The 60,948-nt window shown below is 31.0% G+C and overlaps 2 protein-coding genes and 1 long non-coding RNA gene across 5 annotated transcripts; 1 reads left to right on the forward strand and 2 right to left on the reverse strand.

Annotated features, from left to right (window-relative positions):
• Positions 1-31,287: 31,287 nt before the first annotated feature.
• Positions 31,288-40,472, forward strand: LOC130674067 (uncharacterized). Of its 2 annotated transcripts, none has more exons than XR_008990962.1 (4): positions 31,288-31,397; positions 31,460-31,619; positions 31,704-31,861; positions 40,457-40,472. It is a non-coding gene; the product is annotated as an uncharacterized LOC130674067 (long non-coding RNA). The 2 variants fall into 2 exon arrangements; XR_008990961.1 differs by lacking the exon at positions 40,457-40,472 and adding an exon at positions 32,974-33,125.
• LOC130674065 (uncharacterized) lies at positions 40,120-55,258 on the reverse strand. 2 transcript variants are annotated; one of them, XM_057479366.1, is made up of 4 exons: positions 54,194-55,258; positions 53,478-53,549; positions 53,298-53,380; positions 40,120-41,327 (listed from the first exon to the last, which is right to left on the reverse strand). In XM_057479366.1, the coding sequence occupies exons 1-3, from the start codon at positions 55,187-55,189 to the stop codon at positions 53,303-53,305; spliced, it is 1,146 nt and encodes a 381-aa protein (XP_057335349.1). In that variant the 5' UTR covers positions 55,190-55,258; the 3' UTR covers positions 40,120-41,327; positions 53,298-53,302. The 2 variants fall into 2 exon arrangements, with proteins under 2 accessions (XP_057335349.1, XP_057335348.1); XM_057479365.1 differs by lacking the exon at positions 40,120-41,327 and having other exon boundaries at positions 52,368-53,380.
• A 172-nt stretch (positions 55,259-55,430) lies between these two features.
• LOC130674064 (uncharacterized) lies at positions 55,431-60,660 on the reverse strand. The gene is made up of 4 exons (XM_057479364.1): positions 59,869-60,660; positions 57,679-58,125; positions 57,526-57,597; positions 55,431-55,658 (listed from the first exon to the last, which is right to left on the reverse strand). Exons 1-4 carry the CDS (start codon positions 60,415-60,417, stop codon positions 55,551-55,553), a joined length of 1,176 nt encoding a protein of 391 aa, XP_057335347.1. The 5' UTR covers positions 60,418-60,660; the 3' UTR covers positions 55,431-55,550.
• Positions 60,661-60,948: the final 288 nt, after the last annotated feature.

Below are 60,948 nucleotides of genomic sequence, written 5' to 3' on the forward strand. Positions count from 1 at the left end.
CGATCATGTCAAAATAATAATAAAACACTGTGATTTATGATAATAAATTAACGACATTGACGAATGTATATAAATATATTGAGTGAAATAAATTCTCTTATATTTATTAAAAATATAATTATGACGAAATAAATTCATTGGTATATTATTTTTAGATCAACAATTGTTCAGTTAAATGATTATATATATAAATATATACATTTTGTAGTATATATGGACTTTTTTTTTAATCTCTCCTCGTTAACTTAATCAAGAATTAAGTGTTGATCAATTTAAAGTAAAAAAAAAAAATTTAACGGATTATTAAGAAGAGAAATACGTAGAGAAAGTAAATATAAAAAATATATAGACATTTAATTCTTTTAGTGAAAATAAATAGTACGATTACATAATTGAGGCGAGCTAATTTTCAAGTGGACCAATCAATCAATTGTCAGAGTCAGCAAATTTCCAATTCTGATTCACGGTTTATGAAACTTAATAATGTTATTATGAAACATTTTTCGATCACATAACTCAATATTTTTAATACACTTACTTCCATTTATGGATCGCACGGATGTAATTAGTATATATAAATAATTATTATTTTTGCTAAATAGATATAAATTATCTATAGTATACATATATATATATATATATATTATATCGTATAAATTAAATTTTTAAATATAAGTTGGTCATTATGTACAAAGTTATATTATTGCTGATAAATTATTTATTAATATTATCAAATATATATAAATATGAATATATGTATGTATATAGAGGAAGGGTGGAAAGTGGGACCGCTAAATGATAATATTTTTAGAAAAAAATTTTTTTACTCCTGTTATTTTGGAAAAATAACAATGAGCAATTTTGGAAAAAAAAATTTCTACAAAATTTTTGGGGTTGGTTCATTTTGCCCACCCTTTCTTATTTAGTGTACATGTGCATTTTGTGGCCAATATGGTCAATCATAGCATCTCATACAAAAATGACTTCTGCGCATAATGACAATATTTTGTATCTATACACTGTAAAAAGAGCGGTGTTAAAAATGGATTCATTTTAATTCCGCCCGGCGTTAAAATGAAATTATACCGGTGTAGAAGGCGCAATTCGGTGGTGTTAAAATACCGGTGCAAATGCGGGGTAAACTGCGTCCGCTCAGAGTATTAGCTTTGGGAAACCTATAAAACGCAAAAAATATTTTGACACACACACACACGCACTCAAACACACGCACACACATATGCACACATTCCCAAAGTAAAATATTTTAACACCGGTAAAAAATATTTACATCAGCGGCGGCGTTATTTCCACACCGGTTTCGGGGTTAAAATTTAACACTGCCAATTTTAACACCTACACCGCTTGAACTTACCCCGGTGATTTTTTACAGTGTAGTAGTCCTAAGTAAATATTTTGCCCTTCAATTTATGTCTCCGATTGCCATCCATATATTTATTTTTATCACTCTCTGTCTCTTAGTCACAGAACAGTGTCCTCTCCGTCATATAGAAACAAACAAAGAAAAAAAAAAAAATTGAATACCGAAAAGAATGATAAAGTAAAATGCAAGGTGTCTCTTAGTGTGTCATCCTCTTCACACCTGTATCCATTAAACCCAGTAAGTCCTTGTTGCTCTGCCATGGCAAAACCTGGAGCCTAATTGAGTGTCCTCGCCCTGGGTGTCCAATGTTGTCCGGCGTTGTCGCCGCTACCTGAGGGCGTGGGCGTACCGATATGAGTTACGGGTCCGTGGTATTACACCCAAGAGACCAGGACAACCTCTTTGGTGGTCCAGTCTATCCATTTCGAGTATCATCAGCAATTTATATTTATATCGCTCTCTCTGGCGTTTACATATTATCTTCAACCTGTATATAATCCTCTGTCGCACTTAATCCTACTACCAATGATTTCACTTATTTATTCAAAATAAACCATCATGATTATTTAAATTACTTGGGATATTGGGTTTCTGATCGTAATGCTGATGATGGTATAGGGTATAGATTTCTTGGTTATAATAGTCCGACTACTGCCTCGATTCAAATCTTGTCACTAGATCATTTCATCGTTAGAAAACCAGGAGCTGAATATTATGTGGCTAGACGGTTTTATAACGGGTTTTTAATCTCACCATTGATGTATTAAGAGATTTATTTTTTACTAATGTCAATAGTTCCAAACTTGGTACCATCATGAATTTAATTTTTGGAAAAGACCCAGTAGTTGATATTCATGATTTATGTATGAGACTTCACACCCTAAAAAAAGTCTGAAAAACGGTTGACCCTGTGCGCCAACCCCAAAACTTTTCGCTGTTTTTGAACTCAGGAAGGTCGAAACGTTATTATTTGCAAATTTTTGAGCTCTTCGAAGTAAAAAAATGTTCATTTTGTTGTTCAACCAAAAAAAACATATATTTAGCTAAAAAAATCAACTTTTGTCATACGATATCTTTGGAACGAATCAACCGATTTGGACGTTCTGGGCGGCAATCGAAAGGGTTCATAGAGACTTAGAACTCAATACATTTTGAGGCAAATCGGGCACGTCGTTTATGAGTTATATGAAAAAAACCTAAAAAAAAAATTTTTTTTATTTTTATTTGTCATATAATTCGTAACCTACTTGACCGATCGACTTCAAAATCTATTCCAATCTAAATCTAGGTGAGCTCTTTCGATTGCCGCCAAAAACGTCCAAATCGATTGATTTGTTCCAAAGGTATCGTACGACAAAAATTAGTTTACACACATCCATACATATAAACATACATACATACACACACGCACACATACACGGACTTCCATCCGGAAGTAGTCAGAACAGCTTCCTAGGACTTCAAAACGTCGAGATCTGATGAAAACTCGATTTTCTTAATTCGGACCGAAACCAATATTTCCTTTTTTTGAAAATTTTCAATTTTCAGTGGAAAGTTAAAAATATAGAGTAAATTTATTTATTTCTCGATCGATTAATTAACAGAGAGTTGAAAAATTTATAGAAAGAGCTGATTTATAATGCGATGCTTTGATGATAATAAATATAAGAAAATCCAGAATTAAAATCAGGAAACATAACTCTGTTTCACCACTTGACACATTTTTAACAAATGTATCATCTAATATTTAATATAAATATATTTCATATAGGAACAGTAAAGATATCTTGTAAAGCTTCATATTTATATATGAATGTATTAACTTGCATACCATTTGATACCATATATTTGTAATTTATGAATACTGCGCAAACGGCATGAAACTACCAACTAAATCAAAATCCGTCCCTATTAAATTTTATGGTACCCATTAATTACGATGTTACTTAATATATTCTCTCGTATATCTACAGTTTATAAGTTTATAAAGACTCTTAGATTACTAACTCGTTGAGTGTACAAATGTTATTTATTAAATATAAAATCCGGAAAAATAGTTGGTAAAAATTTTCAGTGGCCTCGCGAGTTGAAGCATGAGTAGACTTTAGCTGTAAGTGGAAGGTCTAGCGTTCGAGTCTAGGTATCAGCGCAATGAATGATTGAGCCCAGAAAAAAATAATCTAGATCTTGTAGATCTTAAATTTGGGATAGATCTCAGAAGATCTCTGATGATTTCCGTGAATTTCCACAAATTTCATAGATCTCTTAAAAAAATAATGCCCAAGAAAAATTTCGTGATTGTGTCACACTTTGAACTGTAGAATAGTCAACGCTCCTTCAAACATTTTTTTTTACGGGGCCACTGGAGATCTTAGACGATTACCGTAAATTTTCACAAGATATAAGATTTACTTTGATCTTCGTAGCTCTGCTAGAAGTAACATAGATCGAATTTTTGGGAAAATCAAATCACTGTAGATCTGAATTTGGTTTTCCGGATAGATCTATAATAACTTAATGATACAAATATTAGGTATATGAAATAAAATTTTAAAAATATTTAATGCTAAATGATTATTATAATAAATCTTATAATGTTTACTCAAAAAGAGCTCTATTTATATAAATAAATCATCGTAGATAGAAAGCTGATAACAAATAAATAAATTATAAATCTCAACAAAACACTTGCTGCGACCCAGTTTAGCATTAAATTACGCAGATAGACCCAAACTATAAATATCAATCGATTCAAAAAAAAAAAAATAAAAATGAAATAGGTAAACAAACAGCTACAAGATTTTGAATAAATACCGTGATTTTGGTTGACATAAAAAATTCATCATCGATCAGTATCACGTGCAGAAGGTGTTGGCATTACTGATATACTTTACCCTATAAAAAACTGAGAAAAAAAAATAAAAGATAAAAAGATTTACGAACTTTCAGACGTCAATAAATGTAGGCCAATCCTCTTATCGATGAAAGCTGCAAATGCGCAGGCGGAATTTATAATATACCGTTATAATTCTGGTGAATTGAAATTGACTCCTGGGTTTCTTTTATACTCTATACCATTACCAATACATATATACATACATAAATATATTTACTACTAGCGTTTAAAAATAAAATAACAATAATCATAACAATAAAAACGACAAAAGTCTGGGTCACTCTCAACGAGTATCCATAAATCATTAACCAAAAATGTGACATTGATGATATGACGGAATGAGAATTTAAATAAAGAATTATAACTCAATTTTATGAGGGGAAAGCGGGGCAAAAGTCACTGTTTATTAATGAACTAAATTAAACAAGTACAAATAACATAACTGTTATCATTTGTTTAAATTTTATTTAAGTTCCGTCTTTGAGACCCACCGAAAAAAAAAAAAAAAAAAAAAAAATAGCCGTCCTAATTCATTGACATTGACAGTGAATTTTAGTTTTAGTATTAGAAGTTAATTTCACTGATTCCATCAGTAACTTTTTTTCACTATAATAGTCAGTGAACTTTACTTGCTGGATCACTAATTGTGTTCACTGAAGCAATCAGTGAGTTTTATTAGTTACTGAAGTTTTATTTCACGCAAGCAAACAGTAATTTCTATTGATTCAGCTAGTGATGAAATTTAACTAATTCAATTCTTAGGTATTTAGTGATTCTGAGTAACGTAGCAGATAATATTGAATAAGCACGGTGACTCAGAGACAAACTCGCTTAAAACGAATCAGTGAAAAATACGGCTAATCAGTTAATATTTACTGAGAAGTATTCAAGTGTATACCATAATAAAATACTAATTGAAGCACTATTTATTGACTGAATCCTTGATTCAAGTACTTTTTACTGATTGAATCAGTGATTAAACTACTTCTTACTGATTAAGTCGTTGATTGAAGTACATTTCACTGATTAAATCACTGATTGAAGTAGTTTTTACAGATTAAATGACTGACTGAAGTATTTTCTACCGATTAAGCCACTGACTGAAGTACATTTCACTAGTTAAATTACCGATTTCAGTACTTTTTACTGATAGAATGATTTACTGAAGTATTTTTCACTGACTGACTGGGTGACTGACTGAAGTAATTTTCACTGATTGAGTCGCTGATGGAAGTATATATTTTACTGGTTAAATTACTTAATCAAGTACTTTTCACGGATTGAATGACTGACTGAAGTATTTTTCACTGACTGAAGTATTTTTCACTGACTGAAGTATTTTTCACTGATTGAGTCACTGATGGAAGTATACATTTTACTAGTTAAATCACTTACTGAAGTACTTTTCACGGATTGAATCACTGATGGAAGTATTTTTCTCTGATTCATAGCAACAGAGTACACGTTAATTTTTAGAGCGTATGAATATTACATATATATTTATACATAACAATATAATTAACGAACTACAAAATTAATTACCCTGATTACTAAAGCCATTAAATTATCGGATACTTAAATAATTAATCGAGGCAAAATAGCAATAATAAAAAAGCTAAAATAAACAAGTACCATTAATGAGCCTACGATCATCGTAATTAGATGATCAGTCGAGATGAAAGTAAACGACGAGTATCATAAAATCGTCTCAGTACAGGTCATTCAACGTCGGTTCAGAGTCAGCGGTGTTCTCTATACCGGCTCGTTTAATTCGCACCCACGCTCAGATCATTAGCCCGACCCATAGCAAACTGGACCTGCCTCAACACCTTGCATTATATACCGTCTCGATAATACCGCCATTCAATTTCTCTAAGGGATACTTTACGTTATTAGACCATAATAATATTTTATTTATTTATTTTTATTGCCATCGTATTAATATCGAATCAATTTTACCCTATAAATTTTAAATAATTTACAGTAATTTTATTAGATGAGTACCCACTTTGAAAATATTAACAACTATAAATCATTTTGAAATACAGACGTTATTTTGTTATTTTGTCTTGTTGCCTTTTTTTTATTCCATCTCTGTACATACTTACATAAATATATATATATACATATACATATATTGGCTAATGATGATTGGTGATTGCAATAAGACTTTTATTAATTACAAGTTTAATGTGAACTCATTAGACTGAATTTAATTGTCATCGTGATAACAAATGACATTTTAAATTCTAATTATCATTTCCCAGCACGATTTATTCACGTCGTGTTATAGTTACATATATATTACTATTTTATTTCAAAAAGACACGTGTTAAATATTGACTGTGTGATTTTATACGTTTGTTATTTTGTTCTCAATACAATTAATAAAAAAAAAAAAAAATTTTATAACCGACCCAGTAAAAATAATCGAAGATTTACAAGCTGACCAGCGATATCGAGGCAGTTCTGGACATCGCGAGCTATTCATTTAAATATTTTTACATTGGTTTAATTTTTACTGTAGCGATGGAATGAAACCAAATTATTTTGAGGTGGAAAAATAAAAATTAATAATAAATTTGATATTATTGTATTCATTAAATATTTTTTTTAGTGATTTATTACATGCGTGTACAGTAAAATTATATAACCGAGAAATAAGAATGAAATAAGAACTATGTAAGAGTTTAATATTATATTACCCTCTGTACATGGGACCCCCTTCGGGATATTTATAATCGCGAGCTTAATTGTTGTTCGTAGATCAACCGAGACTCGTAAATTCAAAAGAAATCCGTGAGCGCCCACGTTACAGTAAATGAGCCAATAAGTGGGCTCATGCTTACAATTTTATTATACTTTATTTTTATTCACCATAATATATATGTAAGTAAGGCCGAGGTAAAAAGAGACTCTATTTCTAAGACAATAAATTTTTTTCTTAAATGCTTTGTTACAGTTCATAAAGAGGGGCAAGTTGATCAGGGGCAATACGCCGGGTCAAAAACAAAACTTGACTCAGGCTCGCTTCAACTTATTTTCTTTTGAAGTTATCAATTTGCCGCCGATTTTCCGATAAGATCTCGGCTTTTTTGACTTGAATTAAATTTGTAAACTTTTGCAGCTTTTTTGACCTTAGTTTGGACTCATTCGTCTTCGCTTCGAACACGACAGTCATTCACTTTACATTCGGCTTGAAGAATCAAGTCGAAGAAAGGGTATTTTTTCGCCTCACTTTACACGGAGAAAAAAAACAGGTCATTTTCCTATGCTACATAGTAATATCCTGAATATCCAAGTCTCAATCAAAATTTATTTTTTATTTTTGACCCGGGCGATCTCGGAAAAATTTCGTTATTTTTATTTCAATATTAATTGCCCGTGTAAAAAAAATTCGTTCCAAAAAGATTCCAAAAAAGTTCCGCACGTGGAACTTCTAGCAAATTTAGAGTCAAAAAAGGACGTTCTCGGAATTTTTTGGAAGTTTTCATGGACTTTTTTTTTGTTCTATAAAAAATTCAAAAGTAGTGATTTTTGAACTATTTTGGCATGTTTCTAGAATGTCTTTATTCTACAAAAGATGCAAAATTAGTGATTTTGGAAAGTTTTTGGAACGCCTTTTTTAGTCCATAAAAAAGTCAAAAGTGGTGATTCTGGAGCTTACTTGGAATGTCCATATAAAATTCCAAAAACGTCCTTTTTTGACGCTAAATTTGCTCATAAAAACTTTTTTTTTACTGTCAAAATTACTAATGTTCCAAAAAAGTTCCATTCGAAGTTCTAATCTGTCTCATGTTTAGAAGTTCCACATGCGCAACTTTTTTGGAATCTTTTTGGAACGAATTTTTTTCTACACAGGTGTAGCCCATTAAAAATGACTTAACACAGAAATATATTCGGTTTTGAACCAATAGTATTTATGGAACCTACTCGACAAATTATGATAGAGTATGGCGAAATTCTTCGAAAATTCTACCATGAAGCCTAATGCAATAGATTTCAATGAAATCTACTAAAAATTTTTTGTGACTACTTACCCCGCTTTTTTTTACATATCGTAATAAAGCATTTTCACACAAAAATAAAATTTATTTAGGCTTAAAAAGGGTGTTTTATTTTGTCCAAGTTCGTGAATAAAAAATAAAAATAGCAAAGAAAAAAAAATTTTAATAGATTTGGATTTAAAATAATCTGCAGAATATCCTAAGTGTATTTCAGTGTTTAATAAAATCCGCTGACCTAAACCAGGCAACAGTCGACGCATGTGCACATGGATATAAATTCTGTAGTAAACAAATTATTGGTTGTGTCAATTTACAAAGCAATATCCTGCCACTGTTATAATACCAGTAATGGCCAGCGAAAATCTTCCAACCTGTACTCTGTTTACTATATATGTATAAATGTATATGCTCATACCTATATAATACACTTATGTTTTTCGACACCAATGATTTCAGGTGAAAATGGAGAATGGAATTCCCCACTTAACTTAGGAATGCGAAGCTCGTGTTTGCCTGTACATTTATCACTATACGTAAGTTTCTTTTCTTTATTTTTTATTTTTAAATAAAAAAAAATTATTGTTGCCATTTTGAATATTGTAAATTTAAAAAATTCAATTATACTGTGTAATGTTATTAATTTATTTTCTTAAATTAGTAACTTAAGTAGATAAACTCTACTTTTTATAAATAAAAAATATCTTTTACGTAAATTAAAATTTTTTTTTATGCTAAAAGTATCACAACCCCCCTCCCCCCTCCTTATAAAAAACAATTATCAGACAATATATGAGGCCAATTTCACTATATTTCTAAATACATGATTTTCGATACATTGAATTTGATGTTTTTTCATCATATGTCTTAAGATATATGGGTATATGTTAATATGTGTGAATATTAAATATGAATTTATACATGTTGAAATATGTATGGTACCGATATACATAGTATTCCACGTCTATAGGGAATATATATGATTTTTCATGAATTTTATATTATATGTATTTATTATAACAAAAATATATAAATCATTATATGTTTCCATATATTCTTCTAATATATATGAATTGTATTTTTTGTCATATATCTTAAAATATATATGGAAGCTCTATAACATCTTCTTACGCACCCACACATACACTGGAAAAAATTTTCGGAGTGAACGTGGACTAAATCTGGAGTGAATTCTGAGTAAATTAGGAGCGGATGGCTGTGTATTTATTTCTTCTCCTTGGAGTAAAATTTACTCCGAACGGGAATTTATTTTCATATTAAAACTCCGAATCGGAGGGAATGCGAATTTATATAAAATCCGTAATCACTCCGAGTTCATTACAAGTGTGAAAATATATTATTATACATATATTTAAACGGTCAAAATACCTATATGGGCAATTATAAGGTATTATATATTTTTTCATATATTTTTATGTTGAAAAAATATAATATACCATGCATTCTTCCCATATATTTTTTTTCCAAATGGAGATCCCATGAACTTACCAATCTCTTGTATCAGAATTACTGTATAGGATACCGACGATAACTAATGAGAACGAACACACACATGTTGGTGGCTGTCTCTTAATTTACTTGGTTGCCGATTGCCACCTTCAATGCGTGGCTTTATAACATTGTCGGTAAGTTTCTTTGAAGCTTATATATAGATATGCCGATCGCGAAACTACTCTACCACACAGTAGTATATATTATTAGGACGATATAATAAACTTACAATTTTTTTATATTATCATTATTTTGTATCAGTACTTTGGCACTGATAAAAGTGTTTTTTTTTTTTAATTTCCCAAGCATATATTAAAAATAAATCCATGAAAACCTCCTACTCTTTCACAAGTTTTTGAACAGCAGTCACTATTTTTGTGGCACTGGAATATATTTATAATAATAAAATTAAATAAATTATTAATTATAATTTATGAACATTTTTTTATACTCACAGAGCCGCGTAATTTGCAGAAATAGACTTCATAACTTGACACCATAATTATTCCCATAACAACAAGAAAAAGTAATACCAAAAATCTCGACATTGTTTCTTTGATTGATTGTCACTATCACTGAAGACTAGTAGTTAAAAATAAAATTTATATTGTGGACGTGATTGTCGTTAAATATTTATAAATAAATTTATGTGTCTTTATGACCTGGTAATATTTTCGAATCAAAATCTAAGGCGTAGATGGTGTATATTTATGGACTGAAAGATCATTGGACTTTTTTGAGCTTGAAATGACCCTACTTGACCTATTTGGACTATCCATTTAAAATTTATATTATTTAAGCCCAAAAACATCCAATATTTAATTACCATACCTGCACGGCAAAAAATTTTAGGTTCGAATGTGGTGTGAATGATTTGGTGTTCAAATTTTCATCACCTCCGGCGTGAAAGTTACACTACGCACGGTGTTAAATTTTTGACCGTGTGAATTAGAACGTTGACACTACCAATGGTGTAAATATATAAGTTAATTATTTAAAACTTTCAATTCCCATACAAAAAAAAAAAATCGGCTCATTACTGGGTCGTGAATGGCTGCCAATTTTGAAGCATCGGCCGAAGATCGGCTAAATATCGGATGATAACGGGCTAGTACGTTAACCATTTAGTATGTCACCATGCACGGGCCAGTATAGTTAGCCATTTATTAGCCAATCATTGCAAACCAGGCATCGGCCGATCTATGGGAAAATTTCGAAGCTCGGCAACTTTGTATGGGTTACTTTGACACTAAACGGAGAGAATTTCATAGTAAAAGTTATCATCAGTTATAGTAAAATATTTAAACTCCTCAGTATCGAGGCATCGTTTGTTTGCTATTTGAATAATTTTTTTTAGAAGTAGCTGCTAGTTGCCAACGCTGACAAAATTGTCCACTATATACGCCCCTGTAGGATGTCAGGATCGAGAAGCTACTGAATTCGATAGTAGTGAATACCATTTAAATTATTAAATAAACAATCTGAATTGTAGTATCTATCAACGATATGGTAAAATCTACAACTATTGATGATAATCAGAAATGATAACTTTTTTTATCTGAACTACCCGGGTCAAAAAATAAAACTTAATTCAGGCTCGCTTCACCTTATTTTCTTCTGAAGTTATTGATCTCACTTCAAATTTGCTCAACCAAGTCAAAAGCAAGCAGTATTTTTTAGTGCAAAATTTTTTTTTCGCGTTTCACCTTAGCTTAGACTTTTTTGTCTTAAATCGTGACTAAGTAAGTCAGTTAAGTCTAAACCAAGACGAAAATTCAATGCATTTCATATCTTCGTAAAAAAGAGTCGAGATTGTCTTGTGAAAAACGGCTCGAAATTTCGATTTGGTAAACCAACTATAAATCAAATTTTATTTTTGATCCGGGTAAATTTTGATGAAAAATTATTTACGCTACGTTCAATGTACGCCTTAGATTTTGACTTAAAGTAACATATGATTTTTAAATGACAATGCTCTTTAAAAAACGTGCTCATGTCACCATTTAAGTGAATTATATAAACCATAGACCGATAGTACAAAGGATTTGGCAAAAAATCTTAAAGCGGCAGTAACGCAAAAGTAAAACTACGACCGCATTTTTTTTTATAAATGAATTGTGTATTAACATTGTCATCAAAAAATCTCTCAATTCAAGTATTTTGACTTCATTCTGTGGACATTATCTAAAAATAATATTTTCTGTTAGTTGTCTTGATTAAACTTATATACCCAAGCAATACATTGTTAGTAAGTTTTACGAGGCACGAAGCTAGCGTTTACGCCTTTCAAACCGTCACGGCATTTACGATCATACCGGATACCCCTGTGGGCTATTCTCGCGACAACTAAACGTCCTACACTGTAAAACTAAACTTTACTATGAAAGTTAAGTTAAAATATAAACAAATAAAATAAAATAAACAAATAACTCGACATGTATATAGAGAGAAGGATAAGAGAACCAGAATTCCTTGCAGGATATTAAGACTCCCGGGGGTTATACAACCCGACAACCCTTTTCTAAAGTAGACTTTAGGTGCTTCTCGTTATCCCAAAGAATGTACTACGAGACATTGGTCTGTACTATTAAATGTATATATATATAAATATATATAGTCTCGAATTTATCGTCACGGTTATGAGGACGAGAAAAATTTATACAAAGCCCTAGGCCTAATGACCTCGCGTGATCTTTGCTATACAACATTGGACCTGTAGTTATATATTATTCATCAGTATGACTTTGCGATCATCTTTTACTTCGGAATATATATAACTTTTTAATATTTATAGTTCTTATTTTTGTCTATACCTATCAAAAGTAATCACCCTAAATGGATCCGTTCATGTTCACATTCTTATCCTTGTCTTTTTGTAATAGACAAATAATGCCTTGTAATGTTCTTCTAAGAGTTCAACGGGAGTCCCATAAGACTTTAGGAATACTGCCACATTAATGTCACGTCAGTGTATAGATATAATGTATTAGCCGGACTTTAACATGAAAATGGTTCATATTTGTCTTGTTTCGAGACAACGTCAAAATACAATTATTAATTTTAGAGCCATTGAACAATTGGACCTACATAGAAAAATTATGACCCTGGTAAAAATGAAATCGAGACAAAGTCTAGCATCTGGAGATTTTTACTAGAAATCACCTTGATTAAACATGGTGACTGTTAAAATGTCAATGATTACTAGAGCTTTCGGTTGTCCATTTAGTGAGCAAGTTGACGACAACTTGGCCAAAAAATTCAGTTTACCCAAAATCTACTGTCCACACCCTTACGAAAGAAAACTAATCAGCACTAATGAGAAAGACTAATGCTTTAGTGTTTTTGCGCACTAATGGTTTAATGTCATTAGTACGTTTATTGCCATTAGTATGTTTAGTGTCATTTATTTTAATTTTATAGTAGAGTAGTACCGACTATTCGGATTACTATTGAACACTATTGAAGCCTAGTCACTTCCAGTAAAATTGTAAAATTTACTAATCAGACTACGTATGATCACTAATAAAACGCTATTGACAATCACTTCTAATAGTGCTGACAGACTCAGTATTTGGAGTACTAATGATCACAAATACAACACTAATCACTTTCAACAATGTTGCATAATTCATTAACCAGAGTACTAATAAACACTAATAGAACATTATTCAAAACTAACCACTTCCAATAGTGTTGCAAGATCCATTAGTACTCCGACTAATGAACACTAATACAATACTATCCAACACTTATCACATACCATAGTGTGATAAGACTCACTAGTCACAGTACTAATGGTCACTAATGATCACTAATAAAACACTTATCAACACTAATTAATTTTTAACAGTGTTCATAAGTGTTCAATAGTTTTTATTTCATAAGGGTATCGAACGGAAAAATGAAAGCAAACTTTTGCTATCCCTGTTTAGAAAATCTCATCGAATCCAATAAATTCTCATAAATCTCTATAGAAATTTTATAAGAGTGAATGAGTTCTATGAGAAGTGTTATAGTTAAATATAGGGCCTTATACATACAGCTATAAGAATCTATCGGGTTTTTTAAGCAGGGATGTAACCTTGGTTTGGGTAGATGTATGTAATGTCAATTTTTTAATAATAGATGGCGCACAATGTCAAGGATTGCCTCGGTCACTAACTAGAGTCGTAATTCAGTGGGCCTCGACTATTTTTACTAGGGCAGTAAATAGATGTAATGAACCAGAATTTTGACAATATTGTGAACAAGACTAGTCCAAGAGCTAGTCAATGTTACTACTAGGGCCTTTGTAGCATTTGAGTACATGACATGATATGTGAATAGGATTTAATTCAGCATAAATTTAAAACCTGATAAAAGGACAAGAAGCTCTAGTTCAGTTTCTCCATGATCATGACCATTTGGCTGTAAGTTTATAAATTTTTTTTATTTTTTATGTAAAAAGAGTAAAGTCACTGTTATACGAGGTGGAATAAGACGAAGTGCCGGGTTATGTAGACGCCAAGGCAGGGAGAGTTAATTAAGAGGATCCAAGCTTGATGGACGTATGCATTGTGTAACCGAGTACGTGGCCACCCTCTCTGGCCTTGTACTTCGTGTCCATGTCGTTGGATTTACCATTTAAGGTGCGGCGTGTGGTTCAATGTCTTTAAATCCGCACGACACATTATATCTTTTATTCTACGATATTCTAATACTATGAAACATATAAAATGTATCGTATGTGACGCAAACTATTCATGATGTGATTCGCTGAAGACACTACAGAAATATATATAAAAAATTGAGACAACTATATATACCCATGCAAAAAAAGTTCATAACAGTGAGCTTCCAAATTTGAGACAATTTTGAGTTGATGATTTTGGAACATCAAAAAAAAGTTCAATTTCTAGACCTCGTCCTTGAAAAATTCTTATAATGATTCAAAATCAATCAATTGAAAATTATTTTACTTTTGAATGTTTTCAAAGTCATTTTTAGAAAAAAATTTTTTTACACGGGCAGTGGAATAAATTTAAGAAAGACGTAGAAAGGCAAACATGAACTATACCTCAGTGTTACATTTAGCCCGCAAGGTGGCCCGGTTAATCTATTTTTTATCGTTTTTCTCTAGAGACGGCGTAATCAAAATTTTACTGTTTCTAGTCTTCATAAATGTTAAAAATTCAGATTTGAATAATAATTATTTACTAAATTCGCTTATAGAAATTAGATAAAATTTTATCGGCCTCCATAAGAATGACACGATAATTTATGAGGTTAGGTCTTTATGTACCGGTTAGTCGTAGATAATACGCTGCTGGTGCAGCAGAAAATATGATATGAGCTAATAAATGTCGCGGTTGAAAGAATAACCAACTGAAGGTGCGGGTCCAAAGACCAAGAAAATTACTATGTTAATTTTTTTTTGCTTAACATTACACATGACTTATTTTGAAACACTTAAAGTTCTACATTGACTCAGAAGATAGATGTTTATTTACATTTCTGCATGCAGACTAATTTTAATTGTTCGCCATCTGGTAGTAGTTTTTCAAACTATTTCTTTATTTATTGAGTTTTACTGACCCTAGAGCCTAAGCTCCGTAAAGGCTACATTACAAAATAATTAATGTTATATAGTAACATACATAAAGTATAGTATTTAATATATAAACAGTTAAGATCATAATATGTAAATTAAAACTTTTAATCAAACCATTTTACATGTATAATACTTTAAGTCTCTCAGTAAGTATTTATTAATGAAATAAGTATAATATCTTGACCTGAATTCTATATAATCACAGGACAATAATGTCTTATGGTAGTTGATTCCAAACTCGGACTGCCGTCACCAGAAATGACTTATCATAAGTCATAGTTCTGGCACATGGTCAATGGAGTACATCTTGATGTCTATCAGCATGACCTCGAATTGAAGTTGATTCTTAATATTTTGTCATGTTGACGTTGCAATATCTTATTTATACCAAACAAGCTATTAAAAATTCACGTTGATCTTTCAAAATCAACCAACCTAACTCTTTTCTATACGGTGTCCGCTCAAAATATCACAAAAAAAATTCCCTATACAAGAATAACTATGCTAAAATACCATAAAACTAAAATATCCAATGACAAAAATAACCTGATACAAAAATTACTAAATACAAAAATAACCATAAAAATAAAAACTATATACTAAAATATCTAGTTAACAATATCTGCATACATTAATATTCAATCGATATGATATAAATCTGATATGAATAAATAAATGAAAAAAATTGATATGAAATGGTGGCAATAAGTTTTTATTACCAGGTTATTATTGTATCTGGTTATTTTTGTACTTAGATATTAATTACAAGGATATTATTGTGTCTGGTTATTTTTGTCTGAAGTTATTTTTGTAAATAGTCATTTTTGTATCAGGTTATTTTCGACTAGTATTTATTGTGATGGTTATTAAAAACAGGATATTTAGGACTGTAACCTTTTCTATACTAATGAAGCAACTATTAATATTTCACATCAAATCCCATAAAAATCCAAAATTTCATAGTTAAAATTTCTGATGATTCTTATGGAATCCCTGATTAAACAATTGAATTCGACCGAATTAAAAATTTTAATTCTGTTATATTCTGTCGAATTCTTCTAAACAGAATTCAACTGAATTGAAAATTTGAATTTGAATTAAACAGAATAAAACCGATTTAAAAATTTCAAATTCGTTCTAATTCGGATTCAGAACCAGAAATCGGAGAATTATTTTCGAATTAATCAGAATTAAACCGAATAGAATTATTTAAATTCGTTTTAATTTGGACAAATTCTGGTTTTCCTGCCGAATTAGACAGACTTCATTTTTAAGTTAGGTACCGAATTAACAGAATTTATCTGAATTAAATAGAATTAAAAATTTAATTCTGTTTAATTCGATCGAATTCAGTTGTTTAATCAGGGATCCTATTCCCGTAATATATTTTTCCAGATTTTCATATATTTCTTAGAATCCCATGGAATTATATCTGAAGTTATTAACATAAAAAATTTTTCTTATGGATTCTCATAATGCATTTGATCAATGGCCCATAAGTTTTTGTAAGAACCCATGGATTCCTATCAAGTTATCGATATAGAAAATTTTTCCCATTAATTTCTGTAAATTCCCATAAAGTACTTGTCCAGATTCCCATAAATTCTTAAATGAACCCATGGATTCCCATGACGTTTTCCGCCGACTTATCTAAATTTTTTAGATAATAATCTGCTTAAAAAAAAAAAAAAAATTAATAAGAATGAAAGTGAGATCATTAAAGAGAAGCAATTGGCTCTATAATAACACTGGTATGACCCCAAGACAAACCAGTCACCTATTTCTCGAACTTAACAACTGGACAAGATATATACCATCTCAATGTCATAAACGTGATATGAGGCGTGTCTAATTACACGATCAGTGCCTGACTCCAATCAAATCACCTTCCTGTCTCTCGTCCGTCGATGATACTCATCATCATTATTATTATTATCACAATTGTACCGCCACCAGAACAGGATCACCGTACCCATCCTGTCAATCTTGATTTAAACTTATCGATTTAACGAACCGCCGGTCCGAGAATTATATACTACCATCACGATTTATTTCACCATACCATTCTTTGTTCCTTTATTAACTTCATTACCATCATCACAATATTTTAATACAACATACATACTTTGTTCTGTAATAAAACTTACCACTGAACACAATAATAATAAAGTAGAGTAACCCCTTTTTTTTTGGCGTTGGATAGTAAGTTATATGTTAACACGCGTCGGTTAATATTAAATGAATATTTAATTCCGATATAGTGCATTAATATATACAATATATTATGTATTTACGGTAGTCATAGAAATAGAACCAGTTTATCTACCGCAAATCCCACGACGACGATAACTATAAATCGTGGGATTCGTTGTAAAGCGGCTAATTATTATACGAGAGATTCATACTATACATATAACCTGTTCCAAGATAATGCTACATAATATATAAATATATATATAGATATTGGGATTTTAATAAATTATTAATAAAGTATGGATATACATTTGATTGGTATTAAAGTCATTAATTAAATGAATTATTAATAATTTTGTGGGGATAAATAATAATTTAGTTAATTATATAAATTTATTTTCGAAAATATAATTGAATTTTTTACAATAGTATAAATTTAACATTATTAATATAGGGTAGAGGTACCATTTGTGGCCACTGCTCCATTTTTGGACAGTTAATTCTTTATTTTAATCAATGAAAAAGAGTAAAATAAAATTTCCTTTTTAATAGTGGGAGAAAAGTATTTCTAAACACATTTAAAAAATTAATTATCTGATTGTGTCTTTTACGAATTAATTTATTTAAATTCTTCACGTGTCCGAAACTGGCCCTAAAGTGACCAAAAACGGTACCTCTACCCAATTATTGTTGGCTCAAAAATATATGATTATTTTAATGTTAGGGGAGGGGGGAGGGTAGAATGTTCCCAAAATTTGATAAAATTTTTTTTTCAAAAATTGTCATTCAAAATTATTTTTAAAATTCAAGTCTACTATTTTTATACTTGTTTTGAATATTTTGGAGTAATTTAAAATTCTTTTTGAAAAATTTTCTAGAAGATAAGAGTTTTTGATAAAAAAAGTATAACATCGTTATAGATATTTTTATAACTTAAAATAATTAAATTTTTTGGGGATGGTCCACCTTATCCGGGCGAAACAAAATTTTTCAAACAAGCTGTAACACAGCAATACTTTGAAAGTAAATTAAAAAGCCCCCCCCCCCCATCCCCTCTTCGCAGGATTTGAAAATTTTGTTAAATTAAAAAAATTGTGAATTAATATCCAGCATGCAACTGTCACTTGCATGGCCACTGTAAGTACATATAGAGTTTACTGAACACCGGCTGCTGGTGATCGGCGACGGCTCGTTAGCTACCGACACACCAGGACGTAGAAATTGCATGTATGGAAACCCGTTCAGATCTCACAGTCCCGAGTCCTGAGCCGTGTCCTCGTCTCATTGCGTTTGTATACACATACACATACATACATTTAAAGGATTGAGAAACCCTCGCGGGTGGTAGGCACGCTCCCTCCCTTATAAAATACTGCAGTGTGTGTTTAATAAATTAATACAGACTTTTAAGCCAATAAATTTATTTTGGCAATTAAAAAATTAATTAATCACTTTAATTAACGCTATCAATTTTAATACTAATTGACTACTGATTTTTTTTAATTTTTTAAATTAAAATTTTTTTTATTTTTATTATTAAGTCAGATTACAATCTATGTATGACAAATAATATCTGTATACTGATGAAAATTTATATAATTTAAGTAAAACAATATCATGTTACACGTGATAATATCACATATATAACTGGTACGTTATACATCATAAAAAATTTAACAGAAGACATCAGACAACTTACTAAGCAACGGAATATTTTTTTCTCAAAAATTATATTAAGATTTTTTTTTTTACTTTTCGTCCATACAAATGTAATTAATAATGATTAATTAAAATAACGTGACGTATTCATCGACAATTCTTAATTAGACTGAAAAAAAACAGCAATATTTTAGTAATTATAAATTTTTATGCTCAAAGATTTTATATTTATTGACAGAAATTATTTATTTACTTGATTGACATGCGCCGTGTGACGTAGAAACAAAAGGTGGTTTGCATTGACACTCATTGTCGAGACAATAAGAATTACGAGGTTTACATAAATTTCTGTAATCACAAAATCCTCCTAATAGTGGTACGCATATCGAATTATGCATGAATATATGATTTTCTCTACATATACATATTTTTAATGGAGAACAGACAGCATGCAATATTTCATCACAATCATAATCAGTTTCACATACTATATTAATTTGACCTATGAAAAAAAAAAAAAATTATTTTCGAATCACTAGAAGTGAGAAATTAAAATATAAACCATTTTCCAATCTATTGTTTATAGTTACTCGCAAAACATCGATTTATTCCTAAATTCGTATAGCCGAATTTGCACTCGCATATATCCAAAAAACAAACGGAATTCTGTACTGCACATTGTTCGTTATTTACGCAAAATTCGCCTAAAAGTGCCCCACACCTTAAATTATCAATGGGGACATAATTTTTTTTACAAACGCATTGTTTGTCGTCAGAACATTTTGAATACAAAATACGATCACAATCATCGAAATTTTCACAATCCATTCCCAATTTTGCTAAAAAAACAATAATACTCATTACCAAACGGAGAAAAAGTTACAGTTGAATTTACGATGTTAACAGGTGAATTTTTCCTATTGATCATTACAACTGTGGACTCTACATTTAAAACCATTTTTACGATGTGGTAAAAGAAATAATACTACCTACAAATAACACAAAGTCCGAATATCTTTAGTACAAATGACGATGCTTACACTGTAAAATTTGAAATTTTGATGTAACAGAAATTTTAAATAAGCGTATCGAATAGCAAAAGCTGTGACGGGTGTTGGGTTTGAACACGAGACCCTTCGATCGCAAGTTGACCGACGTTTTGAACCACCCGGTCACAGAAAGGCTCCCGATGTGTTGAGTGTTCGGATTGATATAATCGACCCGAAAAAAATTCCTTCATGAAATTTTATGTACCTGAAGATCGCAACGAAAGTCAAAAATTAAAATGAAAAATATTACAATTCATAGTGAAAAATATTGTGTCAAAATTAACACAATTTGTGAATTAGAAACGGTCTACACAATATTTGTGTTGAATTCAAACACAAGATAGTAAAAAGTGTAATCTACGTAGATAATTCGATAATTAACGGTAATGAAAGTATAGTCCAAGATTATGATGACAGCATTGCAATTTTTACTGTAATTTTTTTTCCGTGTATATTAGGGTGCTTTTTTTTTGTTGTTTTGTTGTTGAGAGAAAAAACAAGAATTCTATGAAAAAATTCGGTTTAGCGGTCCATACTACCCCACCCGTATGAGTTACGACTTCGCGACAAAGGGCACTTTTGTAGAGCATTTAATTTTGTGAAAATCTCGACTTTGGGCGAGATGATATCATAAAATGCCGCGGAGTTATAGAAGTTTAAAAAATAAAAACCCAAGTTTATGTGTATTTTAAATGGGAAATCTTCACGCGCTGTGGTCGAGTACTTAATATTAATATTAAGGGCTCAAACTCTCAGGGAATTTTTTCGGGGGTATTTCCAACAAAATTTCGGGATGGGAGCGAAAAAAAATAGTCGCAAAAAAAAAAGCACCCTAGTGTATATTATTGTAAAAAATATATCATATTATTAAAGAATAATTAATACTCACAAAATCTACACTCGCTATAAGACATCATTTCAAAATTATCTCTGCATTGACACTTATGATCAATGCAAGCAGAATGTAAGACCGGGCATTCCCTATCTGCCAAACAATACCCTCCTAACATAGGCTTACATGTAGCAGCATTTTCAAAAACATGATGTGCTCTACAAATACATAAATTGTATGGAGAACACTGCATATGATTGAGGTCAACACAGTCATCATCATCATTACACTTACTGAACAATTTTGCTAAAACACGTAAAATTTCTTGTTGTATGTTTCTATAAAACGTTTCCAAAAATTACACATACTCGGTACGCATCGATCATTAGATTGGGGGATCCATCCAGGCTCGCATTTGCAATGATAATCAATGCACATTGAATGATCGACTATACATCGGTTGTTACCTTCACAACTACCATCTAAAAGTGCTACACATATCGTACTATTTATTGCTACATGAGTACTAATACATTCACAATTTTTCTTTTCATTACATATAGCATAGTCGTAATCCAAACATTCTAAATCATGATCACAAGATTTATTCAATTGTGCTGAAAAAAAATTTTTGTTGATCAATAATCACAATTAGAAAAATACTTAATGAAAAAAAATACCCTTTCATCAAAAATTTTTAAAATTTTAATAATTTTATCAAAATTCTTAGTTCAAAATTTACCAAAATACAGAACAAGTCTAAGATAAATCATTTCATTTTTTAGATCTGGATAAGATTTTTTGCAAGGCCACAATAAATTTCCAGATTTTGCATTAGTTCATATTCCTACAAAAGGCAAAAACATGCCAATGGTTACTACGAACCCGAAGCAAGGTTGAGAAAAGTTTAACAATCCCGTAAAAAATGAATCATATATGGCCATATATAAAAATTGGACCATATATGCGACATATACGACCTACATATACATCATATATGCTTTATATATGGTTAATTTTCATATATACTCCATATGTAGACATATACGATTCATTTTTCATGGGGTTTTAACTGAATCTCTTAAATTTGATTTTATTTTGAACTTTCAATGAAAAAGTACTCGTGATAATAATAAATATATAAATGAATAAAAACCTGATTTTATACACGCAAATATTTCTCGATTGTCAGTGACTTGAACTGCTTCGCATGCATAATTTGAGTCGCAACAAGGCAATTCAATAAGAGGATTGCACTGGCGGTAAAAATCAAAATATTTCATTTTTACTATCATAAGAATTATTTTTAAAAGTATAGAAAAAAGTCAAGTACTGTTAAGTCTCTGATTCTCTCCCTCTCTCTGTATTGGGTAAAACGGACCACCCCCAAAATTTGGAAAAATTTTTTTTTCCAAAATTCTTTTTCAAATTTTTTATTAAAAAAAGTTTTTTTTAGGAATTTTTCAGTAGCCTTACTGTATTGTTGGCCAAAAAATAATATAATACAGTATCTTCTTTACGACATTTAAATTTTGTAAACTGTAAAAAATTGAGAGTGATTTCGGAGTGATTAAGGATTTTAATTAAACCCGAATTCACTCCGTCACTCAGAGTTCCGAATTTCAAAAAAACAATAAATCTGCATGCTGAATAAATAGGGATGTTTTTTCAACTGAGTAATTTCAGAGTGATCTGAATTTTATTTAAATTTGCATTCACTCCGATGCGGAGTTTTGATACCACAATATACTTCTTTTAAGAGTGAATTTAACTCCGAGAGGATTAAACAAATAAGCAGTCATCCGCTCCGCATTCACTACGCTAATTTATTACAGTATGTTATTTATCATCAACCCTTTTTTCGCAGCATCTTTTTTTTGGGGATAGTCCGTTTTGCCCACCCGGGAAATAGAATCTTTCCATATGGCAATTGGAAGTTTGGTTTAATTACTTCAAATGGAAGTAAAAAAAAAAAATTAACTGTTTTCAAATACTCAAGAATGCATTATTACTTTAGCGGTCTCGTTTTGCCCACCCTTTCCCCACATACTTACCCGAGTTTTATAATCTACACATTCATTAACGATATTATCTCCATATCCATTCATAATATCGAAATGAACAATATGAGCGCGAGTGAGCACAAAAATCGTGAATAGAATTATAACCGTCATTTTAACGCAGCAGTACTACAACAATAATTTTTTTTTCTCTTTTAACAAAACAGTAGTTACATACAAAAATTAAAAAAAATTAATTTTATTCTTATTCCGTTGATTATTTCGATTAAACTAAAAAATTCATGGATACAATAATTTTATAAAATTACGTGTTAAAAAAAAAATTTCTTACCTCAATTCTTACTTTTTGCAGTGACGAATGAAGGCTATATAAGCTACTTTTTTTTTTTTGTTTTTTTCACATTTGATGTATTTCTTTTTATAGATTACGAGTCACTTGTCGTTAAGCTATCAAACGTTGTTAATACCAATAATTTTGTTGTTAAAAAAAAACAATTAAAACAAACGATGTTTTTTTTTCAATTACTGTGATTATTTTTATGAGACTGAATATAATATCGATTATTTCGATTGTTATTAAAGATTTGGAAAAACCCGTACACACTTATTTTTGGCCGTGAGAAATTTTTCGTGAGTAGAAAAAAAAAATAAATTTTAAGGATAAAATTTTAAAATTGACATCTCAAAAAAAAAATAAACGAAAGAAAGACATCAAGCAGCCATCATAAAATTATGATATCCAACCTGTCCGATGTCATTGTCATATCACAGAGCGATTGTATTCTCAATTCTATAAATCCAAGATGTATTTTTTTTCATGTCTTTGATATTCTTAGAATTACAATAGCAGGTTCATACACCAACAACAACAACAATAATGACGATAATAATAGCAACAACAAAATATACATATATATATTCGTATATTCAAACATTTCTAACATGAATACAAGTAAATGACCTTTATTCATAATCCAACGTCGCCCACTATCTACCAGGCTGCATTGAGACTTTGCCAGCAAAAGCACCCGGGTGGCCAACCACCTTTTTCTTTTTTTTATAAGCATTTCCATAATGTCCATTTGTATATATACCGATTCTTGTGAATAGTATTAAACTGATACTTTTACGGCTTTTACTCCAACATCTCAATGTCTTGATGTCTTTTAATCCAGACATCATACTACTATATGCCTTTGATATTTTTTTTAAATATTACAATTGATTAAATTTGTATGACATTTTAGAAACTTCCTGTTGTCGACAATCACGAATTTAGAGAAATTTATTTAAATATTTTTTAGAAACATAAGTAACCATAAGCTCGATATTTTTAATGTAATTTTTTTTTTAATTCGTGAAAAAAAGTTTTTATCTGGCGATATCGCCAGATTTGATCAGATAATATTAAATCTGATCAGATATTAAATTTGAATCCGATCAGATTTTATACGATCTGATTATATCTGATAATTTTTTCATCAGATTTGTTTTGAAACGTTCAGATCTGAATAGATTTGGCAATTTATATGACTATATTTGTGTAAATCTGAATATATATAAAGAAATCGGAAAAATTATTAAAAAAAAAAATTTGCAGATGAAATTCAATCTAACGAGATTTGAACATATTTCGTCAGATTTATATCGGCTAATTTTTTTTTGGTATATGGTCAGATCTGTTTATATATTTCCAGATGAGAACAAATATGACCATATGTAGCCAGATCAGAGTATATGTGGAGAAATCTGAACACGTATCACGATATCTAATCGAATCTAACTGTACCTGCTGAATTTTTTTCTGGTAAGTGTTCCGATGTTTTCATATATATTCAGATTTAACTAAACATGGTCAGGCCTAGATAAATGTAGACATATACATAGCTAAATCTGTCCAAATCTGAACATATATTAACAGACCTGAGAAAAAAATTTAGCAGATGTAATTATTTCTGACCAGATATTATCATGTCTAAATAAAATATCTGGTCAGACAAAATCTGACCAAATCTGACCATATCCAGACTTGAAGTTCTCCGAATTTTTCGAAAAATAATAATGAAACAACGAATTTATTTAATGACATCAGATTTTTTCTCAAAATGAATAAAATTTGTACTGCAATATTTAAATTATCATATTAATTACAATGAGAACAAAGTAAGCCATTAAAATAACGTGAAAAAAATTCCAACAGGACATTTCTTGACAATTTTTATTAAAACCAACAAAAAAGGAATACAATAAAAATTCCGAAATAAAAGACTTACTAAAGATACCGCCATGTCTCTTTAGCTATTCGTCTTTCACAGATGCATCTACAATCCACCTTATTCATTTCACCGAGACTCTAACTCGCCAAAGAGATAATACAGTTTCGTTTAGTTAATTAACGTTAAACCTGAGTAAGAGTTAAAGAGTTTAAAGAGAGTTAAATCAACTTCTTTTTATCTTTTACTCACTCTCCTCTGTGCTGCTCAAATGTTAATTGCTTACAAACAGGGTTGGCCAGGGCAGGTTGTCAGTAGGCGTGTCTCCCACGTGCTTCTGCTGCTGTTAATATTTTTTTTTTATCTTCAAACTACATTTGGTTTCTTTATTCAACTGTATTTAGTATCAACACAATAAAAAACGTTATTTTTTTTGCTACTCAACATAAGAAACCACATGGATTTTAGTTAATTAAATATATATGTATATGTACATATGATATATTTGTACAAGGGGTGGGCGAATAATTTGAAAATTGAGGGATAATTCGAAAACTGAATATTTATTCGAAAATTTACGAACGAATGAAATTTTTTTCATAAATTGATTCGATTCAAACACTATTCGCACCCTCCTAAATAAATATGTAAATATATATCTATATACATATAATTTAGAGTGGTAGTGAATAAAATTAATTTGGCCATTGATGATAATAATGTTTTGATTGATGATAATGTATTAATCAAGTTGTCAAACTAATTAAATATTAATCTTGATTTAGTTGAATTGAATTTAATTATCTAGAGGTCGTGATGCTGGTGTATATATTGAATTAAATAAAAATAAAATAAAGTGACACTGAATACGAGAATTAAGTACTGCGCAAGACGAAGACGAGTTAACTGATGTGCTATAACGTGTCTTGGTTGATCAGTTATCGTCAACTAATTAACACGACCCGGTAATGAAGCCCACGTGTTTATATACATATATATATTTGAGTTTAAAGAAATCCAACTGCAATGCTCATTTTTTTTTATTTTGTTTGTTGTGTCGTTCACATTCTCATTGGCACTTTCTTTGTTCAACATGCTGGTATGTTGGGTTGTCTTGTTTTAACCATAATCATGATACCGGAATGATGATAGGGGGATAGACAATAAGAGAAGAAGGTATTATGGTGTAGAGTTGAGACTTGTGTCCTGTACTGGCTCTTGTTCGAGAACAACCGCGGCGCCTAATTAGCAGCTTTCTATCTTATTCTTGTAATGGTAAATGGGTACTTAGGCTACTTGTTGTCTCATTTAGTTCTTACTCTCTTTAAGACGTCATATATTCACTAATTTCTTCTTTTATATTCATTTCTTATGATGATTGTTCCAGTTTTTTCGTGGTTGTTGCAATTACTTGGGGTAAGACAAAAAATTATGGAAAATTTATATTAGCAATGATCTGAGCTAAGTTTTAATGAGATAAATTTGTAAAAAATTTTTGTGTAAATTAAAAGTCAAAATTTGCTAGACGCGTAATTTCTTGTCATAAGGGAGACTGCGAAAAAATAAAACACAAACTATTTTATGCAACAAATTTTTTTCTGCATACACTGAAAAAACTGGGGTAAGCCCAAGTAATGTGGGTGTTAAAATTTTCGGTATTAAATTTCACCACCGAAAGCTGTGTTAAAATAACACCACTGCTGGTGTAAATATTCTTTACCAGTGTTAAAAAAATTTCCGGTGTTAACATATTTTTCGGTGGGGAAAATAATCTATTTTGTGAATATTTTTACTTACTCGATTACCGCAGTTAAACAGTGTGTTCATTAATTAATTAAATGATTAATGATTAAAATGGTGGGCATAAAATTATGTAATTTTTGAATAAATTACGCCCCGACTTGAAAATACCTGATGTAATGCCTGACACTGTATCCGGTCCGGGTCAAGTACCAATACGGTATGCCGGAAAGGGCGTGCAGTATTCTTACCTGTGCAGTTACGGACTGGGCATAGATCAGGATAGACTAATATTGAAACTATTCGAGTGGTCTAAGGTTTGCCGGAAGAGGACCGGATGAAAAACGGATTCGGAAAACCCTATGCTTATATAATAGAGTCGTGCGAGGCTTTCCTGGCAAGGAATTGGGCAGGAACACTTCAGGAATGCCTGATGTACAAATTAATTTTTCTTTCGTAGTTGGCAGAATTAAAAAAAAAGTAATTCTTAAAATATGACATTTATTTTGTAACATAAATAATTATTTAAATAAGCGCATAGCAAAATTCCTCCAGATAATATTCATTAAATTTTTATATTTTTTATACGCAATACATTTTTTTTCTAATTTCTATACGTGGATTTTTTTTTGCATCAATTTAACACCGCGTGATGTTAAATTGCGTCCATTTTTAACACTGCTCTTTTTAGAGTGCAGCAATAAAAAATTGTTATTGTCTTTTTTATTTTTATATAGAAATAATTTTGAAACAAATCTTGATACCATTTCATCTGGCGCAGATACATTTTGAAAATTCAACAGATGTGATTTTTTATATATCAGCTGTATCTATTTATAAAAATAAAAATGTAAATATTCATAACCGTATCGAAATGAAATAGAAGCTATTGAGAAAATATTGAAATGTATCACGTAGAGATCGAGTGCAACAATAATTTATACCATCAATACAAATGAAATTCATCGCAAGGTCCCAATCGATTTGTTATTATTCTTCACACGTGTTTCCCACATGTCGCTTTAATTTCCGTCCTTATCTGCTGCAGGTGTTGCACCAAGATAACCTGATACGTGTCTGTAATTAAAAAAAAATACTTATAAATATACAACCTAAGGATTTAAAAAAACAAAAAGAAAAATTATTTAAATTGAATTGATAAATTTAAACCGGAAGACGAAATAAAAATATGAATTTTTTAAGTTAAATAATTAACAAAAGCCTTGATTTCCGTTTTATACTTTGTCCGGTGTACAGGTAGACTGTTGAGTTGCTCAAGGCCCAAAAAAGACTCAAAAGACTGACAAGTGTGTCTGAATGGGCTCTCTCTTTTTTTTTTTTAATTCCTCGTAGCCGGATGCATTTCATGCATAATCCAGTTTACGAACAGCAAATATGTACATAAAAAAAAAACATGTAAAATAAAAAAGAAACGTAGAATATATATATCACATAAATATTTAATTTGTTTTTCCATTCTTAATGTGTATGCTTATGGATAATGTTAATCCAGAAGAAATGAACAGGAAGTTGAGGGTTCAATGGTAAAATTGGATTAAAACTTACTAGGTGACCTATATCAATCGTCGGCTACCTGCTGAGACAACTTCCCATCAAAAATGAATCATATATGCCTAGATATAGAGAATATGAGAAAACTGACCACATATGCTCCATATATGACACATATATAGCGCATATGTGGGCATATATGGATCATTTATCGATACATGGAACATATATGAAAATGAGACATATATGAATCATATTTCACACATGAGCATGTATGGATCATATATTGACATATGTATGGAACATATATGAAAATTGGACATATATGAATCATATTTCATACATGAGCTTCTATGGATCATAAATTGACATATATATGGAACATATATGAAAATTGGTCATATATCCTCCATAGATGAACCATATTTCATATATGGGCATATATTGAACACATGTGGACACATATGAAAATTGAACGTACATGCTCCATATATGAATCATATTTCATACATGAGCATATATGGATCATAAGTGGACATATATATGAATTATATATGAAAATTCGTTATATATCTTTTATACATAAATTATATTTCACATATGGGCATATATTGATCATATGTGGACATATATGGAGATTTATGTATATATGAAATTTGGTCCAACATGACAAGTGTTCATATATGAACTATATATGGATTATATAGGGATTTAGTGTGAAATGGGTACGGAATCAGTACAAACTGAATAAAAAAAATGATACCTTTTTACGTATTTATTCCCCGTTCAATAAAGTTTATGTCCATAGCAATTTTATTTAAACTATAGTCATAAAAAAATATACAGAGTAACAAATTTCTTTGTCACAAGTTTTTAAGGATCACTGTTTTCATCGAATTAAAAAAAATAATACAACATAAATTAATAAACACATAAGCCATTTAACATAATGTCCTTTTGAATCCAAGACCATAAATTATGTAATAATAGAAATTTAATTATAAATAATTTCCTCAGTATTTATAACCTAGTAATTTCGGAAAACTTCAAAAAAATATAAGATTTTAAATAATTTAAAACAGGTTTTCTACTTTAAACCAGTAATGAGCAGGTATCAGAGTCAGGTTCATCCCTTATGTCTTCTGGGTGGCTCTATTATCATTATTATTATTTTTCTCTGTAATAATCGGTAAGAAAATGTTTCACCCACATTAGTAAGGAAGGGATCAGTATATAGTGAACCCAAAAATAAGTGACTCTTGATCGTTAGGGGTCTCGGTCCTCGATTTATTTTTCGTCAGGGTGGTAAACGTGACTCGGGGTTTTAAAACTTGAATATGTATAACAGATAGGGGTGGGGCAAGGGTGTAGAGATAGGGCTTATTATATGTTATGTCTGGCACACGCCATGTGCTATTCGACACCCCCAATGATGAATCGTAAGCATGTGGCCCCTTGTTGATTCGTAGCCAGTGACTGGTCTCCGAGTCTCCGGAGAAATGAAATAGTGATCCTTCGACAGTTTAAAAAATTTATTAAAAAATCCTTTGGTTTGAGCCGCTATTATTTTGTAATGACCTTTTGACAAATATTCTTGTCACTTTTATGTTTAAAATATTTACTTGAAATTATTTTTTATTATTTCCAAACAATTAATTTCAACTTCTTCTTTGTCGACTGATTTCGTTAATGGAAAATTTTTATCTTTAAAAATCAGAAGATGTAAATATATGTTTCGTCTTAACATACTTTTTAACAGGTATAATTATGGGACTTTTGAAATATATATAATTATGAAAATAAGATATAAATTATGACAGTAAGTGGCTGAAACAATATTTAAAAAAATTATTCTACCTGTTGGACAGACCAATAAATTCTCCCTGGCTATAAGTTCTTAAAAAACAATGGGAATTATAATTTTTATTTAGCTCATAGTTAAAAATGATTTTTTAGTAACAATAGTCAGAAAAATTTTCTGTCTTCATGTAAAAAATATGAACAATTTTTTTTCATACTTGAGATTTAAAAATCGAGGTTAAGTTGATAAGTAATTATAATAGACTTTGCGTGCAAAAATTATCAATTTGTTTGAAAAGTCATTAAATTTAATAGATATGTAAAAAAATCATATTGAGTCATACACTTATCACAATTATTGTTATTTTTTTTTTTTTATTATGATTTATAAATCTGGATTCGATACAGCAAAAATGACAAAATTTTTCTTCAACTGTAGACAAATATCAAAAAAATTAGAAAAAAAAAATGAAATATTTTTTTGTCTACACAGAAAAAAGAATTTATTGGCTAAAAAAATTTTTACTCATTTCAACAAATTTTTCGCATCATAAATTAAAAACAAAAATTTTCTTGGTTCGATAAAAATTATTTTCTTCAATTCATAATGGAAAATATTTCTTTGCTTTTCTCATATTCCAAACTTCTGTCGTCTCGGGGCTCGGGTTAATATTAAAATTATGGGTCGAAAATTTAGATAATTTTTTTTTTACTTATTGAGAAGAGGTTTTTTCATATTTAAATCGAAGGCTGTTGCACGAGTCTTAATGCGAAGCTCAGTTTACCTCTTTTTCGCTACTGTTTTATTTATTTTTTATCATAGAAACAATAAATGATTTTAAAAATACACGCGCATAACAATTCTTATTTTAGATTACATGACAAGAATGAGTCACTCAACATTTTCGATAAATATATATATCGATGATTACTAACTTTTCAATCATTACTTTTAAATAACTAGCTTTTATAAAGTGAACAATTATCAAAGTTGCGTGAGTATGGAGATTGTTTCTAAAAAATTACTATCCATTTCTAATCAAAATTTTTATTTTAGTGTGCACATAATTATTTCATTAAAATACCGATAATAATAAACTGTTTCGAAAATGGTAAAAATTATAAATCAACTTTCGTCAATTATTTACATTTCATTATTCGTCATCACAATAACCGCTGACGATAATTTTTATCAATGTACTCCAATGTACGAAGAAGTATGTTCATTAAAATAAAACAGATCCATATATTTCTGCCATACATATATTTTTTAATACTTTTCCAATAAATTATTGCTTCAGTGTACAAGAGAAATTCCATGCTGTCAATTCAATCCACCTCGGGATTTAGGGTGCGCTTTTGTTTCTAATGTTGAGTGTGTGCAGAATGTTGACTCCGGTGGATTTATGTGTAGGGAAATAGTTGATCCGGATTTATTACCTGGCAGTAATCAATAAAAGTATGTCTTCAATGTATATTATATTTATATGTAGTAAAAGGGTTTTAAATTTAATAATCATTTGATAAATATCGACACCTCTTTAGTACCTTGATAAATTTTTTTCATACATAATATATATGTATATATTTAATAATAACCAGCTGTGTATCAGTTTCCATGAATTGAATGATAAAGTTGAGTTATGAAAAAAAAAAAAAAAAAAAAAAAAAAAAGTAACGCGTCGTATTTCGTGACCATCCGACAGTTGGCGGTGTAGCGGCATCACCAAAGTAATTCGAAAGTGTAGGTGCATTTTAGGATCATCATGAGCCCACATGGTGCAATTAAAAAAAGACAAGAGATGAAAAAATTTATATACTTGTGCCGGTCTCTTTGTGCCACGCGTCTAAAACCATATGGCTCGAGGTTTATAGACATATCTATACAGATACTAGACCCCTCATACTATCATTTATTTTAAGTTTCACTTTTCTCGACGTAAAAGCCATTAAAAATAAAATAAAACTAAACTAACCGATACAAGATGGTGATGCTGATGGTGACGGTAATGGTTCATGGTTTGGCATCAAGTGAAAAATAATCACCTGCACTCAATAATTAATAGTCTTCGGTATTTAAAATTGGGTAGAATTTGGTACTGAAACTAAAAATGATTATTAAGATTGTTAAGATATTAAGAATAATTATACATCAAGGTGTGATGACTAATTCATAAGAACTTTAATTTTTTTTTCATATCCCCGTGAGAAATAAATTATATATATATTATGTATGTTCCATACATACGTCATACCCGACCTTATTTGCATAAAAAAATCCATACATACCAATATATACTCATATATACATCATGTTTGCCCATGCTTGCTAATATATGCCCATATATACGTCATCTATGCCTATTTATACGTCAAACATGTCCATACATACGTCACATGTGCCCATATATGCCAATGCATACGTCATATGTGCCCATGGATGCGTCATATATGCTAATATGTACGTCATATATGTTCATACATACTTAATATATATTGTAACGAATGTGAAATTGATCATTAAAATATTTGAATAGCTAGAAAACAAATGCCTTCTTCTCTTGTTTTCAGATGCGCGACTAGAGTCAGTCAGTCTCATATTGACAACTAAACATCAGCACATATCTGTATCTCAATAAACTATATATTGCTCTTGCTTTCTTTACTGCTGTTAATTGTGGTGTTATTCTTTCTAATATTCAGTGTGTTATCATTGTAGTGTATAAGTGACAGTAATTAAAATACTAATTACTACAATATTGTATATATGTTCATATAAAGAGCATACATGATTTATAAAGGGAAAAATTTTTTTCTCACCTCCGGGCGGAAAGCGTCAACTTTCGTCCCGCTGTGCAAAACGAAGTTGCCGCTTTCCGCCTCCGTCGAGGAGAAAAATAGTATACACTCCTCGGGAAGTAAATAAGAAAGCCTCAGATCACATGTTTGTTGACCTCGGCTTCGCCTCGGCCAACAATTACATGTGATCTGAGACATTTCTTACTTTACTTCCCTCGGTGTGTAATATACTATAACTACGATGCTTTTTGTATCGTTAGTTTAGAAATTGACTAAGTAGTGGCAGCACCTTACAGACAAAGAAATCCTCAAAAATTCGACTTATAAAATTATATTTACTTTTGATCTGTAACTAAAAAATTTTCACGGCTCGTATTGTGTATATAAATTGTAGCCATTATGAAAAGTGATAGAATAAGAGCAGGTATCTCGACTTGAGCTATAAAAATAAAATCCAAAGGCTTGAAACCCGTAGGTTAAAATCCTTAAAACCGAATAATAAAAAAATAAATACAAAGGTGAGGCATGCAATGAAAGAATTGTCGTATCTTTGACATTTCTCAGTGTATTTGCTCCACTGGACAATTATCTAAGGGTTCATATAATGTATAATACGATAGACCGCGGTTCCCATGCAAAGAAATCAGTGTTTATATAGTGCCGTTATAGACCGACAAAAAATCTTAGATGACGAAAAAAAAATAATAAAATGCAGTGAGAATAGAGTGAAAAAAAAAGGAAAAAAAATGAAATAGATTTCCTGGATTTTGAAAAGTCTGTGGGAAGCGAGTGAATGAGTGAGTGGGGAATGGTGTCCTGCCGTGATCTAGTATTATATTGGAGGACAAAAAAGTCTCTTGAGTTTTAGAGTCTCGAGGATACTTTTCTTCAAGACTTCAAGACTTTCAGATACTAGATTAAAACATAGTAGCATATATATTAATTTTTTTCCTGGGTGTCCGATTTACCCCTGGTAATATTAATTTAGCTGCACGAGTACCAAAATACTTGGGGTGACTATATTACCCTCCTCTCTCTTTCCCATCCTTATGAAAATTGATTCCAAGAAAATTTGAAAAAAACTCATTTTAAAATTTTAATAATAACTTTTTTGCCTTTGGTTTTATTTCTTGACTAAAAATACTCAAATACCTTTAGCCTTTTATTTATTTAACTTGACATCCATTATTGAGTATAAAGACAGACAGACAGGCGACAAAGGACCTGAAAATCTTTGCAAAGCGAAACTTTTGTCAAGGCGATAGATGATGCGCCTTTATAGGCGGCAAAACTTCAGAGGATTTAGCGGGTGTTATTCAATTCGAAAATCGGACCAAACTAAAAGCGAATGACGATATAAATAAAATAAATATCAGGTGAAACTTGTCGACAAGGCGTGAGAGAAAGCGCATTGTGCATCAATGAGAATAAGAGATTAGTACATAAGGTATTGAATGGATAAAGAAAGAAATTTGTTTTACGTCTTTAACTGATTGATTCCCCATTACTCCTTCAAACTGATCAATATCTCATGTTTTTTTGTTATTTATGGTTAATTGTACTGAGTAATATGCCACTTCAGGTAATTTGCCACACCTTTGTTTTTATTTTTAAATTTTAGTACTTACTGTAAAAAATGAATCACATTTCGCCATATATGGTAATCGGCCGTATGTGCAACACATATGATCCATGAATGCTTCATATTCCGAATGATTTTCGTATATGTTCTATGTATGGCCGTATATGAAATTTGGTTATATATGCCCATATGTATATAATATATGTGTCATATATGCCCATATATACCATATAATCCATATATGCTTTAAATATGGCCGATTTGCATAAATGATTCATATGTGAAAATTGGTCACATATATTATACATATATAATTCATATATGCGTCATAAATACCCATATGTAGGTCATATATTATCCACATATCCCGAGTCAAAAAATAAATTCAAGTTTAGTCCTCAAAAGCCTCAATGCCTTTGATGTTTTATTTGCCGCCTAAAAAGTAACTACTTTAGTACTCAAAATCCTCAATGAGAACTATGAGGTCTAAATGCGAATAATTTATCAATTTTAAATTATAATTAAGACCTCAAAATCCTCAGCGAATGAAAAGTTATATTTCGGACTTTGATAAATTTTAGATAGAAAAGGGAGGGGAGAGAATACGTCGAATGAGACTTTTGAGGTTCAAATGTGCATAAAATTATTCCTGTATGTTTTGAATATTTTGAGGTTCTAATCCAGATTATGTTACTCCAGTTTAGTCCTCAAAGTGGTAAAATTGGTCGTAACTACTACTTTGAAGACTAAACTAGGATAACTTTCTGTATACTGTTGTCAATCTTTAAATTCTAAATTTATCTTCAAAAACCTCATTAAGAACTTTGAGACTTGAATCCGAATTTGTTTTTTGACTCGGGATGCTTCATATATGGCCGTACATAATAATTGGTCATATATATGCTACATATATAATCCACATACGCCCATATGTAGATCATATGTGATCCATATATGATCTATATATATGTGAAAATGGGCCATGTATAATACATATATAATCTATATAGGGGAGGGTGGGGCAGAGCGGCCCCCCTCCAAAAAGTGATAAAAAAATTTTTTTTTTCGTTTATTTTTTTTTTAAGTTGTTTTCATCATTAAAAATGTATTTCTTTCTCTTGACAACTATTTTTGGTTTTATATTACTCGAAAAAAAATTTTTAAAGTGTAATAAATCGTTCACTCTCGATTACCTTAATTACTAATTGTTATTTAATAAAAAAAAAAATCAATTCTATAGTTTTACTTTATTTCAAAAATTTTTCAACTAAAAAAAAAAATTTAATTTTTATAAATTTTAGTGACCAAATTTGCCTCTTACATAGAGAAACGGCCGAAAAATATGAAAAAAAATTTTTTCGGAAGTTTCGGCTGGTCCATTTTGCCCCAGGTGTTATCCGTAGGGCTAGAAATGTGGAATAATAATAATTTTTTTTTAATTTGACGATAAAAATATGAAAAAATCACTTTTTCAAAATTTTGGCCCGGGAAAAACGGATTAGATCTGACCAGATATAATTATATCTGGTCAGATCTAATTATATCTGATCAGATCTATTTATATCTGGTTAGATATGGGATTTGAGATATAATAAGATCTAGTTATATCTGATCAGATCTAAACAGATATAACTATATCTGAATTGAAAAATACATCAGATCTGATTAGATCTAGTCATATCTGATCAGATCTAAACAGATATAACTATATCTGAGTTGAAAAATCCATCAGACATGATCAGATCTAGGCATATCTGATCAGATCTAAACAGATATAACTATATCTGAGTTAAAAAATTCATTAGACATGATCAGATCTAGTCATATCTGATCAGATCTAAACAGTTATAACTATATCTGGATTGCAAAATACATTAGTCATGAAAAGGTCTTATCATATCTGGCCAGATCTAAACAGATATAACTATATCTGAATTGCAAAATGCATTAGACATGAAAAGGTCTTATCATATCTGGCCAGATCTAAACAGATATAACTATATCTGGATTGTAAAATACATTAGACATGAAAAGGTCTTATCATATCTGGCCAGATATAACTATATCGAAGTTGTCAACAGCATCAGATTCGATCAGATCTGATTAAGTAGTTACCCGGGGAAAATGATTTAGATCTGACCAGATAAAATTATATCTTTGCAAATCATTTATATCTGATCAGAACTAATAATTACACATGATCAGATCTTATTATATCTGGCCAACCACCGTTTATATCCGGTCAGATCTAATGAAATATAATTAGATCTAGGCTAGATAAACTGTCAGACATGATTATATCTAGTCAGATCGGCGTATATGTCGTAAGATCTGACCAGATATAACTATATCTGAACTAAATACAACAATTAACATAATCAGATCTTGTTATATCTGCTCAGATATAATCATGAAAACTGTTCATATCTGATTATTTACATTCACGCGATCACATACGTGGAGCAGCGCAGTGGATAGCGTTAAAGACTTTGGATCTGAAGGATGCAGGTTCGAGCCCAGCAGTCATCGGGATTTTTTCATCAATCAAATTCATGTATAACTCTTCTAAGTAACGTTTCTAATACGTTAGATTACATTTCGGATCGAATGAAAACTATATTATTTTTTTTTTGCAATTTAATTTTGTTTTTTTAATAGGGATCCCGGGAAAAAAGGTTTAGATCTGGCCACATATAATTATATCTGACGAGATCTGTCCAGATCTCGTCAGATAGAGACAATTTAAAGATCTGGCCAGATCTGACAAATCAGATCTGATCAGATATAATTATATATGGTCAGATCTAAATCGTTTTCCCCGGGGGGCTTATCCATTTTGCCCCAAATGTCATGCGTAGGGCTAAAAATGCGCAAACATATCGGATTTATAGTAATTAGTCGAAAAAAAAAAAATTTTTTTTTTGATCAAAATTTCACGGGGGCCGCTCTGCCCCACCCTCCCCTATGCCCATATGTGAATCTTATATGATTGATATATGCGTCATACATGGCCAATTTTCAAATATGCACCATATATGGGCATATTTGATTTATTCTTCACGGGTGACCCGTAATTGATATGAAGCATAGATAATTTTAGCATATCAAAGAAAATTTTGTTTTGTAAGATCTTTAAAAACAGTAAGAGTGAAAACTACTAAAGTAAAGTAAAGTTACATTTCGATTCGGATGAATTCTTGATTTTTACACTTTCCTAAAAAAAGAAAGAAAATATATCTTTCAATTTCGTATATTATTTTTTTTTACGATACCATAAAATATATTTTCAAGTATCTAATAAATTAAGTCCTGTTAGTATAAATAATATTTTATTATTAGTGTTTCTATTGAAAAAGTAACATCTCTTTCAATAATTTTACTAAGTGACAAATAAATTCAGTACAGTAGTAAAGATACTCTCGTGAATAACGTGAGAAAAATTAATAAATGTCCCAGATTGTGGGCGTTGCGTAAACTTCTTGAGAAGTCTATTTAATAACAAAAAAAAATATGTTATAGAGTTTGATCTTGTTTTTTTTTATTTTATATCTTTTTATTGAAAGTTCATTCATGTCCAAGGCGTCGAGAATCAATTTGATGGGTAAGATGCCAGTGTGGTTAAGAATGAAAAAATATATGGAACAAGGAAAGTGGAATATGATGATGAACAAAGAAATTTATATATTTATATATATATATATATTGTGAAAAAAAGATATACTTAGTAGATGAGAGACAGTTTTTTTTTCATTCATGCGACGCTATCGTAAATAAAAAGGACACTATAATTTTTAAAAAAGTTGTTATTATACATATATATATATAATATACTTTTTATATAAAGTGCTTTGTGTTTGAGAAATTTAGCTAACACGGTCGGGCACGCTGCTATGACAACAAGACATTTGGAAGATTTATTGAAATTAAGGCGATGAGAGTATTATGTATAAATATATATGTATATATATATAAAGTAATAAACTTGTAAAACTTGTAGCAGTAGTCAGTAGTAAAAGTAACTTAATGATGTAATGACATATATTATATTTTTAAATTTTAAAGAGGGGGAAAAATGGGTCACTAAAAATTTCTTATAAAAATTAAAAAAATTACTTTCCTTAAAATTTTTATTCCAATAATCCAAATTAAATTTAAAAAATTTTTTTAGTTACCTTTTTTGCCCCGCAGTTAAAAGTTTCATATTTTTATGCCTGGCTCTTGATGAAAATTTTTCTCCCCACCCCCCACCCCTTGATAAGGGGGTAGGGGTATTAAAATACTGGAAAATTATCCTTTTAATTTGAATAAAAAATTAATATCTTGAGTGAGATGTAAAATTCAATTTTATTTAATTACCCAAGTTGCCCCTTAATAAAACATAAATATCTTGAGATACATTTAATGTTATGTAATGTAATAAAGTGGATTGTAAGCGTGGTTATGTACAGTACATTGTTTATTAAATCTCAACTGATGTCCAGATAAAAAAGTAATGGTGAAGGTATCTAGATATCTGGATGAAGGAATGCAAGATCCGTGCCTTAGGCATAAAAAGCAAATAATGGCTTCATTCATTCGATAGATATATATATATAGTATATATAACAAGTAACTACACAAAATAAAACCTGAACTGGAGACTGGACAACCGATCGAACGCCATCACCATCGCCATCAACTTCTGTGACGACAATATAAACCCATTGTATGTATTTCAATACCCACTCGAGACATTTTATAGTCAATCAGTACAAAAAAACCAGCACATAAATATATAAAAAAAAAATATTTATAATTTTAAATCTTGTGAATAAATAAAATTTTAAATTTGAAAAAAAAATCGTTTGATAAAAATGAACAAGGAAAAACTTTACAAGCGAACAAAGAGAACGGAAGGACCTTTAAAAAAATAATTCTTTTTAGATACTGTGTATAACAAGGACATGACACTCAATTCAATCGCCAGGTATTTTTTTAAGTTTCATTTTTATAAAACTATTTTTTTTGTTCTTTTTCTTTTCTGCAGCCAGCGGGTCTAGTGTTAGTCGGGCAAGTCTTAAATACTTTGAAAACTTATGAATGGAAATTTTAAAGGAATCAGACAGGTAGATGGTAAAATATCCTGTGGATATATATATATATATATATATATATACATATATAATATGAAAGCAAGGTGGCATTGATGATATTTTTTTTGGTGTCGATGAATGAAACAGAATATTCTATATTGGGAATAGAACAAGTGTCTCCATCATTTGACAATAGCTTGGGAAAAAATATGTAGTAAATGAAATACCAAGAATATATAGTGATTTATAAATTTTTATTGGGGTAGAATGGGTCAAAATAGGACACTATTTTTTAAGAAAAAACATTTTTTTTTCGTAAATGTGTTACGTAGGGTAGAAGTACAATTTGTGGTTACGGCTCCATTTTTGGACATTTAATACTTTACTTTAATGAATGAAAAAGTATAACAAAAACTCAAAGTGCGTAATAGTATTATATTATAAAAGTACCTTTGAACGCAGTTGAAAAGTTAATTATGTCATTGTGTATTTTACAAATTATTTAACTTAAATTATAAAAGTGTCCAAAACTTGTCCAAAGAAATGGTGAAGTCTATTTATTTTACAAAGAAATCAAACTAAATTGTAATCAATTATTTAGATCAAAATTAGAATTTCTGGGAACTGTATTAAGGAGAGACGACGTCAGATATCTGCGTTTACCAAGAAGTAATTCTGCTATTTATGAAAACTCTTTCCTGATTCATGGCATAAAAATTTGGAATTCATTACCGGCTGACATTACAGTAATTGACAACTTCGAAAATTTTAAACAAGCTTGTTTTAACTTCTTCTTCCAATCAATGTAATAACGATTAATCCTGTGGTTTAATATGTTAGTGTTATTAATTAGTATCGGTCTTTCAAATTGTATTGCGAACACTGTTTCAAAAGGCTACCTGTAAATTATTAACTTTATGTATTGTTGATGGTCCTGAAGGAGCTTAGAACTCCAGGATCAAATAAAAAAATTTTATCTATCTATCTATCTATCATATATTTTAATAGTTTTCTATATTTTTTTCTCAATGTAAAAATATGACATTTCACCCTGTGTTTTAAAAAAAAAAATTGATGCAACGATTAATGACAGTAGACAAAATATTCAAATAAAGACATCTCTATAATTAAATATATATATAAACTGATAGTTAAGTTTGATCATTTAAAACTAAATTTCATCGTCAGCTATAAATATATTATATATATAAATAAATATATATGAGATCTTACGGTCAATCTACAGGTCACACTATAAAACATAAAGAAATCCTAGAGATGTCATTAAACCGTTATAACAATGTAGATGTCCCGTGGACTTTAGACGATCTCGATAAATCGATCGATCTTTCGATCAGTGGACCTCCACCTGCGCCAATCTCTTTTTATATTTGAATCATTTATTGTTTCTCACGCCAGCCACATTGTCCCTCATATATATTTTTAAATCATCAGCGAACTCTGCCAAGTCACTGAAACCCAAAAATAATAACAATAATAATAATCAGTAAATAAAATCCTCGTTAACTATTTACGAACTTTCTTTTACAGCCTGAAGATCGATCACTAATTATTTATCTATATTGACAAAAGAGATGGAAGTTACACAATAGAATTGATTAATTACAGAATAAATAATTTATTTAAGGTGAAATTGAGATTTAAAAAATATTTAATTTTTTTTATTTACGACTCAGTAAAACTAAAAGTAGATAAAATTTTTCGACCCGGGACATTTTCTTGAAATAATAAAAATGTTTCAAGAAAAAAAATGTAAATTTATTAACGTGATTAAGTTACACCACTTGTTTTTAATAAGCAGGTAGTCCATATTACAGCTTACCCTTTTATATTTTCTACCTACTTTTAAAAACATAAAACCCAAACTGAGAAGACTTTAAAAGGCAAAAAAAATGTTAAAAAAAAAGAACACGTGGAACTTCTCAAGTGTCGGAGATAAGAGTGTGTCCATATCAAGACGTGTTTTCAAGTAAAGCCAGGCGGCACTTTGCATCACTTGTTGCACAGAAGTGGAACGAGAACTTGAGATGCCAAGATGGGCATAAAAATAAAAATAAAATAAAATAAATTAAGCAAAACAGAGCTGCCGACATTTTACACACTAGCCATTGAGCTGTTGACTCCATATTTGCTTATTTAAACATTTCGTCTTTTTTATTTTATTGTCAGTGATTCGTTAATCTGCTATTGCTTTATATTATTTTACTAAAAAGCAAATTATAATCAAATTTTATGCCTTTTTTATTTTAGGATTAGAATTCATATTTCGCGCGCAAGTGTCGCTTCTCATATATTTATTCTAATGCGGATTTAAATGGATAATACATAAAAAAAAAAATATATATATATATATATATATATATAATACAACGATTGCGTGCATCTTAACTCGAGTTTCGTGATTCTCATCGACGTATCGAACTGTAAACCCGAGACCTATCGACCCGCACGTGTGGTCCGCCAGACAATTCAAAAACGTCCCCGGGCGAATCGAGGTGGAGACGTCGTCGCTGATACTTATTGTTTGGTCAACGTCATAAGTATAAACAACTGCAATAATAATAATATTATTATTATTAATAACATTGTTATGGACCAATTAAGCTTCAAGTTTTTTATGGTGGTAGATGCAACACTTTTAATAGAATTTCCTTTCCAGCTTAAAGCTTAAATATTTGAATTTTTAGTTCCTGTATTGCAAACAAAGTGACTATTATAATTATTACTATATTTCACATTACAAACAAACTAAAAAATCTGAAAAACGGTCGACCCTGTGGACCCACCCGAAAACTTCTTACTGTTTTCGAGCTCGAATACGATAGTGTTTGTACATTTTGGAGCTTTTCCAGATCACTTTTTTGATTAATCAAAAAAAATACACACTTGGCCTAAAAAAAATTAATTATAGTGGAACATACTTGGTGACAATCAAAAAGGATCATCAAGACTTCGAACTGATTACATTTTGAGGTAAATCGGGCAAGTGGTTTATAAGTTATACAAAAAAAACCTTTAAAAAAAATTCTTTTTATTTTTATTTTTCGCATAACTCGTGATCTACTTGACCGATCGACTTTAAAAACTATCACGATCTAAGTCTTGATAAGCCCCTTCGATTGCCACCAAGTTCGCCCAAATCGGTTAATTCGTTCCAAAGATATCGTATGACAAAAATTAGTTCGCGCGCGAACGTTCACCCGGAAGTAGACGGATAGCTTCCTAGGACCTCAAAACGTCGAGATCTGGCGAAAACTCGATTTTCGAAAATCGGACCGAAACCAATAACTCTTTTTTTGAAAATTTCCAATTTCCATAGCGGAAAGTTGTAAAAGTATTTTTGATAATATAGAAAATAAAAATAAATCTTTATTATTTATTTAGATATGTTATGTAGGTTACAGGTTAAAAGTATTAAAATAAATACGATGAAAGTGTAACAATATCTGAAACAAAGATTTAACTTTCGGATGAATTGGTAAAGAATTGGCGTCTGGCGTCCGAATAAGAAGAGTCGAATCGACATCGAATGGTGTGAGTTCAGTAGGCGGTATCGTAAATCATGTAACCTAATTCAATAAAGCAAATGGGGCGCCTCCTTTACTACGACAGCAGCAACAACTTCAAGAAATCCCAAATACATATATATATATATATATATATATATATATATTTACAATACTCAGTGCCTCATACATTTCATAAGCATCCTTAACTTTTTTTTTGTACAATTTCATTTGTTATTTTTACTCAGAAATATATGGCTTTAACTTTTTAAAAATTCTATATTCCATCGAATTTTTTTTCTTTCGTTTACAGTTTGAATAAAAAAATAGTAAATAAGTAAATAATGATTGATTTGGAAAAATTTTTTGTTTAAAGATTTTTTACAACTGTCTATAGACTGGGACATGTCACGTAGCTGGTACCTATACCTGACCCAGAGTAACTTTTTTTTTTATTTCCAACTCAGTGTATTTGACAGTCGTTATAAATAGATGATAATTATAGATATTGCTTTAGTGTGAGCTGGGATAAAGGGTCATTCTGGGTTCGGATTCTTATCCTCAGTTATAGTTTTGATCGTAATTATCGTAAGGTCTATAAGCTCTGGTCTACATAACGGAGATCCTGACAATGTCCGCCCCTGGGCATCGATCGATTTGTTGTAGTCAATCGTATAGACGATCGATGGATTTTCCATATCAAACTATCGAGCTTCGTACGCCACAAACTAATACCAACTTATGCCATGTATATATATATAAATATACATGTATTTATAGGGATTCAAAGTGTATGGCTTGAGCTGTAACGAATTGCAATGACTTTAAGATGGTGAAGATCGATGGAGATAGCAATAATATAAAATTATCGAACCAACTCAGCCGCGAGAATGTAGATCATTGGTAGGTTAGGTATAAGGCGTGATCGTGGATCGAATTAAACCGAGCATAACGAAGGTGTCTATGAATTCATCTTATATTTATTCATTTTTATTTTTTGCACAGAAAAATCGGCATGAAAAATTATTATTTATTGGTAATTTTTATTTAATACTGGACGAAGGATTAACGCGATGAAAATTTGAGTTGGATCCGGTTAGAAATTTTTGATGGTATTTTAACTGTGTTAAAGTTAATAAAATGCGTATTTTTAATGTCGGAGTTTACAAGCTATAAATTTAGTAAGATTTAAAAAAAGCCAAAAGCTGTTAAATTAACATCAAGGTGGTCGCGGTTTGTGGGTTTTATTATTGACTATAGTGGAACATGACAAGTTGACAGACTACTGGTTTCCGGTTTTGATTCACCAGTTCGTAACTGGTTGGGCATTATTATTGTATGAGACCGAGACACGGTGGACAACGAATAAATGTCTGGGCATCAGGTTTGTTGGGTCGTGTTCCTGACACCCCCTAGTGAAGAATGTGGCTCTAACAACTCTCTGAAAGGTCCAACTGTTCTTAAATATGATCAGTGAATGTTATATTGTTAACTGTTGTAACATTAACTTATTGATCTACTACCGTAGGTCTCATTAGATCTTAAATTTGGAATAGATCTCAGAAGATCTCTGATAATTTTCCACAAATCTTCGTAGATCTCTTGAAAGAAAGCTCTTGCAACTATAAGATCTACTTTGATCTCTGTAGATTTTCCAGAAGTAATCTTTGAATAAATTAGATCGCAAATCTAAAATTGGTAGTAAATTTCAGATCTCTGATGATTTTGGCAGATCGTCAATAATTTTAAATCTATGGCGATCTCTTTACTGATGTCACCAGATCTTTCAAGATTTCGGAATAATATCAATGAAGATCAATTTAGATTTATGCAGATCTACTAAGATCGACAAGTGAAACATCGATTTACCTCATAAGGGCTACTGAGGTCGCTATAGATCTCTGCCGATTTCGATGAATTTCCACAAATCTCCGTAGATCTCTTGAAAAAAAAGCTCTGACTATGAGATCTGCTTTGATCTCCGTAGATCTGCTAGAAGATTTTTGGAGAAATCAGATCTCTGTAGACCTACTGTAAATCAACGTAGAGCTAAATTATTTTTTCTCCTGGACACCATAGTAGAAATCGCTACGTGAATATAGAAATTCATACGTCACTCAATTATTGTCTATTCAAGACGACGTACTAAAAAATTAACAATATTCTGAACGTGTTTATCTACCGAGGCAGCTTTGGTAATTATTAACAAATCTTGAATGATAAAATAACTTGTACTCTTCACTATAATTGAACATCAGAAATAATACTCTCATTACCTTTATCCGTAATAAAATAAAATTTACAGCTCGGCCAGCAATCACTTGCAAGGAATCCTTCAAGACTATATAAATTACCATTAAGGAGCAATAATGATAAGCAAGAATCTCTATAAAACCAGAAATAATCACCCGATAAGAAGCATGAAGCACGCGTCCGTATTAATGATATTTCAAAAGGTTAAAAATAACCAACAAAAACATATCCATTGACTGGACTAATTAAGAGATAATACAGCATTTAAACAGTTCGTTAACATCAATTGGTCTCTGTCCCAGTGTTTGTTGCAAAACACTTAAGATATCCCTTAATTATACCGTCCAAAAAGATAATCTTAAAAAGACTTAGCTCCATTATCCAAAATGATGATCTTAAGTCATCATCATCTTCATCTCCATTAAAACGTTATCTTGTGTAGAATATTAAACTCACAGTAGGACACCGTCATCTAAATTCAACACCAACCAGGAACACACTTAAATATTTTTAACTTTATTTGCCGTGATCTTCAGAGCTCTTTTTTCGCCCAATAAAGTACCAAAAAAAAGTAAAAAAAAAAAATCTGAAGAAGAATTTAATGGTCTCTAGGTCATACCAACAGAAAACGCCGGAATAATGAATAGTGTTGGGTAAAAACATTGAAAAACAATTCTGGCAAAAGTGTATTTTGGTCTTTTGGTCTTGTATATTCAATGGTACAAAAAATATATATAAATAAAAGAGTTTCTCTGTTGGATAAAAGATATTGTAGTCCGAGTCATAAGGAGCTTGGAGATTGTTTGTGTGCGTTATCGGTGGAGAATCGGACGAACAAGAGCGCGGTACAGCCATAACCGTGGATCAACTTCTGGCTACGACCCTGTCCGTAAATACAACCACTCTCCACAAGTACTATACATACCTGATGCAGACTACCTGGCTGGCTGCATCTCCTGCTGGTATACACCTATATCCTACTGCCTACCCAGTGAAGATACTCAACTTTACTCTCGCTCAAAGAGGAAAGAGGAAAAGGAAAGAATTCTTGCTGACTGTATCGTGGTATCAACTTGGAAGTACATGTTCATGTGTATATATATATAGGTCGTTTTGTTTTCTCTCTTGTAGTCTATTATGTCTCTGGACCAGTCCAAATAACACGCTCCAACATTTACCCGCGATCAACAACGTTGTATATTTTATACTTGCTGCATTAACCTGCTACAGCCCATGCAAAAACTACAGTAGAATACAATGACAAGTGTCACAGATCGGATAAAAGTCTATCTATTGGTTTCTATGCGGTTCTTTTCGCTCTTAATTGGCCAATTAGAAATTTCGGATAAGGATGCTTTCCCGTGTAAATAAAAATTTGTTTCAAAAAGATTCCAAAAACGTTCATGAAAGTTAACTTCCAAAATTGGGACGATTCTGAACTTTAAGCTGAATATTTTTGGAACTTTAAAAAAATTCTGCGCGTTTTTTCTTATTTTTTGAACAAAAATGATTCGATTTGGCAATTTTTTGGATTTGAAAAAATTACAAAGAAAGGTATTAATTAGGAATTATGAACATTTACGACTTTACCAGAATTATTAAGGTATGAGGCAAAAAAAAAATAAAAATGATTTGAAAATATTTATGATCATCTATTTGACTTTTATTAGAACTTTTTAGAAGGGTAAGTTTCTTTGACTTTTTGACTTGTTCATAGTCCAAAAAATGAGTGATTGGAACTAATTATGAATTTATTACGAACTCAGAAAATTGTTGATTCAAATCATTTTTGTTAAAAAAATTTCAAAAGAAATAAAAATCCCCAAGAAAAGTCCACACTACTCAAAAATTTTTCACACTTCTAATTATTTTAAAGTTTCAAAAATATTCAACTCAAGTTTCAGATTTTTTTCAATTTTGGAAATTCACTGTCAGGAACATTTTTGGAACGAACTTTTTTTACACGAATTATTACTTTTTTCGTCATTTTCTTTGTTCTTCTTAACAGTAGCCACCACCAGTCGGGTATTCGCTGTAGCGGAGTTGAAAAAATGAAAACCAGAAAACAAATATTTTATTTGATGCTAGTTTTCAATTTTTCAGTGAAAAGAATATATAGAAGATTTACGGATACAGTTTAGAATCGGAATCTACAATTAGATTATAAAGATTAGCCAATTGGATTACATGTACGTTCGTATTTGTTGAACATAAGTGAGAAGTGAGAGTGGAAGCGTTGGCGAGTAGAAATAGTGTTGCAGGTTGTTTTTAAGCACATAAAAGAATCTCCATGTTGGTATATGTTGTGTTATCGTTATTCGAAAACACCCACGCACTCACTGAACTCTCTCTCTCTCTCTCTCTTTATGCAGGTGGTTATTTTTTATATTCGACAATTTCTTGCATAGGAATTTCTTTATTTTTTAGTATATATTTATTTCCAATGGCCATATACTGACAGCATATATATTTTTATTGAGATACCAGCGTCATCTCGATAACGATACATTCAGGTTGTTAATAACTGGATGATAAAATAATTGTTTATTCCAATGCTATGAATTTTTCGTTCAGTAGACTCTGTAAACTATAGAGTCGATGTACAATATCAACGGGGGAGTGTGTACATGTGTGTGTGTGTTAGTAGATAGGGAGAAGAGAGTTATTTTACGAGAAGCAATCATTTGTCGAGAGAGCGTAAAATGAAGATCGAACGATGTCACGTCACAGGACACCTGGAGGGAGGTCCAAGAATCGGCCGATTGAACACGAAGCATCTCTCGATCGGTCGTATTGCAATACACCGGCAGAGTACTGTACTGTAGGGACGTATACCGGCAGGAATACGAGCTCGTTGCTCGTAAAGAGGTACCGGTGACAACCGCTATGACGTTAAATTTACGATCCGCTCAGGTCGAGCCAGGGGTCGAATCGTGAAACGCAGTGTTATGGACTTTGTCTTTGATACTCATTTCTGTTTTTATTTATTTTTATTGGTCAGAATATTATTATTGTTATTATTATTATTATTATTACTATTTTATTAGATTGTTTCGGGCTTTGAGATTGAGTAATAAAGTCCGACGAATCAATTAAGATGACAATTGTATCAGATCTCCGACGACTTCCGTCAATTTCCATAAATCTTCGTAAATCTCTTACAAAATAAACCTTGGCAGCTACGTGATCTATTTTGATCTCCGTGAATCTACGAAGATCTGAAATTTGTAATAGATCTCAGAAGATCTCTGGTGATTTCGGCAATTCACCAATAATTTTAGATCTATAGTCATCTCAAAAAACTTCTACTGATCTCATCAGATCTTCCAAGATTTCACAATAATATCAATGGAGATCTATTTATGCAGATCTGCACAGATCGACAAGTTCTAAGCACCAGTTTTTCTTATTAGGCCTACAGAGATCATCGGAGACCTTCGACGATTTCCGTTAATTTCCACAAATCTTTGTAGATCTCTTGAAGAAAATTAACTCTGGCAGCTATGAGATCTACTTTGATCTCCGTAGATCTACTGTAGTCAATCTAAATTATTTTTTCACGGGTATATGAATTTAAATATAAAAATCTGATTAAATCCTTCACTGTAAAAAAAAAACCAGGATAAGTCCAGTCAGTGTAGGTGTTAAAATTTTTAGTGTTAAATTTCAACACCGAAAGCGGTGTTAAAATAACACCGCCGCCGGTGCAAATATTCTTTACCAGTGTTAAAATATTTTTCGGTGTTGAAAATATTTAACTTTGTGAATATTTTTACTTACTCGATCCCCATTTCAGTTAAACAGTATTTTTATTAATTAATTAAATTATCGGTGATAGAAATGGCGGGCGTAAAGTTGTGTAATTTTTAAATAAATTACGTATAACATAAATGATTATTTAAATAAGTACATAACAAAATCATTTTTATATTTATTTATACCCAATACAATTTTTTTCTAATTTCTATACGTGAAATTTTTTTTCACCGCCTAAACCGGTATTATTTCATTTTAACACCGGGTGGTGTTAAATTGAGTCTATTTTGAACACTTCTTTTTTTACAGTGTTTGTTATAATAATTTCCCTGATGGAAATTTTTCGGACTTTTCTCTAAAAAAAACTCTGAAAAAGTCTTTAGAACTGAGTTTTTCAGAGAAACTTCCGAAAAATTTCCACCAGGGTTGTGTCTTAAAGTTAGGACTTAGTCTAGAAGTATATAAATATATTGTCTTCAAATATTGGTAATGTAACTTGATCCATATCGTGTGCCAATTTACCCAAGTGTTGTATCAACCTACGACCTATATGCACACATATATATTTATATTTGTACATGAAAATTTTCTTTCTGTAACAGTTAGCAATAAGAGAACATTGTCAGTGTGATTTTTGCGTAGGTTGACTGACACAGCGACAGGAGGCGCCTCAGTGTCGCGACAATTGTATGTTGTTACACGGTTCTCATGTGTTTTATATTATTACAATTTCCATTATATTATATATTATATCACATTATATATATTTCTCTTCCTCGTATCATTGTAATATAAAATAATAACATAACAATAAATAACGCTATTAAACATTATTAGTAGACACGCGTGAAAATACGTTAACATTAACGTGATTTTGAGGACATATTTTTATTTATATTAATGAGATCTGTATAATATTTCATATGAAATGTTAAGTAAGGTTATACCTCATAAAAATGTGGCGAGAAGAAGGGGAAGGTAAAAGTGTAGAATGAATATAAAAGTTTTATGAAGATAAAGTTGAGCCCAATCGTGATTCCCGGGCACATAATCAAGATCATTGTACTCTCGATCGGTACCTTGGTCGTTGAGATTTATTTCCGGGTCACGTTATGGCAGGTTGACGCCATTACCATTACATGTCCGATGATTTACCATTGTTCTATTTATCTGATTGTTATCGTTTTTTAGTTTACAACGGACTTTAATGTGAACAATTTTGATATGATTTATGTATTTTTATGATTCATGGATTTTTTAGTCTACTGGAATTAATAAGTGTCATTATAAAGATGGTTAATAGAGTAGTCTTTGATTTGTAAGCAAAAATATCTCTTATGTTTTTGAGTCTTCCCAGAGAGCAAGTCGTCGTCGGTAACCATCGGAATTTTCGGGCTTGTATACGTATACAAGTCCGAGTAAAAATCTCAGGCGTATCTTGACCCTGTTCAGACTTATGGAGAATTAAATTAGGCCCATTTAGATTTGAATCGTGAAATGGAACTAAGTAGACTTAAAAGAATGGAAAAATTGTAACGAATAATCCATAAATGTACAAAAAAAAAAAATCTGAAAAACGGTTAACCCTGTGGGCCAACCCCAAAACTTCCTGCTGTTCTCGAGCTCAGAAAGCTCGAACGTTATTATTTGAAAATTTTTGGCCTCTTCGAAGTCAAAAAATTATTATTTTGTTTTTGAACCAAAAAAAAATACAACTAGCTAAAAAATAGTATTTTACACACCTAGGGAAGTAAAGTAAGAAATGTCTCAGATCACATGTAATTGTTGGCCGAGGCGAAGCCGAGGTCAACAAACATGTGATCTGAGGCTTTCTTATTTACTTCCCGAGGAGTGTATACTATTTTTCTCCTCGACGGAGGCGGAAAGCGGCAACTTCGTTTTGCACAGCGGGACGAAAGTTGACGCTTTCCGCCCGGAGGTGAGAAAAATTAATTTTTGTCGTACGATATCTTTGGAACGAATCAACCGATTTGGACGTGATTGGTCGCAATTGAAAGGGCTCAACAATACTTAGATCGGGGTAGATTTTGAAGTCGGTCGGTTAAGTAATTTATAAGTTATATGGAAAAAACCTAAAAGAACGAAATTTGTAATTTTTATTTTTTGTATTACTCGTAAATTACCTGACCAATCGACTTCAAAATCTATCCCAATCTAAGTCTTGATGAACCCTTTCGATTTCCGGCAAGCCCGTTCAAATAGATTGACTCGTTCCAAAAATGTGGTACGACAAAAATTAATTTACATTCATTCATGCACACACACAGGCGTCCATCCAGAAATAGTCAGAATAGCTCCCTGGGATCTCAAAACATCGAGATCTAATGAAAACTCGATTTTCGAAAATCGGCCTAAAATCAATGACTTCCCTTTTTTCGAAAATTTTCAATTTTCGTAGCGGGAGTTAAAAATTCTAAGTCTCCAGTCCGAAACAAGTTTATTTAAGACAAACGGTGAGATCAAATATTAGCGTCAGCGCAAATTGTGATTTGCAATTTATAATTAAAGAGAAACTATAAACACTATTCATTAACGGCAAATAAAGTAAAATACCCTACATCCGATGAATAAACTATTGAACGCTTTTAATCAACGGGCTTCTCAAGGGACGAAACAAGTGTGTTTCTGCCCGCTGATTGAAGACATTCACAATTTATGCGTTTATTACATTAGTTCGCGGCATTGAACTGAAATTAGGTTGTTTCGACTGGCTGTAGAGTTAATGAAACTTCAAGTTCCGATGCTGGTATCATGAAAAATATTTTATTAATAGAACTGGTTATTTTTTTTCAAAATCGATGCTTACAATTAATGACATAGGTCATGTAGAAATTACAATTTGAGTATTGAAATCTATGTCCCTACTTACCCTACTGCCCCTATCGGATTTTTTCATAAGTGCTTTTAGGAAATAGGTTAATAGTAGAGAATGAAGTCTAACTTTTTTATTCACTATCGATATATTTCCAAAGAATCTACAAGCTTATGTTGATAAAGAAGATATTTTGTGTGCATGTATTCACAATTGATAAATTACCGTAAGTCCAACATATCACTTTACTATGCGATCAACTGCTGACAATCATCTATCGTTTTTTTACATTTAAATTTTAAAGCGCTCGATGTTGTGATACTAAAGTTACTTTCAGGTGAGATTGTTAAAAAATAGGGGTGTGCGAATACTCGAAACTTCGAATTATTCGAGACGAATCGAATCGAACAATTCGATTCGAGATTCACCTCGAAGATTCGAAATGTTCGAATAGTTCGGAGGATTCGAAGAGTTCGAAGGATTCGAAGAGTTCGAGAGGTTCGAATAGTTGAAGAGGTTCGAATAGTTCGAAAGATTTGAATAGTTTCGAAACTTTACCGAATCTTCGGTAAATAGGGGGGTCTGGGACACGAATGCCCCCCTCAAAAATTAGGTAAAAAATTTTTTTTTATTTTCCGTCAAGTTATGACCTCTATAATGTTTTGATCATATTTTAGGCCAATATGTGATATGTGGGGTAAAACGGATTACTAAAAAAAAATTAACTTGACGGAAAACGAAAAAAAAAATTTTTTTTCAAGTGGTCCCGTTTACCCCGCATGAGGGGGCATTCGTGCCCAAGACTCCCGTATTTACCGAAGATTCGGTAAAGTTTCGAAACTATTCGAATCTTTCGAACTATTCGAACCTCTTGAACTATTCGAACCTTTCGAACTATTCGAATCCTTCGAACTCTTCGAACCCTTCGAACTATTCGAATCTTTCGAACTATTCGAATCTTTTGAACTATTCGATATTCGACTCGAATATCGAATCGAATCTAACTATTCGACTCGATTCGATTCGAACAAGATTCGCACACCCCTATTAAAAAAACAAACAATTTAACTTACAAAATTCAAAACAGATCCAGTTGTATTGAATCACAATTCACTTCGACTTCTCGATTTAATCGATCTTGTGAAAGTTCCATTATCTACAGAAAAAAAAAAAATTATATGTAATAATTACTCTGGAATATAATTAAAATTTAACTTTAAAAATAATTTTATTAAAGACTTAATTTTATTTACCTCATGTTCAATTTCTCGGTCCATTGCATATTGTTTTGAACGTAAGTCAAGAATATTTTCAGCTTTTTTCTTCTATCAAATAATTAAATATTAAATGAAGTATTAAAAAAAAAACAACCATAATTAAATAGAGGAGAAGGGGGCAGAGTGGGCCCCTTAAGGAAAATAATTATAATATTGCAACGAATGTTACAATTGCTTTCTTTTACTGCTGTTAATTGTGGTGTTGTTATTTCTAATATAAGTGTGTTATCATTGTAGTGTATAAGTGATATTAATTTAAGACCAATCACTACAATATCATTAATTTTTTTTACGGGTTTACTTCTTTTTATTCCCTTGATACTTATTTTCACTTCATTATGCTGCGTCCATTAAAATTAAAAAATCGAAAATTAGGGGCAAAGTGGGCCCTCCAAAACATTTCGGATTTGATATTTTTTATTCTTTACACCTGTAATTTTTGCAAATAACTATAAATCAATTGTATTTTAACTTTAAAACGTAATTTTATTATCTTCAACTTTCTTCATAAATTATATTTAATGAAAAGTTTTGGTGGTCTATTTAAGCCCTCATAATATAAGAAATTTCGATAAGCTTATTATCCGTTCGAATTTATTGGCGTAGAGAAAATTTTAAGCAGCCTACTTTGCCCCCAGGGGCCCACTTTGCCCCCTCCTCCCCTATTTTAGTTTTATAAAAAAATTAATTACCTGTTTGTTTATTCTGTTAAAATTAATAATTACTAAAAAAATTAGAACGGTCATCCAAATTAACCAGATTACATAAAATTTATATTGAACTGAATCAAAAATTTTTGCATGCCTCGATAGTGTAAAGACAATGTAATATAATGTAAAAATCGCCAGGCTGCTGACATAAGTTACAGCAATTAAAATAGGAACTAAACAAAACGACATGACGTCATCGAATAATTTACACAAATCAACATTAGCTTCTTTAAGACAATAAATTTTACGTTTTATTGATTCGATTTTCAAATTAGTGTCACTGTCACTGTCACTGTTTTCCATCTTTGAAATTGACAAATTCAGACTATCAATACGTCGTACAATTAAATTTAACATTGTAATGCACTGAAGTATAATCAAATTGTAAAAAACGTTTGATAAAATTGTCGAAATTATTGTCATGTAATTTTGAAGATTTATTTCAATCATTCGCATTACGATAAAAATGGCGGATAAAAAAAAATTAAATAAAAACATCTGATTACTATGGCCATTTTTAAGTTTATAAACAGACATTTTGTTCAATTTTCTATCAATGCTTTGCAATTTATTAAAAAAATTAATAGCGATCATCTGAATAAAAAAATTTCTGATTACAATAAAACTTATCAATGCAAATGACACACATTGTAACACTATTTCAGTATCTTTTAAAACTATACTGTTTATTATTAAGCCCTTTTTAAGTAAGCAAGAGAAAGAATAACCGTTTGCTGACATTAAGACGACACCAAATACAATATTGTAAGTTGATCCCCATAATGACAAGCAATATGTAATATTTTCAAAACCAATTGCTTTATCATCACTCAATAGTTCACTCGAATAATTAAATGTCCATGGTGATAATCCAATAGCTCTAAACATGATGAATTGAATAACGATGAAGATCCGTTTACGATTTTTATATAAATTACGAATAAAAATTATTTTATTCTTAAGGCAATTTTTTATCATTTTTATTTTATACTTTTTTTTACTATGTATGGTAATTGCTAAGTACAAAGTCACGTATTTTTTATCGCTTTCCAATGCAAACTCACAATGAGAACAAATGTAGAGGAGTTAAGTATATATTGATTTTTAAAAAAAATAATGTGTTGTCACGTGATCTTTAATTGTTATTAGCAATTAGTTTAATTGTATTGAGATAGATTTTTAATACATTGTAATGAAGGACAATCGATAAAGTTGTGCATAAAAATATGTATCATATATAGACATAAGTAATAAATAGTTAGAACTTTAATAATTTTTTAATTAAGATTAAGATTTAATTATCTTAATTTTTTCGAACTTTGAATTTCAAAGTAAAAAATTAATTGATAAGACTTTCAGATTGTGGGAAAATATCTTCAAATGATACCAAATCATCGAATTTGACATCTACTTCTTGCGGCCACCGATTATGTAAAAGTTCATCCAGCTGAAAAAAAATATATATATAATATATATTAATGGATATATATAATGTATATGATATGCTATAGTCAATGAGCTTGCAAACGTTTTGTCTGAATTTTCAAGGTCGTATTGAGACGTAGATGTGATTAAATATGTAGACAAATCGGTCATGTAAGTAGCTCAGGAGTTATCCCTCAGGAGTTATCCCTGCTCAGAGAAAGCTCATAAAATCTAATAGATGCTCATAAATTCTTACCCTACTAACATTCTAAAGGAAAACTTAAGAGGTAAATCCTACCGATTTTCAGTTCAATTTAACTCACGGACAAACACTGGAACCCTAAAATAAAGAGTCTTTAGCGTTTTCTGAAACTTTAACAGAGGGTTAAAACTTTCGTAATTTCAAAAATTCTAATTCGTTTCCGAGAAAAACTGTTTTAACCCTTTAGAGTTAGAGGATCTTGAAACGTGAATCGCGAATCGTAGAGTCCCGTGAGCATGTATGAGTGACATGTGAGAGTAGTAGTGTGCCTGTGAGTACCCTTCCACTCGTTTAAATTTCGCGCTGCGTTCATAGACAGTGCCGTAGTAAGTATTGTTGAGATGAGGAAATAGTCTCCGAAAGTAAGGTTAGAAAAATTAAAAAAATTTTATACATTTCTATGTAATTGCAATATTACTTAACTATATTTATAATAAAACCAAATGTTGTTCTTACTTTGAATTTAAGTCTTTTGATATTTATTATTTAATAAAATAAACATAAAAAATAAAATTATTTTTTACTTTCCGCCCAGGTGAAATTTTTTCTCTTATAATACGGCCCTGTCACATTTGCTTCGCGCTCTTTCTAATTCTACCGGGCTCTTCCAGACCGAAGAGTGGGGTTTCAAGGTCAGACTCTAAAGGGTTAAAATCCTCATTTACTCTGAGAGTCCAACAAAGATAGTCCCGTTTATTTTTTTGAGTTAATAAAGAGGCCCGGTGTCGATTTCCCTTAATAAGTAAAAGAACCTAATATCTTGAGAAATTCTGCGGCAACTCTAACCTAACATTGACATATAGTAGGTGAATTGGTGAAAAATTGCTTCAGACTTCCTACAAATTTCTGTGAGTCTTTGAAGAAAATCTTAAACAAGACTTGATGAAGTCTTTGGCAAGTATACTTATGAAATACATTTTTTTCAAGTCTTGACAAATCTTCCGCAACAAAATTTGCAGAAGGACTTTTGTTAAGTAACTTGTTTAAGACAATGATATTAGGGTACACGGAAAGATTTAAACCTGACTGGTAACTGTTCTGCAACCGACTCAGTACGGTGCTGGAAGAAAATGCTCGATTGTGGAGCAGCACCACACTGATTACTGTGCAGAACCTGACTGAGTGATATGCGCACACGACTCAGTCAGGTCCCGCACAGTAATCAGTGTGGTGCTGCTCCACAATCGAGCATTTTCTTCCAGCACCGTACTGAGTCGGGTGCAGAACAGTAACCAGTCGGGATCAAATCTTTCCGTGTATAGCGATTTTATGAGAATGTACCCTGATAGAACGAGTTGCTCGTCAAAAAATTGGTATTCATTAGTTTGCGACCAACTTGACGACAAGTTGTCGACAAGTCTAGCTTTTGCAACTTTCGGCTACAGGTTACCGCCAATTTTCTGAGTAAGTTGGCGCCAGTGAAGAGCCGCAATTTGAAGGCAGGTGTCAGAAAATTGGAGGCAACTTTCAGTGAACTTATGGATTGCCAACTTTTGGTCACCAAATTTCTCAGAAAGTGACCGTCAACTTTTTTCTAAAGCAGGGATGTCATGAAATTTTAGAAAAAACATCGATACTTAATATGAAAATGAATTTTCTATTATCTGTGTCACTATATATTATTTACCTCATATTTGAATCGTTCATCCATTGAATATCGTCTCAAAAGTGAACAAAGATTATTTTTAGCCTTTTTTTCCTGTAAAATAATTTCCTCACTTTAATATTCGTAATGAAAAATACGTATTAAAATATTCCATTATTGAAAAAAACTTTATACCTCTATCTTAGCCCTGATGAAAGTAATAAATACGACAATGATGAAGAAAATCATCCAAATTAGCCAGATTCCATAAATTACATAGTCCTTTGTTCCCAGTGGATAGAGAGAATTTAAGTCATAAATATTATAAACTATGAAAAGCGATAAACCACCGATATTAATAACAGCAATTAAAATCGGGATTCCATAGAACGAGACAAGGCCATCTTGCAATTTGCACAAATGCATATAAACTTCTTTGAGACAACAAAGTTCACGTTCTGACGCTTGATTATTCAACACATTGTCATTTTCATCAATTCCGATTTCAAGTATTAAGGAATTTACTTTTTTAATTCGTCTCATTGTCAAATTTAACATCATTATATATTGAAGTATCATCCAATTATAAAAAACAATCGGAAAACCACTTGTGAACATATATAAAAAATCCTTAAAAAAATACTGGAAAAAAAAACAAATAACTATTACCACGTTGCCATAGAATTGATCATCATATTGTAACTGCCCGAAGAAAAGTAGTTTTTACCAGACCTGCACCAAAAGTTAAAATTCCTGTCCTGTTTGGAGGGAAAAACATCGTTTTTTCCTTTCATGAAAGAACAAATGATAAAAATAATTACATGCGCCATTCTTCCCACAAACAGAGGCAAAAATTTAAACTTTCAGGTGCAGGTACGGAAAAAAATCGTATACACATTACGGAGGAAGGTAGGAGTAAGTCCCAATCACGCCTTCGGCTCAGGTTCCTGATTAAAAAATCTGTCTATCTGTTGACCCTGCGGGCCAGCCCTAAAACTTCCCGCTGTTTTCGAGCTCTTCGAACTCGAAAATACTTTTGTATGCCGTTCTTTTCGAAAAAAATAGTTTTTTACCATTTTTTCGCCAACGATATCTCATAAACGAATAAACCGATTGAGACGGTTGAGGTCGCAATCGATGCGTTTTATCAAGTTTGAATTTACAAAAAACCATAAAAATCCCTTTTTTTGTTGCATTTTTAAATTCATGCGACGATAGGAAAAAATTTTTTTTCGAAAAAGCAATGGCTAATCGTTGAAGGAAATTTATTTAAGTTTTTAAAACCCACCATTAACTTTCTGTGCGATCATTGGTTTCGGAGATATCGATAATCAAAGACAAAAGGATCCATTTCCATAAGAAGACCGATATCTCGGAGAGAAGTGGACGTATCAAGGTCCATAAAAAAATTAAAGCTGAATAATGAAGGTATCCGATCCTCATAGTGGTTAAGCAAAAAAAATTTTTTCCACGCCCGAAAACTAAAAAAAAAAATTTTTTTAATTTGAAAATTTTTTTGTCGCTGGTTTTTCTAAGATTACTCTAAAACCGCTGACGCTAAATAATTTTGAAGTTCTAATCCAAAAAGTAGACACTTGTAGCTACAATTTCCTTTTTTTAAATATCTTGTACGACCATTTCTCTCAAAGTTAGGGCCTGTTGAAAATCGCCCAAAAATTTGAAATTTTTTTTTGATCCTTTAATTTTTCCCATTAGTGTACATACACACATACACTCGGACATCATCTTGAAATTAGTCAGAATAGCTTCCTAGGACCTCAAAACGTCGACATCTGATGAAAATTCGATTTTCGTAAATCGGACCGAAACCAATAACTTCCCGAATTTTTGAAAATTTGCAATTTTCTTAGCGGGAAGTTAAAAAAACGATTCAAAGGAATTCAAAAAGATTCAATTTTACTACTACATAGATATACATTTATCATTGAGTGAATCATTTTGTTTAATCAAGGGTAGGCAATAATTATGCAAGCGGGTCGGAATGTCCTAGTGTTTTCCCTAGGTGTGTAATATACCATGAAAAATTCAAAAGTGCACACCTCAAACGCGCATGTTATGTATTGTGCTAATCAATCTATTTCTAGTAATCATTGAACCACGTACTTTTTTTTTAATTATAAAATCATATATTTCACACCTATGGAGGGAAGTAGGGCATTCCAACCCCCGTGTATAATTGGCAACCTATGCCACAGGCGAGGGTGGCAAACACGCGGATTGGAATGTCCAATTTTCCGCCCTTGGTGGGTAATATACTGTGAGGATGTGTGAATTGCGATTTTTTCTGATAATAATAGCACGTAAAAACCTCTGCTTCGCGTTCGAGGTGTGCAATAGTTACTTTGTTAAGAAATAAAGTATTACCTCGAGTTGTAAGTCCGTTGTTGGGTGCATCACCATTAAGCTAATTGACACAAATAAATTTATAAAAAACATTAAACAAAAACCGGTAGCATTTTTCGGTTCATACTTAGAATCTTTTATCAATTTTATATCGACGCGCTGTAACCGGTTTAGGAAATTAATAATTCTAGCCTGTAGCGAAACGTAGTTCCATAGGACAATTGCTGTTGATGTGAATGATGCAGCTCGCAGATAGATTTTAATATGAATGTATGCATATGAATATGATGATAACATAGAACGCATGTTCTCTATGAAATCAGTATTCGAGAAAAAGTACAGATAGTTCGTTGTTATAATAAAAGCACTTAGTACAATATTATAAGATGATCCCCAGTATGATAAACAGTATTCAAGATTAAGGTAATTTATTTTTTTGTAACCGTAAAATTCTTCAAAATGATAAAATGTCCAAGGTGATAGACCCAGTGCTCGGAATACAATAAATTGCACAAATATTAAACTTTGACGACGAATATTGTACAAATTGTTGTAATTAATTTTTTCCATTTTATAATTATTTATGATAACAGGGGTTATCAGATATTTTTGGCTGAGTTTTTTTCGGAAACAAAATCTCTAAACACAAAGGACAAACCGAACACTATAGCACTACTATCCAATCTAGCGAAGTACGCTCAAATTGTTTGATAATATTCGTTTGTTTACGAGAAAAATTCGGCCAAAGTTTCCATTTACTGCACAAGTGCAACAAAGATACTACCGTTCGTGGACTTGAGTGTAATAGAGAGAAAAGTGTAAACCCCTTAAGCGAAAAATTAGGTGTAAATTTAACGGGTAGAAGTAATGTTTATTTTATCCCTTCGCAATGTAAACTGAAAATAAATTAAGAGGACAGTGAGGTATATGTATATTGATTTAAAAAGGTATCGTGTTACTTGTCGCGTGATCGACGATTAGTTAGAGCAATTTATTTAAGTGTAGTATTGGAATAAAGTAGTTGAGTTTTCAAATTTTAGTGAGGAGTTAATATTGAAATTTTTTTTTTTTTTATGATAGATTACAAAAATTACATCTTTG

The sequence above is a fragment of the Microplitis mediator genome, chromosome 8 (assembly GCF_029852145.1).
Source record: "Microplitis mediator isolate UGA2020A chromosome 8, iyMicMedi2.1, whole genome shotgun sequence".
Taxonomy (NCBI): Eukaryota; Metazoa; Arthropoda; class Insecta; order Hymenoptera; family Braconidae; genus Microplitis; species Microplitis mediator.

Coding starts and splice junctions, on each gene's coding strand:
- LOC130674065 (XM_057479366.1), bottom strand. CDS start 55,189: ATGATAAAAAATTGCCTTAAGAATAAAATAATTTTTATTCGTAATTTA. Junction 53,550..54,193: donor TTAACAGAATAAACAAACAG/GTAATTAATTTT, acceptor ATTATTTGATAG/AAGAAAAAAGCTGAAAATAT. Junction 53,381..53,477: donor ACCGAGAAATTGAACATGAG/GTAAATAAAATT, acceptor TTTTTTCTGTAG/ATAATGGAACTTTCACAAGA.
- LOC130674064 (XM_057479364.1), bottom strand. CDS start 60,417: ATGGAAAAAATTAATTACAACAATTTGTACAATATTCGTCGTCAAAGT. Junction 57,598..57,678: donor TCATCAGGGCTAAGATAGAG/GTATAAAGTTTT, acceptor ATTATTTTACAG/GAAAAAAAGGCTAAAAATAA. Junction 55,659..57,525: donor ATGAACGATTCAAATATGAG/GTAAATAATATA, acceptor ATTTTTTTTCAG/CTGGATGAACTTTTACATAA.